The 72,089-nt window shown below is 26.6% G+C and overlaps 2 protein-coding genes across 2 annotated transcripts; both read right to left on the bottom strand.

The window, feature by feature from the left end:
- Window positions 1-40,487: 40,487 nt before the first annotated feature.
- LOC145841012 (uncharacterized) lies at window positions 40,488-43,000 on the bottom strand. Its single transcript, XM_082948371.1, has 4 exons — window positions 42,866-43,000; window positions 42,350-42,420; window positions 41,290-41,408; window positions 40,488-40,710 (listed from the first exon to the last, which is right to left on the bottom strand). The coding sequence occupies exons 1-4, from the start codon at window positions 42,954-42,956 to the stop codon at window positions 40,632-40,634; spliced, it is 360 nt and encodes a 119-aa protein (XP_082804497.1). The 5' UTR covers window positions 42,957-43,000; the 3' UTR covers window positions 40,488-40,631.
- Window positions 43,001-45,573: 2,573 nt separating this feature from the next.
- LOC145840447 (trafficking protein particle complex subunit 6b-like) lies at window positions 45,574-61,989 on the bottom strand. The gene is made up of 5 exons (XM_082947710.1): window positions 61,965-61,989; window positions 56,851-56,937; window positions 54,001-54,180; window positions 50,995-51,078; window positions 45,574-46,009 (listed from the first exon to the last, which is right to left on the bottom strand). The coding sequence occupies exons 2-5, from the start codon at window positions 56,935-56,937 to the stop codon at window positions 45,881-45,883; spliced, it is 480 nt and encodes a 159-aa protein (XP_082803836.1). The 5' UTR covers window positions 61,965-61,989; the 3' UTR covers window positions 45,574-45,880.
- Window positions 61,990-72,089: the final 10,100 nt, after the last annotated feature.

The raw sequence follows: 72,089 nt of genomic DNA, 5'->3' as shown, positions 1-72,089 counted from the left end.
TTCAGGAACATGCCTTCGATTGAGAGCCACCTCAAGAAAAAACTTTTCTTCAACAAAGAGTGAGCTCGTAACAAACTACTGTGTGTTGTATATGTATATATTAAAGGTTTTATACAAAGTTTTGATCGATAGTGCTCGACAAATTAAATTGGAGCTAAATATTTATCTAATTATATAAAAACTATAATTTAAACAGCTGTTTCACACATTTAAATGTAAAATTTCATGTGATCGTCAGTAAGTTACAGTTTATTATAAAAGTTAATTAAAATCAAAAATTCTGTTCACAATTATAATAAACTGTAACTTACAAAACTGTGAAACAGCTATTTAAATTATAGTATTTATATAATTAGATAAATGTATTGTATTTAATTATAATATAACTTTTTTATTACAAAATAATATTTTAATAGTATTTATAAGCGTGTCTTCGTATTTTGATGTAACTATTTTTTGAACTTGAGTAAATTTGAGATGGTCTTGTGGCCTGCAAGCAATTTTCAAAGTGTGGCAACCTGCTAAAAGGTCAGTCATCCCTGCTTTGAAAATATAATAAATTAGTATGACGTCGAGTTTATTTTTTTTTTTTACTTAAAACTGCTGTTTAAATAACATTGTGCTAAAATCGCCATTATATTAATCACTTAACAATCAAGTATGAGAAATAACTATAATTAAGACAGATTAAGTTGATTCTTTATCTCTTATGACGTCATAATGCATCGTGTCTGAGCTGTAATGTTATTAAATAAGATTGATTGGCCCACTTTTTGATTTAATTTTATCTCTTTTTTTCATGTTTTTCATATTTAATTGATCAGCAGAACAAAAGAGGGTGTTAATATGTAATATTTTTTAAATGACAACTTTTTATCTAACTTTTTTTTTAGCTTTTTTTTTTAATTTCTATTTCTCAACAGGGCGAAAGAGGGTGTCATGCTGTCGGATGAGCAAGTGGCGAGGTTCCACAGGTTCCTCAACCTCGATCTGTCTCACCACCTGGTGCCGCCTCTCAAAAACAGCGGCGACGTTTTAATCGAGCTGGGAAAGAAGTTCTACGCGTCGTCACGTGACAAATCTTTGTACGAGCGCTTGAAAAGTGAGGAGAGTGTGGAGGAAAGGGGTGACCCGCTGAGGAGGAGGATATTTCAGGTTGGCTGCGACTTAACTATAAATCGCAATTTTTTAAAAGAATTTTACAGTGCTTATACAGCACCAGTGAGTTTGCATTCAAACACCAAACCAAACTCTTAAAAATGTTCAATTATAATTTGTTTTAAATTATACTTTAATAATTTTTATAAACTGATGTTAACAAGACGAAAATGTTGAGCTACTTGTGACTAATCTTCAAGTTATTTCGATCATTTGAGTTTTAAATTAGTGGTGACTTTTTAATTAGCTGTTGTTTTAAACTTTTTTGTAAGAATATGATTATTTTAAGTATTTTTAGCCAAGTTTTGTTCTAATTTAATTTTTTTTTATATTTGACAACCTTTTAAGTAGACAAAATTTCCTCTGCAAAAATACAACAGAACAAAGGCTTATAAGCTCAGTAAAAGATTAATTTAAATTTTATTTAACTTCAACAGTTTTAAACTTTAAGCTAAAGCAAAATACAAAGTAATAAATAGTTAAGATTCAAACTTTAAACAACTATTTAGTTAATATTTTTGTAACTCCGCAAGTACATTTAACAATGGCTATATAATTTTCAATGTATTTATTCACACTAAAGCAACAATATGTCACCCCTAAGGGATCTCCAGGCCTGCAAAATAAAATAAACATAAGACGATTGATAACTAAAAAAAAAATAATGCAAAAAAAATATAAATAAATTCAATTAAATTAGAAAATTAAAAAATGTATAGTGTTATTACTAGATAATTGATTAACAAAACTAAAGAACAATAGTAAAGAAAGAGATTTTTAAAAATTTAAACATGATTTATACTTACAATAGCTGATTTGTTTTATACCAGGGTTACCCAAAGTGGGCCATGACAGATACTCAGGGGCCACGAGCAGCAAAGGGGGAATAGGGGGGGTTGAGCAGTAAATGAGCCACAGGGTGGCCATGAGGCCATAACTTGAAACTTACACTAGATATTCTTGAGTTGCAGATGAAGAGCAAAAAAAAGGGTCTTGTGTGTATTTTATGGTAGTCTAGAAACTTACACTAGATATTCTTGAGTTGCAAACTTCGGTACTTCGGAGCTGAGTTATGCGACCTTATTTGTCTACATATTCTTGATAGATTAGGGAAAAAATACATGTCAAACCAGATAGGCCTATGTAGGGATGATGGCTTGGCGGTTATCAAGCACAAAACCAACTAGAACCTCGAGAATATAAAAAAAACAAACAATAAAGACCTTTAAAGACATTGGTTTTAAGATCACATTGGAAATCGGTATGACTAAATGCAACTTCTTGGACATCACACTAGATCTTACAAACAATTGTCATATGCCATACAGAAAAGAAAACTCCTCAATCAGATACATCAGCAGTAGCCCCAACCACCCGACGATAATCAAGAAAAACCTACCAAAAATGATTGAGAAAAGACTAAATAGATTGTCCACAGACCTAAGAACCTTTGATAATGCAAAGCATAGCTACCAAATTGCCCTACTCCAATCCAACTTCAAACACAAACTTGAATATGAAAACAAAACCAACCCTGTTGCCAAAAAGAAACATAAAAGAACAAAAAGAATTATATACTTTAATCCCCCATACTGCCAGTCAGTAAAATCTAACATCGGGAGGAAATTTTTAGATCTAATTTACAAACACTTTACAACAAAGAGCATGAAAAAGATCTTCAACAGAAGCAATTGCGAAATATCATACTGTTGTATGGATAATGTCAAATCATTAATAAGTAGCCACAATAAGAAGATACTAAGTAAACTGAATCATAAGAGTTATAAACCAAGAGGATAAAACGTGCAACTGCCGCGACAAAGACTCCTGCCCCTTATGTGGCAAATGTTTACAGGGGGATGTTGTATATAAGGCGACGATAACCAGTCAGATCGAAACAAAAAAATACATAGGATCCACGGAAGGCCAATTCAAAAGAGATGGTATGCACACATTAGTGACATTAAGAATGAAAATAGCAAGGGAACAGAGCTTTCCAAGTACATTTGGAAATTAAAAAACAATAACACTTGCTACGATTTAAGGTGGAGAATAATGCATAAGATTAGAGAAATAAAGAATATAGGTAAAATTTGTAAGACTTCCAACTAGGAAAAAATAGAAGTAGCACTTGCTAACAAGAAACGAATTTTAAAAAAAGACAAAAGCTCTTCTACACCTACCCGGACTTTAGAAAATTTTATTTTAAAACTTGGCGTATTTAATTCTTTTATCACTTATTTTTATTTTTGTTTTTTCTTATACCCTTATTTGTTAAACGCCATTTTGTTTTGTTATAAACTAAATATAAATCTGTACAGAACAGGGTTTCCCAGACTTTTTTGCAAATGGCCCCCTTTTAAGAATTTGAAAAAGCAATGGCCGCCTTCAACAAGATTACTCATAAACTACGATAAATAACACCCAAGACCTTTTTTCTTTTGCTCTTCGTCTGCAACTCAAGAATATCTAGTGTAAGTTTCTAGACTACCAAAAAAATACACACAAGTCCTTTTTTTTTGCTCTTCATCTGCAACTCAAGAATATCTAGTGTAAGTTTCAAGTTATGGCCTCATGCCCCCCTTTTCCCCCTTTGCTGCTCGTGGCCCACTTTGGGTAACCCTGGTATAGAACAAATCAGCTATTGTACGTATAATTCATGTTTAAAATTTTAAAAATCTTATTCAATATTATTGCTCTTTAATTTTGTTAATTATCTAGTAATAACACTATACATTTTTTAATTTTCTAATTTAATTTGATTATTGTATTTTTTTTAGTTATCTATCGCCTTATGTTTATTTTATTTTGCAGGCCTGAAGATCCCTTAGGGGTGAAACATTGTTGCCTTAGTGTGAATAAATCAATTAAAAATTAACTTTTTGTCCGAAACTAAAATTGTCGAGACCTGTTGTTCCCAAGGAATAATCATTGCATATATACTATATAATTTTTTAATTATTTTTACCAAAAAATTACAGCCTAGTTCACTAAAAGCACATATAAGTTGTTTATAAAGCGAAATCATATATAACAAATACAATTTTATGGGCATACACTTTTATTTCACATGCATAATTATATAAAAAACATTATGATATGTGAATACTAGTTGACACCTTCGGAACTTGCATTTCTGGCCATCATAAATCCCCCACCGGTGCAAAAGAACAAAAACAATGTTGCGATCCAGCCTAGAATGATAAAGGTTTTGTAAATGTAGTTAAGTACCTGATACAAAAATCAAAAAATAATGATTGTTAATCAACATTAATAGATAAATAACAATTTTGATTTGTATTTCACAACACAATAAAGCTTAAATAAATATAAATGTAAAGCACAACCTTAGCAGCATAAAAAAATAACTTTAAGCACTATTTGTATTAGTCACAAAAGAAGTTTTGTACAAAATGATCCTTAATTAAGTGTAAAAGCTTTGTAATACCAAATGATAATAATATTTTTTTATTACCAGTGAAGTAACTAAATTTCCACGAGTTACTTGAACAACCTCCATCGCAAACTTGCCCAGTCCAAATTGACAGTCCGATTATATTCAACGTTGCTGTGGAATTCAATTTGTTTATGATATATCAATTAAAGTTTATAAGTTATTTCAACGTCTAGATCAGCGGTTATTAACCTTCTTTTTACTTTGTTTTAAACCCCTTTTTAAAAGACTATCACTAAATTTACCCCTTTATAGAAGGTAGTTACCAAATTTACCCAAAATATACAAAATAGTCTTTAATATGATGAAAAATACTAGCTCTTTTGAATTTTAAGCTTATTAGATATAAATTCTGTAAAGTTTAAAGATTTTGTGTAACTTATAAATACTACAGTTAAATATCACCTGTAAATTAAAAAATTCAACTAAAAACATTGATATACATAACTTATAATTAAAAACAATTATCCCCTAAATCAATATAATTTTTCCAAGGTTAACAATCGCTAATCTAAAATTACTGTAAACTTTGTTCAATTTTCTAAATACTTTTATATGTTATTGTAGTAAGCTTATTTTACACATTTATATTGAAGACAGATACGAGTTTGTACTTTACATATTCAAACTAAAACTATTAGTTTAAAAGTTTAACACTGACTTGAAATATGCTAAGTATGTTTAAGTAAGTAAACAAATGAAAAAGTAACTGAGTTGTTAATCTAACAAAAAAAAGACAGTTTTTTGGTTTAAGCATTTTCAAGTACTAACTTTTCACGTAACGAGTAGTAAAATAACAATTAGTTTCTAATTTTTTATTTATTAAGATTATACCCGTCAGATTTCTACAAATTATGTAAAATAGTTTATTACAAAAAGTAAGTTTAAAATTTTGAACACAACTCATCATGCCAAATTTAACCAACATGAAATAAAGTATAACTTAAGTTTGACAAACTAAAATTTTTCTGTAAATTATTTATCTTTTGAGAAAACAACTACATATATTTTTTAATGTGTTTTAAAAATTTTCTAATATTTAACGCAAGCTATAAATAAATTGTTAGTAGTTTTTTCCCTTCCACTTTTGAATAAATCGGAAATGTAAACGTTTATGTTTACGTGTATGGTATAATCGAAGTAAGCAACTTGTTTTGTAGTAATGCTTACTGTTTAATAATACATTTTAACAAAATTTTAAATTTTCTAAAACTATACGCAAAAAGTTTTGAAATCTGTACAGCCAGTGCCAAAGAAGGCTATAAAGTCAAACAATAAAAATTTAAACTTAAAATGTAACATTAAGAGCGCAATAAAACTAAACTAAGGTCGAACATAATTTAAAAGAATTATATTTCAAACCTGCAATTAAAAAGAATCCAACCATGCCCATCGCGATTTTCTTCGTTTTACCGTTAACATTCTTTTTGATAACCGCTTGTGATGTTGCCAGAAAAGCCCCGAAACCGAAAAATGCGAAAATAACAGAAGACACCATGAACGCTTTCGCCCATTTGAATTCTGTTTTTTATGTTTTTTTTCTAGATATATTTATTTTAAAGATGCATGAACGCTTTCGCCCATTTTTATTCGGTTAATTATTTAAAAAACTAACTTTGATCTGAAATAAATTAAATAGATTTAACACTTTTTTTTTGTTTATTTTTTGTTAGCTAAGTTAAGGTTGGCTTAACCTAAGATTATTATTTTTAGATACAGTAACCTATCGCTTATTTACGCACATTGTTTCCACAGAAAAAATGCGTAAAAATATGGGAGATCGTAAAAATACGAGAAGTACCAAATATACTTACTATAATGGCTGTTTTTTGGTATTGCTTCTAGTTAAAAGCAAACTGGGGACTTTCCCACTTTTAACAGTTTTTTTACTTTGTTTATAAATATGAAAAGAAAAGATAAAACTATAAATATATTTTAAAATAATAATACTTGTAGAGTAATTTTATTAACTTTAATTATAAGTAGCTTTTATCTTATATATATGTGACTTAACTGATACTTAATATTTATATTCTATTCTACTTAGCAAATTCAATTTGAAATCAAGCATTTGTTTAGAATTAAAAATGGTATGGTGTCTATATTAAAATTTGTTTCTATATTTTTTACAAAAATATGCATTTGGTTTTCTTCTTTTGAAAAAAAATATATAAGATATAAGAAAAACGTTTAATAAAAATTGTTTATGTTACTACAACTTTTTTAATTTGACCTTTGCCCACATTAGGAATATATGTATTATTAAGAATATACAACAAACTAATTTGTGCAATATTAAAAAGAATTAAAAAAGAAGTTTTTGAATTTTTTATAATTCTAAAATGCGTAACTAAACGAGAGTGCGTAACGTCACGAGTGCGTAAAAATGCAAGAGGTTACTGTATATGAATTTCCAAAAAGTTTACAAAGTGTAGGATAAAAAAATGATCAAATAAGCTAACAATCAAAATGTCTTTTTACAAATGTTACAAGCATTCAATGCAAGTAAAGAAAGTTTGTAGTAGAAAACAAGAAGTTTGACTATCAGGTTTAAACAAAAAAAAATCAAGTTAAAAAATTACTCAAAAAACTAACAAGTAAAAGTTTTGATAAAGTTTTTACCAAATAATGTAATATGTAACTATCTTACTATCGTTTTTCCCGCACTTGTCGTTTATGCATCTTTTGAACAACCCCGTTTTGAACAACCCCGTCTGCTGATTCAATACCGTCTGCTGATTCGATACCATCTGCGGATTCAATACCGTCTGCTGATTCGATACCATCTGCGGATTCAATACCGTCTGCGTGAGATCCAGAGTATTTTCCCATGTCACCCAATCTCCCTGAGATAAGTTGTACACTGCGAAACCGAAGTAAATGCAGAAGAACATGAACATCACCCCCGCTGTAGCTTTAGTGCCCATTTTGATGTTTATGTTACATAACTGAAAGTGTTTAACAGTTTTATGTTTACTTTAAGTTGAATTAGCTTTTTGAATTATTACATTATAACAAATAAGCTGTTTTTACTTGCCTATACACATATTGTATATATGTATATTACATATTGTATATAAACTTAATTTATTTTTCAGAGATTTAAAATATAATGATATTTTATATTAGTTTGAAAAACAGCTAACTTTACTTGAAAAAATCGCAACAAAACACTTTTTAAGGGTTAACTCTGTGGGCTTCGGATGTTGGTGGCCCAACATCTAAAGCCTCAGTTGGGTCAGGTTGACTTACTGTGGGCAGATATAACAAATTAATCTTTAATTAAAGGATTAAATTAAAGGATTAAATTAAAGGATTAAGATTTAAGGATTAAAATATAAACCTGGCTTAAGTATTCAAACAATTAAACACCAGTTGAAATATTAACTTTAAAACAATACTAACATAAGAACATAAGTTTTATCAGAATAATTAACTCAGTGAAAAATCTTAAACAATAAACTAAAAATTAAATTATTTAATTAACTGAATTAAAACAATAAACTAAAAATTAAGTAAAACTTTTAGTAAACAATAAACTTTATAAGGTATAACAAATTAATCTTAAATTAAAGGATTAAGATTTAAGGATTAAAGTATAAACCTGGCTTAAGTATTCAAACAATTAAACACCAGTTGAAATATTAACTTTAAAACAATACTAACATAAGAACATAAGTTTTATCAGAATAATTAACTCAGTGAAAAATCTTAAACAATAAACTAAAAATTAAATTATTTAATTAACTGAATTAAAACAATAAACTAAAAATTAAGTAAAACTTTTAGTAAACAATAAACTTTATAAGGTATAACAAATTAATCTTAAATTAAAGGATTAAATTAAAGGATTAAGATTTAAGGATTAAAATATAAACCTAGCTCAAGTTTTTAAACAATTAAACACCAGTTGAAATATTAACTTTTAAACAATACTAACATAAGAACATAAGTTTTATCAGAATAATTAACTCAGTGAAAAATCTTAAACAACATGGTAAAAAAAATAGTGTTAACATTATAGTATTTGCATAATAAATAAAATGAAATACTAATAGAATTCTTGGTCACATTTCCAAATACTATTGTTACTTTTTATAGATAAACAAATTCAAATCAAAGTTTTAAACTCAGAAATAAAATTTTGGCAGTATAGTATGAATTGGTTTTAAGATCAAAATATTTTCACAAAAAAAAAAGAATAAAGCATTTGTTTAGTCATACAGAAACATCACTCAACTGTCATGCCTAACTAAACCCTAGAATACTATTATTTTACCTTGGTCTTTCTAAAACTTTTTTTCTTAATTTCTCAATTTTAGGTTTAACACTCTCAACATTTTCTTCAATTTTTAGACCTTCTTTAATCAACTCACCTTTTTCTGAAATTAGTTTCAGAGTTTCTGACTGAGGTTTAACCTGTTCTTTTTCATTGCTAATAGGTTGATAGCCTGTTGAGCTAATTTTTAGTGAATCATTTAGAGAATTAGTATGGGTGCTTTCTTTTGCAAATTGTCTATCATCAGTTACTTCAACCTGATGGGTTAAACGGTGGTTATGTTTTGTTTTATAACTGTTTTGCTTTTCTCTTTGCTGTTTGTCTCTTACTTTACAATAGTCACTGACAAAATAACATTTTTGTTGAGGCCTCTGTTGCCTGTTAAACCTCTGCCTATAGCTTGGCCACCTGTCTTGGGCATATTTGGAACCTTCAACTGGTTTGTTATTAGGACCTGTTACGTTCACAGCCTGTTTTAAATTTCTTTCACTCATTACAACATTAAATTTAGCAGCCTCACCTCGTGCAAGTGACCTTATAAACTTGTTAGGGTTATTTTTGGTAACTTCAGTGTGATGAACAAATACATCACTGTCCTTATTATCACAATAAATAAATCCATATCCCTTTTCAACATTAAACCACACAACTCGGCCTGTTACTCCATGTTAACTTTTTTAGGAGCCTTAGATTTGAATTTTTGTGCCTTTCTGGTTGAATGAACTGAATTAATTTTAGTCATCGAAACTTACAGTGTTTTATTGTTCTATTATTACCTTCATGTGGGGAAGTATTTTAATTTGGATCAAAATGTCCTTTGTTCTTATAAAAGTAGTTTGGTTTAGACCAAGGTTTTCCAAACTTTTTTGCAAATGGCCACCTTTAAAGAAATTGAAAAAGCAATGGCCCCCTTCAACAATATTACTCATAAACTACGATAAAAAACACCGAACACCTTTTTTTTTTGCTCTTCATCTGCAACTCGAGAATATCTAATGTAAGTTTCAAGTTATGGCCTCATGCCCCCCCCCCCTCTTCCCCCTTTGCTGCTCTTGGCCCCCTGAGTATCTGTCATGGCTCACTTTGGGAAACCCTGGTTTAGACCTTTGTTTATCATATCCGAAACCACTACAGCTTATATTTCTAGCTACTTCCTTTGTGTAGTGCTGATCTGCATCACTAATATTTCTGCAATGGTGTTCAAAACTATTAATATCTAAACTTAAAATTTATCTTAATTTACCCTTTAAGTGGTCAGGGGCAAGATGCATGTACAAAAAAAAGTTCATGAACATATTTGAGTTGTTTGCATGCCCATGGAGACAATACTAACGTTTAAAGTAAAGTATATAATATATTATGATTTGTTTAATAATTTTAAAACTTCTGTTTTTAATTACCTAACAGAGCAAATATCGAAATAGCTATGTATCTTTTTGAACATAATTGTTCGCAACTACTTTAAACAAGGTTTACATTTAGTATAGTGGAAACATATATTATTAATTTTAATAAAAAACGAGCACCGGTAATAAACTACAATAGGTTTATAAGTTTTTAACTGTAACCATTTCGTTTCAATTTTCAATAATAATATACAGTTTACTTGGAGAGCAGTTTAATATATTTTACAAGACTAAATGTCTTTTATTGATTAAAATGATGCTAGTTCTAAAATTTTAAGTTTAAAATGTTTAAAAATGCACCACTTTAATTAGAAGAAAACAACCATTGTAATATTTTAATACTCACGTTCAGTGTTTTACGTTATACTAGTTAACCTTTTTTTCTTTACTATTTTTACTTGGTTCTTTTGAAACTTTTTCTGAAAAAAAAATTATGCTTATAATAATTTAAAAAATTTTTACTGTAATTTCCTGTTTTTTATTCCAAAAATTTGCACAATTTTTTTTTTACTTTCATAACTTTACACTTCAAAAGTTGCAGATTTTATTATGACTAACTTGTTTCGATATAATTCTTATTTTCTAACTATAATGCATAACACTTTTACGAGCATAAAGTTATTGTTATAGGAAAATTTATTAATTTTTCAAAAAACATAAAACTTTAATGTCAATTATTTTCCTTATCTTAAAAGCTATCTAAAAAATTTTTTTTTTATTATAGAGAACGCATCTTTGCCTTTAATTTAAAAAAAAATTATTTAATTTGGGGTTGGAATTATTTCATGGGGTCACTCCAAAAATAAAGGTTTTTTTTTCGTGTTTTTTCATCAAATGGTATTAAAACCAAAAATAAATATTTTTTTTATTTTTTTTTTTTGATTTCCCTTAGTTTACATGTTATTAAAACTCGTAAATAGTTATTTTATAAATAATGTTTATATCTTTTACGATTTGGCCCAAAATCAAAATGTAGTATATTACACTATCATTTGCCTTGGCCATTTCCTAGATAAAAAATTGATAAAAGGAAAAAAAAAGTTAATAAGAATGTGAATTACATCAAACTAAATTAAAATAAAATAATTTAATTAAATTTGTTGTATACTCACATTCTTATTAACTTTTTTTTCCTTTTATCAATTTTTTATCTAGGAAATGGCCAAGGCAAATGATAGTGTAATATACTACATTTTGATTTTGGGCCAAATCGTAAAAGATATTAACATTATTTATAAAATAACTATTTACGAGTTTTAATAACATGCAAACTAAAAGAAATCAATGAAAAAAAATTAAAAAAAAAAATTATTTTTGGTTCTAATACCATTTGATAAAAAAAAACGAAAAAAAACCTTTATTTTTGGAGGGACCCCATGAAATAATTCCAACCCCAAATTAAATAATTTTTTTTTTAAATTAAAGGCAAAGGTGCGTTCTCTATAATAAAAAAAAAATTTTTTAGATAGCTTTTAAGATAAGGAAAATAATTGACATTAAAGTTTTATGTTTTTTGAAAAATTAATAAATTTTCCTATAACAATAACTTTATGCTCGTACTTTTTTTTCCTTTTATCAATTTTTTATCTAGGAAATGGCCAAGGCAAATGATAGTGTAATATACTACATTTTGATTTTGGGCCAAATCGTAAAAGATATTAACATTATTTATAAAATAACTATTTACGAGTTTTAATTACATGCAAACTAAAAGAAATCAATGAAAAAAAATTAAAAAAAAAAATTATTTTTGGTTCTAATACCATTTGATAAAAAAAAACGAAAAAAAACCTTTATTTTTGGAGGGACCCCATGAAATAATTCCAACCCCAAATTAAATAATTTTTTTTTTAAATTAAAGGCAAAGGTGCGTTCTCTATAATAAAAAAAAAAATTTTTAGATAGCTTTTAAGATAAGGAAAATAATTGACATTAAAGTTTTATGTTTTTTGAAAAATTAATAAATTTTCCTATAACAATAACTTTATGCTCGTAACACTTTTGTTGCTTTATTTGTAATAATGACTTTTGTCTTTTTTAGCTTTTATAGTTCTATTTTTGAATAGTTTCATGTAGCATAACACTACTCTTTCATGTAAATAAAAATTACTTATAAGAGTAAAATTGTTATTAGACTTAAAGTTGTAAGATATAAATATATAAAGATAAAATATAAAGATATAAATTGTTATTAGACTTAAAGTTGTAACTCTCTAAAATAAAAATTGACTTTTCTCTAATTTTAAAGTAGGTTAACTTGAATTTTTTTTTAACAAGTAAACAAGTTAAAGTAAACAAATATTTTACTTGTTTTCGTGTTACTTGTTTTTAGCAGATGCAAAATAGAAATACTATATATTTAGTAATAAAACGTTACACTAAGCCTATAAAATAGTTAAACTTTTTTTTTTATATTGGGTGTTTTCAAACTTAAACTGTACGTTATTTAAAATATGTTGTAATAAACACAAAAAATATTTTATTAAGAACAAGTAACTTTTTTTGAACATTTAAAAAAATTTTAATGAGTTGCATTAAGTTTTTGTAATTAAAATTTTAGTTTTCTGGTTTTTAACTAAATTAAAAACTAAGATTAAAAACTAGAAACTTTTAACAATATAAATAAGTATTCATATTTCTTGATTAACTTTTTCTATCGCATTTAATTTATAATTAGAAACTAGTTTAAATAATTAAATTTTGAAGAAAATATTGTTAAGTTGCACAGCGTGTAAAATTACTATATTAAATTATACTTTTCAAAGTACTTAAAGTATCAGAAACAACTTATTTAGTAATTTATTTTCAATGACAGTTTGTTAGATTTAAAAGATGTTTTATCTACAACAACGTTTTTTTAGTGAAACATTACTTTAACTTATAGACTAGGGTTTTCCAAACTTATTTTCATATTAGCCCACTTGAAAAATATTTAAAAACGTTTATCTGTATTTTTAAAATACCGCCCTTTTACTAGTTAATTACCTATTTAAATTTTCGCCCCTTAATTATTTATTCACCCCAAGTAGCCAAAAAGCCTCAAAATAAGATATCGTACAGTTTCTTAGACCCGCTTAATAATTCGATTATTTAAAGTTTGTTTCAAGCTTTGTTTTTAAGTATACAATAAAGTATGAGTTTAAACTATAACAAAAGATTAAGATTTTGTAAGTACTGTCTATGTTTATTCTACTACTGTTATAGATTTAATAGTGAACAAATTATTCGTTTAATGTACAAAACAATTGTCTGTCTTTTTGAATAAACTTTAGTCGGATTACTTTAAACGTTGCAGTTATTTGATCAGTACATTGTTTATTTACTTTTTATAAATCGTTTTAATTTTTTGAAGTACTTTGCAGCTTAATAAAAACTAACTGTTTCAGTTTATAATTAGTAAATAAGTCAAAATAGTTTTTGAATTAATTTGTAAATCTTCAATTGCTTTCTATAATAAAAATAGCAGTTTTCTCTAATTTCAACTAGTTAGTAATTTAGGATTTCTAATGCTCCCTTAACTATGTTATTAACAGCTGATTGTTGTTTTTAGCTGTATACAATTTGTATTTACAGTAACTAGATTATGTTCTGATTTTAAGAGATTACCAGATTAATTAATTTTGATATATAAAGAACCTCAAAATAGCTTATGTGTCTTAAGTTTAGCTTCTATGACCTTTACTTTCAGTTGTGAAGTATTTGCAAAAAAAAAAGGTCATTAGAAGTCAAAATAAGCTAATGCTCTACAGTTTTTTGTTGTAAAATTAGTTAAGTAATTATATTAAGAATAAAACAAATTCTTAAAATATCTTTTTGTAAAAAAAAACCCTTTTTTTTATGTTAAAACTATCAATTTTTTAAAATCAATAAGGTATTAGTAGTTAAAGTGTTTACTAGTTTTTAGTTAATTTAGTTATTAAATAAAGGATAATGTTTTGTTAGATTTTTTTTATTTAAACAATATTTTTAATTTCAATCTTCAAAAATCTCAGTCATATTTTAATTTCTCTCATACTTGTTTTTTTATTTGAACATACAAGTTTGTCCTTACTGATTGGCAACCTATAAGAGGAACAACTTATGCCTAATTATAATTTTTTGGAATATATTATTATCATTCTTTTTTTTTGATAACTTAAAATAAATTGCGTTTAACTTAAGTTAGTTTTTGTAGACTTAAATGTTCCAGCCCACAAAAAAAGAATAGGTAAAAATAAATCAAAATTTCTATGAAACAATAATTTTTGTTTAGTTTATTTTTTCTTTTATCTCATTTTAGTTCAACTTTGATTAACTTTTATTTTTATCAAAATTAATATTTTGAAATACCAACTTAGAACTTCAACTAAAATTAAAACATTTTTTTTTTCATACTAAAATTTAAAAATTACAAAAAAAAAATACTGTAAAATAATATGTGTTTTGCAATCAAATAAGACTCAATTCTGAACAATACAAAAGAATAATTTTTGAATACATTGTTAACCAGTAGTATTACGGTCATCATCAATAGAGTTGAGAAGTTTCGCACCATCAATAATAATTAATGTTTCCATTGGATTAGTTATTGAATTCATCGTAAAATGCTCAAGTTTGAATTTTAAAAGTTTAAGCTTAAATACTAGTAACGTAGCTAAAAGGGAAAATATAAAATGTTTCGATTTAAACACTATTTTAAGGAAAATACTTATAAGTTAGGAAAAAACAGAAACGATCAAAAAAAAACTAAAACTTTTGATCTTTTAAGTGCAAAACGTAAAATTTAAAATTTAAAGTTTTGTAATAAGAAATGATAAAGATAGTAGTTTAATTTAATTTCTTGTAAATAGCAAATCGAGAGAATTATAGTTGAAAAACAAAAAATTACGTATGTAAAAAAAATACGCTATGGATTAAAAAAACATTTAAATTTAAATTTAAATTAAATATGGACAGCCAATGTTATAAAATGAACCATAAAAAACGAGGATTGTTCGTTATATTTTGCTACACAGTAAGTCATTAAAAGTTTTGTTCCAAAAAATATCCTCTAACAGTTAAACTCATTGCCAGTATTTAGATCAGGGGTCGGCAAACTACGGCCCGCGGGCCAAACGCGGCCCTCAAATTCAAAATCTGCGGCCTACGAGCTACTTTTCAGCCAGAAATATACATTTTAAATCAACAAAAATAAAAGATTTTGTATTAAATACTTACAGGTAGGCTCTTAATTCAATCTTTATTGGTGCTCTGAAATTGCTTAATTTATCATATTTTTAATGTTAAATAATGTTTTTCTACTGATTACTACAACTTGTTTTTTTAATTAATTGCGGCCCTTAAAGGTTTTTTTCCAAATAGTGCGGCCCGCGAACAATTTTTCCTCGGAAAATTGGCCCGCGAGTTACATAAGGCTGCCGACCCCTGATTTAGATAAAACTCAATACTGTACTGTAATTTAGGATGAACAAAAAAAATTGTTTTTGTAGTATTTGGAAAATCTTACCTCATCTCTGTGACCTAGAAATAACTAATTTTACTATTAAGTTTGTCATTACAGCACTTAAATAAAGGAAAAACTGTTTTTTGTTTCAAATTCCTTCAAAAAGTTTTTCTTACAGTAAACGCAAAAAGACTACTACCGAACCTACTATTCCCGCCAAAAAGAAAGCATATACATGATCGACCGGCGGTTCCATGAAAGTGTCAGACACTTGGAGGAGCTGGCACTGAGCATGGGATTCTGCAATGAGGACATCATACTGTTCGACAGTCTCACTCAGAAAGAGACCGAACAAGCTCTCGCGTACGGTAAGTGGGTATAAAAAATATCGCAAACTCCAGCTAGTAGTATTGAAAAAAAAACTTTTTAAAAGCTGTAAAATCTTGGAATTTTACAAACCAAGTTCTAAACTAAATTTTAGTTAAGGGAAAATTAATTTACCAATTTTTATATGGTAAATTTGTTATAAGTTAATTATTTGAAGTTAAGAAGCATAAACTCTTTTGTTGTATATCTACGGTTTAATTTTATTTTTAACGGTTTGTATAAAACTATATGTGGTTTTTTTCTTTTTTGTTGATCATCTCTATTGAAGACTTGTTGCAGTATGTTGAATGATCTAACACTTAAGAGTTTTTTTAACAAACTTGTAAACAGTTTAAAATATGTATGCTGTTTATATCAGCAGTTCAAAATCTGACTGGTATTAAAGGACTCATTTAGAAAAACAGTTTATATTGTATGGTAATAGACAAATTAGAAATTAATAACAACAAACAAGCTTCAATTACAACAGTCACCTGCGAGCTGCGCAACTTTGGGAAGGACCAGGACGTGCTCGTGTGCGCCATACTTTCGCACGGAGACGAGAATGGGATCATTTCCACGAAACCTCCGAATTCCACCAACGCCGAAGGTACTCCATCCAACGAGGACCAAGGTGAAAAGTCCGCCAAAGTCGAAATTCCTTCGAAGTCCACCGAATTCCAAGGCAAAACAGTCGAAGAATTCTACCAATCAACCATTCAGCTCGACTACATCGTTCACTACTTTTCAATGCAGCCCTACCTGAAAGGCAAACCGAAAATCATCATTAAGCTGGTTGGTTTTTTTTTTCCTAGGATTTTTTAAGGGTCAATTTTTTTACGGATTATAGTAGAGTATGTATGTCCTACTATTAATAAATGATTAGCTTTTAGAAATTTAAGCCTAAAATACTTACAACGAAAACCGAAAATCCTCATAAGGCTTGTTTTTATTTAGTAGAGTTTTCATAACTCTTTTGGCAAGAGTTTTTTAAATAACCAGTCTTTTTGTAGACTAGAGCAGGTATGTCTAAAAACTTGTGAACTATAAAGTCGCAGGGGACTTTTTTTTTTAATTATCTAATATTTTTAGACTAATTTGTTACATTACATTATCGGTTCAGATTTTTTAAACTTGGTCTAATAATTACACGGCAAACAAGATTACCATGTAGCTAATTGGTTTAAAATTAACTTTTTACAACTATATTGACAGCAACTTTTCTATAGGTTGTTTAAGCTAAAACTAAAAATAAATAGTTATTAATACATATCTTAATGTTTGAAACATTATTTGCATAAATTTACTGTTAAACTGCTTCTTTAAAAATCACTGTTTGTATTTAAAGAATAAAATTACAACGAATCTAACTGCCAATGACAAGTAGTCGTTCACTAGTTTAAAAATTTATATTCAAAAATACTTCTAAATTATTTATCTGTGATTTATAAAAAGTAAAAGTAAAGAAAACATAAGACTTTGTTTTCAAAGGCGTAATTAGACAGAATTAAAAAGTAAATTTTTATGTGGTAATAATTAACTACTTAATAACACATTTTTGTTAGGAAAATTTCAATAACTTTAACACAGACTTGTATGGGTTCTGACGAAATACATGAAAGCAAAGACAAAACCAAAAGTTTGAAAAAGAGAAACAAAGCGATGAAAAATGACCGCAAGCCGGCTCTGAACCTCTACGAAACTGTAGAAGACTTTGCAGATGACGTTTACGCTGACGATAAAACCGCCTGCAACAGAATAGCTCACTACGAGGACTTCCTTATATTCAGTTCGACTGTTGAAGGTTAAGTATTTAATTAAATTATATATATATTTTTTTTCAATTTTAGCATACAGGTGTATTTTCAGTTCTTCAATGCGCAAAAAAAAGTGCTTTTATACGTTGTTGCTGTATCTTTTTATCAATATTTACTGTTACAGGCTCACCAAGTTGTCACTGGATCACGCATGATCAAGGTAAGGAACTTTTCAGTTATTACGTCATAATACTTTCAAATATGCTCTACCAGCTCTAACTAAACTATTCCTTTCTTTTTAAGATTTTCAAACCTGTTTTAATTTATTTAGGTGAAGGAACTTTCCATTACGCTCTCTTGGCTCTCACTAAACTGTTTGGTATCCACGGGCTGAAAAAAGATTTTTTGCAGGTGAAAAAATCAAAAAAATCTTTTTTTTTTTCTTCTAATCTTGGCGCTTTTGAGTCGCAAGTGTTGCGTTCAAAATAAAGTTTTTATTTCAACTAGCACTTCTCAGGTTATGTTGAAAGTGCTTACTCACTAGAAAGGTAACTGTACGTAAATCGCTTTCTATCCAAATTGCAGAAAAGTTTTAAATGGTTACCTACCAATACTAATTAGCATATAAAAGTCAAAAATGTTATAACTCTATTTTCCGTTATTGAAAATTTATTTAAAGGTTACGATTTTTGTATAATAAATGCAAATAAAATCATTTAATGAAAAAAGTATTAAAGTTATTGATAAACAGCATATATTAAACTTTGCACTCTGTATAGAATTTATTATATAGTTATATACCCTTCAAGTTGCTTAGATTTTAAGGAAGGTTTTTTTATCTTAGTAAGTTACATACGTCATACGAAGTAGAATTCTCTGGCCTGCAACGTATTTTGTTAACCCCTAGTTTAATGATTAATGTTAAAGACTCCTACTTTGTAACTAAAACTTGAAAATGTTTTTTAGTGTTAACTAATTTCATTTTTTAACTTATGTAACTATTTTTTAATTAGTTTAAATAATTAAAAAATTTAAGCTTGATGTTTTACTTTTGAACATGAACAGGTTTTAGCTGACGCAAGCTATTTTTAATAAATTAACATAAACGTTTTTAAGTGACTTAGATAACTTAAAAAAATATTTTGACACAGATTTTGACGGAAACATGCTACTTTTTCAGATTTTACAATAAAAACTCTGAATTATTTTTACAAAATAATAAAATAAAACTTGAAACAGATTTTGACCGACACGTGCTATTTGGTGGCTCACTACTCAAAATTTAACATAACAGAATTCAGGAACATGCCTTCAATTGTAAGCCACCTCAAAAAAAAACTTTTCTTCAACAAAGAGTGAGCTCGTAACATACTATTGTGTGTTGTATGTGTATATATATATATAATTATAATATAACTTTTTTATTACAGAATAATATTTTAAATATTTTAATAGTATTTATAAGCGTGTTTTCCTATTTTGATGTAACTATTTTTTTGAACTTGAGTAAGTTTGAGATGGTCTTGTGGCCTGCAAGCAGTTTTCAAAATGTGACCACCTGCTAAAAGGTCAGTCATCCCTGCTTTGAAAATATAATAAATTAGTATAACGTCGAGTTTATTTTTTTTTTTACCTAAAACTGCTGTTTAAATAACATTTTGCTAATATCGCCATTATATCGAACACTTAACAATCAAGTATGAGAAATAACTATAATTAAGACAGTTTATGTTGATTCTTGATCTCTTATGACGTCATAATGCATCGTGCCTGAGCTGTAATGTTATTAAATAAGATTTGTAGGCCCATTTTTTATATAAATTTATCTCTTTTTTTTTCATGTTTTTCATATTTAATTGATCAGCAGAACAAAAGAGGGTGTTAATATGTAATATTTTTTAAATGACAACTTTTTATCTAACTTTTATTTTATTTTTTTTTAGTTTATTTTTATTTCTAAACAGGACAAAAGAGGGTGTCATGCTGTCGGATGAGCAAGTGGCGAGGTTCCACAGGTTCCTGAACCTCGATCTGTCTCACCACCTGGTGCCGCCCCTCAAAAACAGCGGCGACATTTTAACCGAGCTGGGAAAGAAGTTCTACGCGTCGTCACGTGACAAATCTTTGTACGAGCGCTTGAAAGGTGGGGATAGTGTGGAGGAAAGGGGAGTCCCGCTGAGGAGGAGGATATTTCCAGTTGGCTGCGACTTAACTATAAATCGCAATTTTTTGAAAGAATTTTACAGTGCTTATGCAGCACCAGTGAGTTTACATTCAAACACCAAACCAAACTCTTAAAAATGTTCAATTATAATTTGTTTTAAATTATACTTTAATAATTTCCATAAACTGATGTTAACAAGATAAAATTTTGAGCTACTTGTGACTAATCTTCAAGTTATTTCGATCATTTGAGTTTTAAATTAATGGTGACTTTTTTATTAGCTGTTGTGTCAAACTTTTTTGTAAGAATATGATTATTTTAAGTATTTTTAGCCAAGTTTTGTACTAATTTAATTTTTTTTTTTTTTGACAACCTTTTAAGTAGACAAAATTTCCTCTGTAAAAATACAACGGAACAAAGGCTTTTAAGCTCAGTAAAAGATTAATTTAAATTTTATTTCACTTCAATAGTTTTAAACTTTAAACTAAAGCAAAATACAAAGTAATAAATAGTTTAGATTCAAACTTTAAACAACTATTTAGTTAATATTTTTGTAACTCCGCAAGTACATTTAACAATAGTAATGAAAGGGATTTTTAAAATTTTAAACATGATTTATACTTACAATAGCTGATTTGTTCTATACCAGGGTTACCCAAAGTGGGCCACGACAGATACTCGGGGGCCACGAGCAGCAAAGGGGGAAGAGGGGGAATGAGCAGTAAATGAGCCACAGGGTGGCCATGAGGCCATAACTTGAAACTTACACTAGATATTCTTGAGTTGCAGATGAAGAGCAAAAAAAAGGTCTTGTGTGTATTTTATGGTAGTCTAGAAACTTACACTAGATATTCTTGAGTTGCAAACTTCGGTACTTCGGAGCTGAGTTATGCGACCTTATTGGTCTACATATTCTTGATAGACTAGGGAAAAAATACATGTCAAACCAGATAGGCCTATGTAGGGATGATGGCTTGGCGATTATCAAGCACAAAAGCAACCAGGACCTCGAGAATATAAAAAAAACAAACAATAAAGACCTTTAAAGACATTGGTTTTAAGATCACATTGAAAATTGGTATGACTAAATGCAACTTCTTGGACATCACACTAGACCTTACAAACAATTGTCATGTGCCACACAGAAAAGAAAACTCCTCAATCAGATACATCAGCAGTAGCCCCAAGCACCCGACGATAATCAAGAAAAACCTACCCAAAATGATTGAGAAAAGACTAAATAGACTGTCCACAGACCTAAGAACCTTTGATAATGCAAAGCATAGCTACCAAATTGCCCTACTCCAATCCAACTTCAAACACAAACTTGAATATGAAAACAAAACCAACCCTGTTGCCAAAAAGAAACATAAAAGAACAAGAAGAATTATATACTTTAATCCCCCATACTGCCAGTCAGAAAAATCTAACATCGGGAAGAAATTTTTAGATCTAATTTACAAACACTTTACAACAAAGAGCATGAAAAACATTTTCAACAGAAGCAACTGCAAAATATCATACTGTTGTATGGATAATGTCAAATCATTAATATGTAGCCACAATAAGAAGATACTAAGTAAACTGAATCATAAGAGTTATAAAGCAAGAGGATAAAACGTGCAACTGCCGCGACAAAGATTCCTGCCCCTTATGTGGCAAATGTCTGCAGGAGGATGTTGTATATAAGGGGACGATAACCAGTCAGATCGAAACAAAGGAATACATAGGATCCACGGGAGGCCAATTCAAAAAGAGATGGTATGCACAAAATAGTGACATTAAGGATGAAAATAGCAAGGGAACAGAGCTATCCAAGTACATTTGGAGATTAAAAAACAATAACACTTGCTACGATTTAAGGTGGAGCATAATGCATAAGATTAGAGAAATAAAGAATATAGGTAAAATTTGTAAGACTTCCAACTTGGAAAAAATAGAAATAGCACTTGCTAAAAAGAAACGAATTTTAAACAAAAGACAAAAGCTCTTCTACACCTACTAGGAAATTTTATTTTAAAACTTAGCGTATTTAATTCTTTTATCTCTTATTTTTATTTTTTTTATTACTTGTACCCTTATTTGTTAAACGCCATTTTGTTTTGTGTTGTTATAAACTAAATCTAAATCTGTACAGAACAGGGTTCTCAAGACTTTTTTGCAAATGGCCCCCTTTAAAGAATTTGAAAAAGCAATGGCCCCCTTCAACAAGATTACTCATAAACTACGATAAATAACACCTAAGACCTTTTTTTTTGCTCTTCGTCTGCAACTCAAGAATATCTAGTGTAAGTTTCTAGACTACCATAAAATATACATAAGACCTTTTATTTTGTGCTCTTCATCTGCAACTCAAGAATATCTAGTGTAAGTTTCAAGTTATGGCCCCCCTTTTCCCCCTTTGCTGCTCGTGGCCCACTTTGGGTAATCCTGGTATAGCACAAATCAGCTATTGTAAGTATAAATCATGTTTAAAATTTTAAAAACCTCTTTCATTATTATTGTTCTTTAATTTTGTTAATTAATTATCTAGTAATAACACTATACATTTTTTTATTTTCTAATTTAATTTGTTTGTTTATTTTTTTTAGTTATCCATCGCCTTATGTTTATTCTATTTTGCAAGCCTGAAGATCCCTTAGGGGTGAAACATTGTTGCCTTAGTGAAAATAAATCAATTAAAAATTAACTTTGTGTCCGAAACTAAAATTGTCGAGACCTGTTGTGCCCAAGGAACAATCATTGCATATATACTATATAATTTTTTAATAATTTTTACCAAAAAATTACAGGCTAGTTCACTAAAAGCACATTTAAGTTGTTTATAAAGCGAAATCATATATAACAAAAACAATTTTACGTGCATTCACTTTTATTTCACATGCATAACTATATAAAAAACATTATGATATGTGAATACTAGTTGACACCTTCGGAACTTGCATTTCTGGCCATCATAAATCCCCCACCGGTGCAAAAGAACAAAAACAATGTTGCGATCCAGCCTAGAATGATAAAGGTTTTGTAAATGTAGTTAAGTACCTGATACAAAAATCAAAAAATATTGATTGTTAATCAACATTAATAGATAAATAACAATTTTGATTTGTATTTCACAACACAATAAAGCTTAAATAAATATAAATGTAAAGCGCAACCTTAGCAGCATTAAAAAATAACTTTAAGCACTATTTGTATTAGTCACAAAAGAAGTTTTGTACAAAATGATCCTTAATTAAGTGTAAAAGCTTTGTAATACCAAATGATAATAATATTTTTTTATTACCAGTGAAGTAACTAAATTTCCACGAGTTACTTGAACAACCTCCATCGCAAACTTGCCCAGTCCAAATTGACTGTCCGATTATATTCAACGTTGCTGTGGAATTCAATTTGTTTATGATATATCAATTAAAGTTTATAAGTTATTTCAACGTCTAGATCAGCGGTTATTAACCTTTTTTTTTTACTTTGTTTTAAACCCCTTTTTAAAAGACTATCACTAAATTTACCCCTTTATAGAAGGTAGTTACCAAATTTACCCAAAATATACAAAATAGTCTTTAATCTGATGAAAAATACTAGCTCTTTTGAATTTTAAGCTTATTAGATATAAATTCTGTAAAGTTTAAAAATTTTGTGTAACTTATAAAGACTACAGTTAAATATCACCTGTAAATTAAAGAATACAACTAAAAACATTGATATACATAACTTATAATTAAAAACAAGTATCCCCTAAATCAATATAATTTTTCCCAGGTTAACAATCGCTAATCTAAAATTACTCTCCACTTTGTTCAATCTTCTAAATACTTTTACATGTTATTGTAGTAAGCTTATTTTACACATTTATATTGAAGACAGATACGAGTTTGTACTATTTATATTGAAACTTTAAAAATTTAACACTGACTTGAAATATGCTATGTATGTTTAAGTAAGTAAACAATTGGAAAAGTAACTGAGTTGTTAATCTAACAAAAAAAAGACAGTTTTTTGGTTTAAGCATTTTCAAGTACTAACTTTTCACGTAACGAGTAGTAAAATAACAATTAGTTTCTAATTTTTTATTTATTAAAAATTATACCCGTCAGATTTCTACAAATTATGTAAAATAGTTTATTACAAAAAGTAAGTTTAAAATTTTGAACACAACTCATCATGCCAAATTTAACCAACATGAAATATAGTATAACTTAAGTTTGACAAACTAAAATTTTTCTGTAAATTATTTATCTTTTAAGAAAACAACTACATATCTTTTTTAATGTGTTTTAAAAATTTTCTAATATTTAACGCAAGCTATGAATAAATTGTTAGTAGTTTTTTCCCTTCCACTTTTGAATAAATCGGAAAAGTAAACGTTTATGTTTACGTGTATGGTATAATCAAAGTAAGCAACTTGTTTTGTAGTAATGCTTACTGTTTAATAATACATTTTAACAAAATTTTAAATTTTCTAAAACTTTACGCAAAAAGTTTTGAAATCTGTACAGCCAGTGCCAAAGCCACTTTAAGAAGGCTATAAAGTCAAACAATAAAAATTTAAACTTAAAATGTAACATTAAGAGCGCAATAAAACTAAACTAAGGTCGAACATTATTTAAAAAAATTATATTTCAAACCTGCAATTAAAAAGAATCCAACCATACCCATTGCGATTTTCTTCGTTTTACCGTCAACATTCTTTTTGATAACCGCATTTGATGTTGCCAGAAAAGCCCCGAAACCGAAAAATGCGAAAATAACAGAAGACACCATGAACGCTTTCGCCCATTTGAATTCTGTTTTTTATGTTTTTTTTTTTTTCTAGATATATTTATTTTAAAGATGCATGAACGCTTTCGCCCATTTTTATTCGATTAATTATTTAAAAAACTAACTTTGATCTGAAATAAATTAAATAGATTTAAAATTTTTTGTTAGCTAAGTTAAGGTTGGCTTAACCTAAGAATATTATTTTTAAATACAGTAACCTTTCGCTTATTTACGCACATTGTGTCCACAGAAGAAATGCGTAAAGATACGAGATCGTAATGATACGAGAGGTACCAAATATACTTACTATAGTGGCTGTTTTTTGATAGTGCTTCTAATTAAAAGCAGACTGGGGACTTTCCCACTTTTAACAGTTTGTTTACTTTATATATAAATATGAAAAGAAAAGATAAAACTAAAAATATATTTTAAAATAATAATACTTGTAGAGTAATTTTATTAACTTTAATAATAAGTAGATTTTATCTTTATATATATGTGACTTAACTGATACTTAATATTTATATTCTATTCTACTTAGCAAATTCAATTTGAAATCAAGCATTTGTTTAAAATTAAAAATGGTATGGTGTCTATATTAAAATTTGTTTCCATATTTTTTACAAAAATATGCATTTGGTTTTCTTCTTTTGAAAAAAAATATATAAGATATAAGAAAAACGTTTAATAAAAATTGTTTATGTTACTAAAACTTTTTTAATTTGACCTTTGCCCACATTAGGAATATATGTATTATTAAAAATATACAACAAACTAATTTGTGCAATATTAAAAAGAATTAAAAAATAAGTTTTTGAATTTTTTATAATTCTAAAATGCGTAACTAAACGAGAGTGCGTAACGTCACGAGTGCGTAAAAATGCGAGAGGTTACTGTATATGAATTTCCAAAAAGTTTACAAAGTGTAGGATAAAAAAATGAACAAATAAGCTAACAATCAAAATGTGTTTTTACAAATGTTGCAAGCATTCAATGCAAGTAAAGAAAGTCTGTAGTAGAAAACAAGAAGTTTGACTATCAGGTTTAAACAAAAAAAAAATCAAATTCAAAAATTACTCAAAAAACTAACAAGTAAAAGTTTTGATAAAATTTTTACCAAATAGTGTAACATGTAACTATCTTACTGTCGTTTTTCATGCACTCGTCGTTGATGCATCTTTTGAACAACCCCGTTTTGAACAACCCCGTCTGCTGATTCGATAACATCTGCGGATTCAATAACGTCTGCGTGAGATCCAGAGTATTTTCCCATGTCACCCAATCTCCCTGAGATAAGTTGTACACTGCGAAACCGAAGTAAATGCAGAAGAACATGAACATCACCCCCGCTGTAGCTTTAGTGCCCATTTTGATATTTATGTTACAAAACTGAAAGTGTTTAATGGTTTTATGTTTACTTTAAGTTAAGTTTACTTTTTGAATTTAAAACAGTTTATCTAAGCTACTGTTGTTGTTGAATGAGGGTTTACGTTACAGTATGAAGTTTAATATGTCAAGCTTTCACAACCGTTGAAAAGTAATGTAGTTTACACACTCTGAAATAATTTGTACGAATTTCAAAATTTTTACATACAAGTTTACAAAATTTCTCACCATTGTGATACAAAAAAACTTCAGTTTATTACTCATTTTGGTTTTAAAATTTTACCGTGTATCTCATTATTTTTAAAACATACTTAGAACGCAGTAGAATAGAAAATTTAACCCAAAACAATTTGATAAGTTGATTTCTAAAACATTTGAATTACTTTTTATTTTTTATTTTAACATATTTAGTTTTAGCTTTAACTTTTTGTAAATATTGTCTTGAAGTTTTACATTATAACAAATAAGCTATTTTACTTGCCTATACACATATTGTATATATGTATATTACATATTGTATATAAACTTAATTTATTTTTCAGAGATTTAAAATATAATGATATTTTATATTTGTTTGAAAAACAGCTAACTTTACTTGAAAAAATCGCAACAAGACACTTTTTAAGGGTTAACTCTGTGGGCTTCTGATGTTGGTGGCCCAACATCTAAAGCCTCAGTTGGGTCAGGTTGACTTACTGTGGGCAGATATAACAAATTAATCTTTAATTAAAGGATTAAATTAAAGGATTAAGATTTAAGGATTAAAATATAAACCTGGCTTAAGTATTCAAACAATTAAACACCAGTTGAATTATTAACTTTAAACAATACTAACATAAGAACATAAGTTTTATCAGAATAATTAACTCAGTGAAAAATCTTAAACAATAAACTAAAAATTAAATTAATTAATTAATTAACTGAATTAAAACAATAAACTTAAAATTAAGTAAAACTTTTAGTAAACAATAAACTTTATAAGGTTTAACAAATTCATCTTAAATTAAAGGATTAAATTAAAGGATTAAGATTTAAGGATTAAAGTATAAACCTGGCCTAAGTATTCAAACAATTAAACACCAGTTGAAATATTAACTTTTAAACAATACTAACATAAGAACATAAGTTTTATCAGAATAATTAACTTAGTGAAAAATCTTAAACAACATGGTAAAAAAATGGTGTTAACATTATAGTATTTGCATAATAAATAAAATGAAATACCAATAGAATTCTTGGTTACATTTCCAAATACTATTGTTACTTTTTATAGATAAACAAATTTAAATCAAAGTTTTAAACTCAGAAAAAAAATTTGGCAATATAGTATTAATTGGTTTTAAGATCAAAATATTTTCACAAAAAAAAAAGAATAAAGCATTTGTTTAGTCATACAGAAACATCACTCAACTGTCATGCCTAACTAAACCCTAGAATACTATTATTTCACCTTGGTCTTTCTAAAACTTTTTTTTCTTAATTTCTCAATTTTAAGTTTAACACTCTCAACATTTTCTTCAATTTTCAGACATTCTTTAATCAACTAATCTTTTTCTGAAATTAGTTTCAGAGTTTCTGACTGAGGTTTAACCTGTTCTTTTTCATTGCTAATAGGTTGATAGCCTGTTGAGCTAATTTTTAGTGAATCATTTAGAGAATTAGTATGGGTGCTTTCTTTTGCAAATTGTCTATCATCAGTTACTTCAACCTGATGGGTTAAATGGTGGTTGTGTTTTGTTTTATAACTGTTTTGCTTTTCTCTTTGCTGTTTGTCTCTTACTTTACAATAGTCACTGACAAAATAACATTTTTGTTGAGGCCTCTGTTGCCTGTTAAACCTCTGCTTATAGCTTGGCCACCTGTCTTGGGCATATTTGGAACCTTCAACTGGTTTGTTATTTTGCCTGTTACGTTCACAGCCTGTTTTAAATTTCTTTCACTCATTACAACATTAAATTTAGCAGCCTCACCTCGTGCAAGTGACCTTATAAACTTGTTATGGTTGTTTTTAGTAACTTCAGTGTGATGAACAAATACATCACTGTCCTTGTTATCACAATAAATAAATCCATATCCCTTTTCAAACATTAAACCACACAACTCGGCCTGTAACTCCATGTGCTATTAACTTTTTTGGGAGCCTTAGATTTGAATTTTTGTGCCTTTCTGGTTGAATGAACTGAATTAATTTTAGTCATTGCAAACTTACAGTGTTTTACTGTTCTATTATTACCTTCATGTGGGGAAGTATTTTAATTTGGATCAAAATGTCCTTTGTTCTTATAAAAGTAGTTTGGTTTAGACCAAGGTTTCCCAAACTTTTTACAAATGGCCACCTTTAAAGAAATTGAAAAAGCAATGGCCCCCTTCAACAATATTACTTATAAACTACGATAAAAAACACCAAACACCTTTTTTTTTTGCTCTTCATCTGCAACTCGAGAATATCTAATGTAAGTTTCAAGTTATGGCCTCATGGCCCCCCCCCCCTCTTCCCCCTTTGCTGCTCTTGACCCCCTGAGTATCTGTCACGGCCCACTTTGGGAAACCCTGGTTTAGACCTTTGTTTATCATATCTGAAACCACTACAGCTCATATTTCTAGCTACTTCCTTTGTGTAGTGCTGTTCTGCATCACTACTATTTCTGCAATGGTGTTTAAAACTATTAATATCTAAACTTAAAATTTATCTTAATTTACCCTTTAAGTGGTCAGGGGCAAGATGCATGAACAAAAAAAATTTTAGGGTATCACTGTCTCTCATTTCAGCTTCATAATTTTTAACTTCAAGATCTTTCATTTAAAGAATTAAAATTAGTTTTAGGCAAAAAAAAAAACTCTTCCTAGGTGGCCATCCCTGTTTGAAAGATAATCTATTACACTTCAGTAGTCTCTCTTTTCAAAATCAACTGATGTATAATAATCTCTGATGTCCTTATGTAGCCAAACTGAAATTAGAACCTGGTACCTTACTTGTTGGTAAAATATTTCAAGACTATGACACATGTCCTCAAAATAACTTATCTCATCTCTTTGATTACCATCGATATCTATTTAATAATGATTTAAGTTCCAGAATTCTATTATTGACTATGAAGCCTTTATCACCATCTCTTGGTATGTGGAAATTGTTTAAAATACCTGATGCACACCTTAATATTTTATTTATTTTTTACTCTATATTATTATTAGATGTTTCCCCAACATTTTCTGAAAAATTTTGCTGAATAGGAATTTCATAACTTGAGTTATCTAACATTTCTAACTCTGTCTGCTGTACTTTTTGTTGAGGGCTGCTAGTATTTTTTTACGCAACAAGTTGTTTAGCTCTTGTTCAGTTTTGTACTCTGAATTGTCATTAATAATTGTTTCAATCTCTGTATTATCTAACTGTTTGTTGAAAGATTGATTACTCTCACTGAAAAAAGACGCCATTATAGCATTGGATTGTGGTACTCTTAACTTATTAGTACTACCCATCATAATTAAATCCTTCCTTATTTAATTAATATATAATAAACACTAAGTTATATGGAGACTATATTACGTAATTAAACAAGACAGTTTGGAAGATGAATCTATTATATAGAGAATTACAAAACAATATAAACAAAATATTGAAAATATAAATTAATGTGATAAACACTTTAAAAGCGTGAAGCTATTTAAATCTATATCAAAAGACTTAAAACAATAAACTAAAAATTAAATAAAACTTTTAGTACACAAGAAACTGTAAAAGGTTTAATAAACTATTAAATTATAAACTTGGCTTAAATATTCAAACAATCAAACACCAGTTGAAATATTTACTTTAAAACAATACCAAACTTACAGTAAGCATTCACAAAATAATTCAAGATCAGTTGTTACTTCCAGCTGCACTCAAAACAAACTAACTGTCTCACTGCTTACATGAAACTGCCTGTCACACCTTGACGCCCCGGGGCATCAGTATTTAGTTTGAAACATTACATCAGATGATTTGCATTGGCTCGTGCATTCAAGAGTATCTCTTTTTTTTTTCTTGTTTTATTTTTTTTTTTTTTTTTTTTTTTTTTTAATGGGAAAAAAACATCAGCTAACTCTAAATACTCTCCAAAACAATGACAATTCAAGGAAGTTCATTACAACTCAATACTTCAATTACTTAGCTTGTACATGAAAATTACATAAACTCGTCTGAATCAAGTACTTCATTAAAATATAAAGTATTTTGTTATAGTTTTATCAATTTCGACAAACATAAAACTACTTTTGCATTTCAAATAAAACTTAATCACTACAATTACTTTTACTTTTCATTAAATAGACTTGATAAAAAAATAACTTGTTTTAAAATCGTTTACAATAAACTATATATATGTCCTTTTTATGCTTTACGACTTTTCTCTGACTTTAAATACTTGATTCAAACAATTTTGATATTAACTGCTTACTTGAAGACGACAAGTAACAAAAAAAAACTATCATACGCTTGTGATTTGTGCCTTTTCTTTTGTTTCGGAAAAATATCTTCGGCAAACATTTAAAAGGTTAATAAATAGATAAACCGATTCTTCTTTGTCTTATCTGTTTGTTTACAATGTCGTCGGAGAAAATTTAATTCATTTAAAAAAGTATGTTTGTAACGCTGGAGAATATAAACTTGGTAAACATTACGTGCTTCGATTTTTAGAAGCATTAATTCAGTTTACGTTTTTTGAACTTTATCAAACTGTTGCGCTAAAAGATTTTTAAACATATGAAAGTGTAAAACTTTGTTAGGAATTATTAATACTTTTCTAAATTTATTTTCTAGCTTTACTTTGTGTAGGAATATTTTAAGACAAACGAAATGTTCAAAAAAGATTTTTACAAACTTTTTGTTTGTTATTTAATAAAAACGATCAGTTTAAAAGAATGGTCTTAATTTTTCACTTTTTTTTTGCAAATTAAAACAAAATTGTTGTTTGCAGATAAACATTATAGTAACCAGTGACTTATGAACTTCACTTAATTGGTACTTTTGACCGCTACTTCAATACTTCAACTTCGTTTGTCACTAATTTACAGCAAATAAAATATGTTAAAAGATTTTCTTTAAACCTTTGGTTTGTTATTTATAAAACATTAATAATCATAAAAATTTTACGAGTATTTGTTTTATACTTTGTGCAAACTAAAGAAAGTTTGCTTTTTCTTTTGATAAACATTGTAGAATTTAACAACTTAGGATTTTTGATACGAGTTACACTTAAACCGGTTTTCAACTGAGCTATCGAAGGTTGTAAAAAATTAAGTATTAAACTGCAGCTACTACGCGTCATTCAAAATGAAATTGATTATAAGCTTTTTTCAACGCTTTAATGCTCCCGGTGTTACCGGCATCCCTAGATTCCTCTGAAGCCAACCCTGTAACAGGTTCAGCAGCCTCAACAGGAGCTAGATTCGCGGTGGTTCCGGGGCATTCTTCTTAAGTATTCTCGGTTTGTGATAGTATTTCGGTGCGGGACCGAGTTCTAGGGCAGGGGTCGGCAAACTGCGGCCCGCGGGCCAATTGCGGCCCGAGAAGGGTATATCTGCGGCCCGCGAGCATGTTATTTTTTTAAATGGAATGCGGCCCGCGACAGAAAATTTTGTGGCCCGCGAGCATGTAAACGTGGCCCGCTGAGCAAAACTATGTTTCTAGTTAAACTTTTTCGGTAATTCGACTTAATTTGATTAGTTTGATTTTAAGTCTCTCTATAACATTTTAAAATAATTTCAAGTAATTACTGTTTAGTTTAAAAATGTGAAAAATACAGATTAGCATTCTAACAGGATATTTTTCTCAGTTTCATAATAACTTCTTTTTACAACAGCAAGTAAATATCTGAAAAAAAGAGTGTAAAAAGTGCTTGGATTTGAGAAGTTAGTTATATAATACCTATTTATTAAATAACTAAATGCAAATGTTTTCCATTTTATGCAAAAGTATTGCACAGTAATTAACTAGAGTATCGTTTTTTATAGCTTAGATATTATCATTCAATATTTTTTATACCTCAGTTTCTTTTATAGATTTTTTATTTGTAAATGTTGTATTTTAGTGTAACAATATTTAAAATAACATAGTAATAAGAAATAATGTTTATTTGATTTTTGTTTTGACACATATTAATTTTTTGAAAGTTTTCTATGCACTTTAAATTATTTTCTATACACACCAACTTAAGAAGTTGCTCATATTTTAAACTACTTTTTATTTAATACTTTAGTTAGTTTAAGTTTAATTTATGCATAATTTTCTAACATTGTTGTTTCTACATGTAATACCTAAATTTGTACAGACACATTTAGAATAATACATATGACATAAATAAATATAGTTTTTGTTAGGTATTCATTTTCATTGTTCAAATATTGGTATTGTCAAACTAAATTAATTTTTATGCCTTGCATATTAATATACACAATTGCTGTTATTTTGGAGCTACCTATTTAATATAAACTAGATTTAGGGATGGTAAATTTATTAAGTTTGTACATTACTAATCAAAATAGTTCAAATTCAAGCAAATAAACAACTAAATATTACCACACACTCAGACTATCACTATTTGAAGACTTCAAATCTCAGGCCAACTAAATCATTTTTTATTTTTTTGGATAGAATTGCTTTTTGTATACAAAAATATCAGGCATGTTTTGGTTGACTCAAATTGGCTTTTTTGCTTGAAAGAGTGGCAATTTTAACTTATGATGTATGTTTTTCTCACTACACAGTGTTAGTTTGAGTTATAATATGTGTTAAAGTTTAAGTCTTGCAGCTGATATAGTACAAAATATTATTTATATTATTGTGTACATTTAAGTGTAAACACTTAGTGTTGCCAAAAAACTTGAATCCCGGAAAAGCATTGAATTCGAAAATTTATGCTTAAAAATTCTAGAAAAAAACTTGAAATTGAGAATTTTTGAAAATACCTGGAATTTCAAACAATTTCTACATTTAAAGTAATTTCGATTTGACACAAAATAAATTACCAAATAAATGTTTTTTTATTAAAAAATATATTATAGTAGCTTCACAGTACTTTTTAATATTGATAAATGTTTTAAGAAGTTTTTTTAAACTTTAACTAAACTTTATACTAAAAATAAAAGAAGGAATTGTACTTCCAAAAACTCCGTATTGGTACATTGCACCTTTACTCGTAAAATTTCACCGATTGTTGTGCTTCGCGTTAAAATTAAACCAAGAAATTCTACAACAATGTCAAAGTTAGCAAAAACATCTCTAAAAAAATTTCTCAGATGAGCAATAGTTTTTCTATCAGTGCTCTCATGTTAACAGGTTGATTAAAGTCCTAATTTGGTTTATGCGACTTTATAACCTTAATGCATTTCCTAAACACGACTTCATGTTGTTATTGAAGAAATAAACAAAAGTTTTTCATTACCGCCAACATCAATTCTTTATAAAAGTTTTCAATTATAAACGATAACTAATTTTAGGTAATAAATTTTGCTACTTTATTACTTGCCTTAACAATTTTTTCTGATTATTCTGTAGTTACTGAAGATAATAATGTGCTATGTTGGAGAACTGACTTTGGTGATTTTTTTATTTTTTCTCGCAATAACTCCTAACTAACGCTTTTTTTATTCTTGTAGCTCGTCTTATATTTTACAATTAGTATTTTTAAATGCAATATTCTTATTGCAAATAAAGAATTGCTATCATGCTTAATAAAAAAAAATTCTACTTCGCTAATGACTCTATAAAATTTTATACTTCTGTTAAACTTATTTTAGAAACTCAATTGTCCATTCCAGCTGACTTATATATTTTTGGCATGTAATTTATTTACTGTTAATAACCTTTGTTATTTCTTTATGTAGCGAACTTTATATTAACTGGATTGCTACACAAACAGGCTATTTTAAAAGCTTGAAAACTCAGGTGTGTGTGAAGCTTTTATTTCAAACACTTTAAAGAAATCTTCCCATTCTCATAATAGTTTTTATGACTGTTGTGTAGTTTACTAATTGCATTTTTTTTCTTGTTTAGCTTACACTTTGTGTACTTTTGGATAATGATGATATTTTAACTAGGTATTTAAGCTTGATTAACAACTATTTATTAACTTTTTAAAATTTTAATAAATTTAAGCTGGTTTGATACATATCAGACATTTTTGCTTTTTAGTGGCAACCATGTAAAAGTCTAATTACTAATAAAATACTTTATTAAAGTATTTGAGAATTAATTAAGTTAAATCATTTGTTTTAGCTTTCTGGAATACAAACATGTATTAATTTTATTATGTTAACTAATTACTAAATTTCTTAATGAGTGTAAATTATTTAACTTGCAAAAACTTTTTTCGAAGTAAATATTCTTAGAAGTATGAAAAAGTGTTGATGATATAACAAATGTATAAAATTAAGCCATAAGTTGTCTTTCAAGTTAGGTTTTTATAGAGAGTTAGGTTGTAAATAAAATTAAAAAAGTATTATGTTTAACTTATTAAGTGCTTATGTGCTTATTAACAATATTAGTACATATTTATTAAAGTATATTAGTCAATGTAAATCATATTCTAATGAATATTAATTTGAATAGGCATTCTATGTATAGCTAAAAGTCATTTTAAATAATAAGGTGAATAAAAGTAAAACTTTTCTCTAGTGTGACTAAAACTAAAACCATAAGATTATTCAAATGTCACTAAAACTAAAACTGCGGCCCGCAAAGACTTTTGAAACTTGAAATTTGGCCCGCGACCACCAACTGTCTGCCGACCCCTGTTCTAGGGGGTTTAAGAACCTTTTTCAAGGTTTTTGCAATAGAGGACATTTAATTAGATTAAATACAATAGATTTTTTTATAGTTTTTTAGTTTATCATTTACAAAAAAAAAGAAAAAAACAAGTAACACACAAATAACTGCAAAGTTCAGCTAAATTAGCAAAAAGAGCAGGAATATGCTTCCTGCTCTGTTTCACTGCGGTGTGACGAGTGGTTGTTTGCTCAGACTCCGTTGATGGTTTACCTCGAAGGGTTGGGCTGGACACGTTCTCTTGGTCGTGGTCGATAAAATGTGATCGTGCGATAAGCGAAATAAAATTTTAACTTACACAAAGAAAAATTTACAAAATAAATGTACACTATTTTGAGTATTGGGTTGCTAAACAAAGACTTAATCAGAATATTACCACTAGTAATGGTTTCGTTAGAAATTATATATCAAATGATTTAGCTATATGCTATAATTCTAAAGCACGTTACAAACTCAAGTCGAGTTCGACGCCCCGATATTTATAAGTTATGAAATTAAAGACACGCAAACCTCAATTTGAGCTATGCGCCTCGTCGACGTAATTAAATTAGAATCACTCAAAAAAGCGCTTTGAGTGATTAAATTGAAGTGCTTGTGCGGCCACAACCACTGATTGTGACGTAATGAGATAAGATTTGAGAACTTCGATTGAAGTTGTAATTTCAAAATGGCAGCTTACGCTTCGGCCTGGAAACTGGCGTAGTGGTGCTTTTTGCTAACGTCGAAATCCAAATGATCTTTCTTTTCGTTCGCTCGGCTGTTTTTATACGTTTTTCTTACATAACATCACCTGGTCAAGACATGATTGTATGATGTAACATGCTGATTAAAGCATGAAAACCCGGCGTGATCGGTGGTTGATTCTATATTGCTTTCAAAACGAAATGCGTCAACTAGCAGTTGTTAAATATTTTAAATTTAAAGTGATATTTGTAGGAATGAATTTTGTGATTTAACAAAACAACGAAACTTTTTTTAAATATCCTTAAATGAGTTCAATTTTAAGGCAATCGACGTGAAAGTAATAAGACCTTCACGTCGATGTCCAACAGCTTAACTGTTTTCAAAAGTAATGATGTTTTCGATGTTTTAATATGCTTTATATACATATTTTTATGTAGTGATTTTACGAAAAAACTTTAATTATGACATTAAAAAGTTTTTAAAATACTTTAGTAATACAAAATTTGGAAGTATATAATATATAAAGTATTGTTATAGCAGCTAATTAACATATGTATTAATAAAATTCCAAGAAAATATAAAAATATTCAAGGTTTCAATTAAAAGGAACATATGGTAAAGTGAAGTAAAAAATATCACTTATCTTAATTAAGCCTAATAAAACTTAATATACATTTGTGTATCTTTTTTACTTACATACACAGCTTGTAGTTTGTTAAGCTTTTCAATGAACTAAAAGCTGTGCTAGAAACTTATTATGCAAACGCTTTTTATCTTTCACGTTAACCGTTCTTTTTGTTCGAGTACAAACTGAATAAACTAGACTTTGATGTGTTTAAAACATAATTAATTTTAAGTTTTCATTGAGCGCAAGTTTTAAGTTATTTCTGTGTAAAAAAACGTGTCTTTGACAAAAGCAACTTTGTTTAAAACTTTTGTTAAAACATTTGAAGCATAATACTTTTTTAACGTTGTTGTAAACTTTACTTTGAAACTTTATTTTGATGAAAATTATCATTTGTAGTGCAACACTAAAAATATGACAAAAAAGAATTGCATAACTAAACAAAATGTGTATGCTTTTTCTATTCAAAGGTAAAGCTGTAAAGAACAACATAAATTATTTCTATTTACATGAGGACTAATAAAAAAAAGGTTAGTTTTAGTAAGATACAATTTTAGCTATCGTTTGATTTCAATTTTAAAACTAAAGTTTTTTGTTTAAAGTGTGTACTTGAGATTTAGCTGTGAGAATTTTAACATAGGAGATGAACTTAAATAAGTAGTTAAGTTTTATGTAAAATGTATGTAAAAATTTGAACTAATAAAAAGCTAAACTTTTTTGTTCAAAGAATATTACTATTAAGCTATTTGATTTTAGACAAATAGCAAAGCTTAGTAAATGCATTCCCTAAATAATTAAAAATTATACAACACCTTTTTGCAAAAAAAGCAAAGTTAAATACCAAAAGTTTAAGATTTTAAATTATGCTCAAAGCATAAAGTTATTTAAGTTAAATTTGTAGAAGTTTAGCTTTTTTAGTGCTTAATAAAAAGTCTTTATTATTTAAAAAGTCGTCTATAACTTACAGTAGCTTTTTTTTTGTTTTTGCTACTTGTAGCTTAACCATTAAAATAAACACAAATGCAAAATATAGAAATACAAATTTTGTTTAGAAAGTTTTAAAAGCTTTAGGCTGTTTAGACTACAATAAAATCATGAAATTATTTCAACAAAGTTAAATTGGCTTTTACAAGCTTCCAACACAGTAAAAGTTATCCGGGCCGAAGATTTATACTTGACGAGCCTTTGTTTACTTTTAAATAGCAAGAAAGCATTTAAAATATCTCTAAATCAATGTTTAATTATGTTTAACATTATATTATTTAAGAGCATAAAGTTTCAGGGGTTAATAAATTGTTTGAAACAAAGTTTATAATTTTGTACAAATCTATTGTTACGTCATTATATCAGTTTAAGTATTTTTAGAAGTTGTTTAGTTACATACTACTTTTACTATTTTATAAGTAAGTATTGTCAGTGTAAAAAGAAGTTCTATCATGACAAGAAATAAAGCAAGTTTGTTTTTCCTAGTAGTCAGCGCCTTACTGCTCCAAGCGCTGTACACAACAGCACAAAATAACCGTGATGAATGTGTGGAAAAAAATCTGAAGCTGGGAACCCAAAATCCAACTACTGATAAAAGTCCTTTCCAACTAAAGTTGACAGTGAAAACATACACAGCAAAAAATGCTGTTAAAGGTTTGTATTTGCAGTAAATATTAATAAATGAGATTCAAAATTTTTAGCACTTGTACATGTCATTCAAGACTCTACTTGCGTTGTAGATAAACTACTGTATATTAATAGTTAAAGCCAAAGTTCTCAAAAATTTTTAGATAACTAATGAAAAAAGTATGTGCACATTAGATAAGCAAGTAATCTTTTGTTTGTATAAAAACATAATCAACCATTGTTTAATCTGACTGTTGATTTGAAACTAACAAAAACTTGTAAGGATCTATTTAATAAACAGCTAATGAATAAAAGATTAGGAACAACTAGTTTTTAGAAAAAGTTCTACTAGTTGTCAATATTTATTTGTTCACATCAAACCAGCTTCTGTACACACTTTTGCGCACACCTTATAAAAACTTTGCAAATCCTTAAAACAATATTTTATTTCTACATTTACACTACAAGAGCACACTTTGATTTAAGAAATTAGGTAGTTGTTTAGACATAAAGTCTTTTATATTTTTAAACGCTTGTTTGTTATCATATGACAGGGTGTTATTTGTAAACGTTTTGATAAACAATTCCTACAAAGTTTTGAAAGAACAACTTTAATATTTACACCACACTCACACAAACTGATTTCCACAGTCATAGTCGAAGCCACCGAAGGTAAAACCTTCACGAAGATCCTGTTGTACGCGGTAGCGGGAACAACGGCACAGGTGGGCGAGTGGGGAAATGCACCGGACGGTTTGAAGGGTGCAACCTGTCAGAAGGCGAACGACGCAGCGGTGCACAGTGACGAAACGACGAAAAAGGAGTCGATGGCTTTGGAGTGGACCGCAGATAAAGACCTTGGAGAAATCGAATTTAGGTTTGAAGTTTTTTATTGTTAATTTCTTGTTTTTTAGTTGTTACAATTAAAAGAAACAGTTTTTTTAACTGTAACCTTGTTTTGTGTTATGTGTAAAACCTTTATAAAACAAAAAAGTAAAGCTGTTAAGTTTAGCAGTGGTATTGAATTCAGGTTTGATGTTTTGATGTTAATATTTTTTTAATTTGCTTGTAAATAAGTTTCTTTTTTTTTATTTTTTAGTTTAACGGTTTAGTTTTAGCGTTTAAGATATTGAAGTTTATTGCTTTTGATTTTTAGTTTTTAATTGCTTAAATATTAAATGATAACAAAGCTAGCTATTTATAATGTGGGTTATAGTCTTCAAAGTTTCAGCAACAAACATGTTTTCGCAATTATTTAACTGTATCAAATCAAAGTAACGTATAAATATTAAGCTTTTGTTACTACTTTTAAAAACTACAAATAAATAACATTATTTTCTTTTAGTTCATTAAACTAGAGTACTTAACAAATAGTTATTCAAAAGTGTAAGTAAACGATTTGTTACAAACAAACAACTATTAATAAAGCTCATTAAATTTTTATTCATCACAGAGCAACAGTGGTTGAAGACTCAAAAGTATTCTACGAGTTGAAGTCGGAAAAAATTACCTATTCAGAAAAAAAAGAAGATCCAACAAAACCAGGAAAAGCAGCAGAAACAGCAGAAAGCAATGCCAGCACTCATAATTTGAAAATAGTCATGCTGCTCGCTAACTTCTTTGTCTTTCTTGCTTACTTTTAAGTGTAAGCTAACTGACATTTTCTTTAAAACATGGTAAATAACTAAAAACAAATGTAAATATTTTAACATTTAAACGTGAAATAAACTATAGTAAGATATGCTTTTAAAGTTGTTGTCAATTAATTTAAATAACTGGTATATTGATACGATAAGGTTATACTTAGTTAAAACATAAAATAAGTCTTAATGTTAAGAAACCGTACTGTCTTTTCAATTTTTATTTTACTTAAATATGTAAAATTACTATTTTTCAACTAAACCTATGTCACTAACTTAACTTTTATATTGTACGTGACTAAATTACTTTTAGTCTTAGTTTTTTTTTATCGGTATCATTAACAATTTTTGAGTTATCAGAATTATGTTTGTTTTAATTTCTAAAACTAAGTTTAAATTCTTTCAACTAACTTAAATTTATAGATCAACTGTTGTAATTAGCATATATTTAGGTTAATTTTACTTTGTCATAAGCTACTTGAAAATCTAAAAGTTTTTATATTAGTTACTGATGTTTTAATGACAAACAACTCTTACATTTTAACATAAGATAAGTAAAACAATTAAGGAATAATAAAACAATAACTACAAAAATAATATCATTAACTTAAGGTTAAAACCATATTGAAAATTTTCAATAAACGAAAAAGAAAAAACTTTAATTTTTGGCTAAATAAGCTGTTGTTTTTATTTATTATATTAAAACGGAAGTGGTGACCTTTATAAAGATAAACTTATAAAACGGTGACTCCCAAGTAGCTGTTTTGTTATTTATATCTAATACAATTTAAAAGCTATTATAAAATATTAACGTTTAGATCAATTTATAAGCTATATTTTATACAAAAACTAACAGCAGTATTTTCTTTGCTAATATCTCAATAGTTAATGAAATATAAGTTGATTTATAATACATAACTAAACACAAAAAAGTTTTAACTTTTAAACCGACAAACAACACTGCAAAATTAGAACTCAAATATAATACATTTCGAATAACTTCAGATACATTTGCTTATTAAAAAATAGTTTTGTAAAAAGTTTTATTTGGTATCATAAGTTAAGATTTTTTATAGTCAAAATGCAAATATATACTTAAATTTTTCTGACAGTTAAGCTTTTGTACAAACGGGTAGAGTTCCAGTCTTTTTGTCAACTTTGGCTTCGCTGGCGTATTTCAAATTTTTCAACCTGTTATTGTATACACATAAATGATGTTTTGCAACAAAACTATAGCTTGATATTAGATTATATAAACGTCTGGATTTACTTGAAAAAAATTTAATCATAATAACTGTATTGTAATAAAACTTTTTGTTTGTCAAAAAATACAAGTTATTTATCAAAAAGATTTTTTGAGCTAGAGCCAACACAAATTTTTCAAGTTTTTTATACCTAAAAGTATAAAAAAACTAAGCATTATTTTTCAGCTATTTTGTACTAAAAGTAAAAACAAATCCTATAAGTCTAGATATTTAAACTACTTAATTAACGTTCTAACTAACTTTTAAAAAAATTTTAGGGACTGGTGATAAAAAAAAAATTAAGTACCGAAATCTATTAAATCAAAACTATTTGAAAACGAAAACTAATTTTAATAAGTAAAAAATATTCAAAAAAATCATATAACTTAATTAACATTATATTTAATTTTTAACATTCTTATCAATAAAGTTTTTACTCGAGAATTTACTCTGCAACTATCTACAGATTTTGTATAAAATGTTGTACTTATTGTTAAAATTAAAGTTTTATAAACTAGGCATTTACCCTCTTATGTTTTTTAAATAGCAGAGGGTGCAAAAGTTGGGGTAAACTTTTCCGTCATTTCCACAAACAGGTTTCAGGTCTCTGTAACAGTAACCCTGAAGCGACTCACAGTCGCATTTCTGTTTAAAAATTAATTAAATGTTAATTTTATAGCAATTTTTAGCAGTAACCCTGAAGTGATTTAAAATCGAATTTCTGTTTCTTGAAACATTAAAAGTTTATATGGTGGTATTATACCAAATCTTTATTTGATTTTTGGGTCTGCGAGTTGTTGTTTTAGTATTTTTTTAACAAAACAAAAGGCTGAAAAAATGGATAAAAAAAACTTTTATTTAACAACAATTTGTATATGACAAAATTAAAAACTTTAGTTTCTTAACAAAGTAAAGAAGAGTTTAAATCACCTAATATGTATTTATTTTATCCCAAAAAAAATTGTCGTTTTTCTAATGTATTTACGAGGAAAAATTAAACTTAATATCTATACAAAACGCAAGCTAGGTTTTTATACTTACAACTTTAATCCCATAAAAAAAAATCCATCGGTATTTTTAGCTTAAAACTTCACTGTCTCATTTTTTTTTTGCTTTTATTATCACATTTACCTAAAGTACTTAGTATTGTTTATTAACCGACAAAAAAAAAGTTTGGTCCAAGGACGTAGTGTACTAGAAAACTTTTTAGATATTGAGTCGTACACCAGAACAGTTTAATGTCGTGTCCAGGATTTATCAATTTTTCATTGATAGAATTTGTTAGTTAAAGTTTTTTTTAAAAGATTTACTTTAAATTTTAAAGTAATAAAAAATACTAGCAATGAAATTTTAAATTAAACAACATAATATACATTTTAACAACATTAAAGTGTAAGTTCTTTTTCTTACAAGACTAGTTCAATAAAAAATGTTTATTTAAGCTTTCATAAAATATTTGTAATATTTAAAAGTTTGTTGTTTGTTCTTAAAAAATGTTTATGGTGTTTATGGTAAGATATACGGTGTTTTATACGAATACAAACAACTGTAAAGTAATAGTTTTAAATTTGTAAAAACTTGCTTACAATTTTAGGATGTCCGACGTCTAACGGCAGTTTTCCAAATTTCTTTGTGATGGCATCACATGTATCTATACCTGTAAAACAAGCATATAAAACGTTTTAAAATTAGTAATTTCAAATAGAACACTTTAAGAGTGCTATTCTAACTACTTTAAATAAAACTAATTTTGACTAGTAAACAGTGCAAAACTTCTTTTTTTTATCTAATATTTACAGTCAAATTTTAACAGCTCTAAGATGTTTTAAATCTAACATTAATTAAACTTCTATAGCTTGATTAATCATATGTGATTTTGGTTAAAGTTTTCAGGAACTGTTTTCCTTAACTTTAACAAAAGTTTCAGCACTCTAAGTAAATGGCTAAAAGTTAACAATATAATTTTCTTTGGTAAAAAAAAAAACTAAAATATTTTTACCAAATAGTGTTTGAAAAAAAATAATTTTATAACAAACAACATTTTAACTTTTAACTGATTGCATTTCAAACTTGTAAAAAACAAGAACATATAAATAAATTACCTGATATACTTGGAGAAGCTGTTGTTGTTTTGTCAGCAATTGAATAGTTGAATATGACAGTTAAAGTTAAGAAAAATACCAACTTAATCATATTGCTCCTTAAAAGACTTTATTAGTTATAAACGATTACTAAATATTCTGTCTGTGTTAGAGTTATATATTAAAGTTATTAATGTAGATAAAGATTAAATTTTAAAGTTTACATGCCATAATACTAATTTATAATCTTTTTTGAAATAGATCTATAAATTTTTTTCTTATATAAGCTGTGTTGTCTTACTTTCAAATGTATGTAGTAAAACAACATAGAAGAAAATATGAAGAATAAAAATTAAAACACATTTTATATAATAATTAAAAAAATTTATTATATCTTATGCTTTTAGTTCATACTTTTTATCGGCTAAATATTGATGTATACTTGCTTGAAAATTGATTTAAACTATAAGTTTTACGAACTTGCAAAAACAAATTATTAAAAATACTAGCTTCTACAAAATAAGAATCTGCATAAAGCAACAAGTTTAGTCATAAATATTATATTCAATATATTTGCAAGGCAGTAGTTATTGAAAACGAAGCTCTAGTAAATTTAATTTTACCTGTCTCTTTTTTTTATTGTATGTATATATTTTTTAGATAAATGTTTTTCTAAGACTTAAACAAAATACACTTAACTTATTAATTTTTCTACAAACAGATTTTTCAGCTGTACTGTCGAAATGTTTGAAAACGCGAGTTGTTGACAAAACTTTTGTATAATGAGTAAAACAATATATAGACTGTTTTTTTTCACAAGTTAAGCTTTATAAAAGTTTTTATTGAGGCACAAATAAGTCTCAAAAAAAGGACAACAACTAATTTAAGTGTTTAAATTTCATAGCTAGTATTAACCTTTAGTTTTGACTTAGTGCAGCCCTTTATAGCTTCAGGGTTACCAAATGTTTTTGGCAAGTTTTTTCCAGGTTTTTAAAAGTACGAATTTTTGAGTGTATATTTAGTTTAAAGTTAAGTTTAAGGTAACAAACTGTGTTAAATAGTATGAAGACATTGAAATGATACACTAAGCCATTTAAAATGTGCTTTTAAAGAAAAAAAATTGATAAGAACAAAAATATTTTATTTATATGAATCAAATCAAAAAACCAATAAACATGTCAAAAATTCCAGGTTTTATTTTTTCAATATTTCTCAAATTCCAGGTTTTTTAGCCTTAATTGTCACATTCCATGTTTCTTGGCAACCCTCTAGCTTGTTCCTGAATAAATGATAAAAAGGTTAAGAATTTTTATAACAATTAATAACTTCAAAATAAAACTTGAATAACTCAGCTTGTTAATAATAATAAAATAATTAAAAGAAAATATTTAGTCATATAATTAATAGCCTTTTGACAACTACTTAAAAACTTGTTATTCGAAAATAAAAATATATTACGTTGCAACAAACATAACACTGTATAAAAAAATATATAAATAATTTTTCAAAATAAACTTAATAAGAAGCTTCTAAAACTAAGTCAAACCAAAATAAAAAAAACTTTTCAATAAACTTTTACCAACCCACGCAAAGAGAGCAGCAACTTAATGAATGACTCAACGGTCAAAGTTAATTGGTGTTTACGGTACATGATATTTTGCGATGGGATTTTTTTTACAATCTATTTAAAGATTATAATGCAGACTTAATCGGCAATTATCTACTGTGTACGTGATCTCGTATGTGTATAAATGTCTCAAACTTTTTTTGATGTACATGTAAAAATATTCGTGTTGTTACAAGTACTAAAATACGGCAAAAATTCAGTAAAAAAAATTAACATTACTGGAAAATATGATATTTTTTCTTTAAAATTTTTTCAACAAGTGTTTAGTTCAATAAAATGAGTTTTTTAACGAGCTTATGCTTAAGTGAATATTTCTAAACGCTTTATTTTAAATAGAGTTTATTTTTTAATCTGTATAAAAGAAATACTTCTTAGATTAAACTGTGAGTCGCTTTTAACATCTCGTTAAGAAACATAAAAGTTAAATTATACATAAAAATAAGGAATAATTAATAATAAAACGATTTATCATTCAAATGAAGATTTACAACAAGTTTAGAGAAAAAACTAAGTCATGAATTATAAGGTTTTATACCAAAAAAATCATAAATAATAACTTAATCCTAAGTTGAAAAATGAAAACTTTTTTACATTATACAAAAGTCAAAACTTTAAAAGGTCTATTAACGGATAAGCTTAGAATAAAAGTGTTATTAATAAAATTAGGAATAAAATACATTTATCAATAAAACATATAAAGTTGTACAAAATTTTAATAAACTCTACAACAAAAAAATCCAAAGCTCTAAACTAAACATTAGTGCTTAAAAATTAAAATTGTACACTTTTAAGATAAATTGAAAGTATCACTATTTATTAACTAAAAATTTTAAAGCCAAACAGTCAGTTTAAACTTTTAGAACTTTTATTAAAAATATAAGTAAAACTTGTTATTCTAAAAAAATGTTGTTTAAAAAACTCTCTATTGACCACTAGTGATGAAATAATATATTTTTCTTTAAAGTTTGGTGTAAAAAATTAAAAAGCTATTAAACAAGTTTTCATAAAAATGTAACCTTATTATAAATTTGTTTATAAGCAAATATTTTCCATTAAAAAACTTAAAATTACATGCTCTCAAAATTAGTAAAACATGGTATGTAACTGACAAGTTACTTTATAAAATACGTTATCATAGTATAATTAACTCAAATATAGTAGAATACTGGTTTAATGAAAGTATTCATAACAATCTTAAATTTATTTTAGTTTTTAAAACTATTTTAGACTATAAAATTCAATGTGAAACATACTTATTTTTTAAACTGAAAAAAAAACATTAGAAACTTTTTCTAAATTGCCATTCTCTTAACCTTATAGTAACGACGATAAAATTGTATTTTATAATTAACTTTAAATGTTTAAGTTTAAAGAAATTGCACTTAATATATCATATTTATTATATAGAATCAGTTTTGTGGTTGTATCATTATTTGAAAGGTAACTTTAGGAAATTGAGTTGTTTCTGCATGTACCAAACTGTTAACTCCTAAATTTGCCAAGACGCCTCTCACTAATCCCGATGGTATTGCTAGAAACTGTTGGAAAAATTGGTAAATTAAAATTCAAGAACTAAAATTCTCAAAAAGATATTTAAAATTTTGTGTTACATTAGAAAATGTTTTAACAACTAACTTTTTAGAACGTGTTAAAAAATTCACTATGTTAAACTACAAGTTAACCGATTAATTAATACCGTATAGTTTTGCTTACAAACAGAATAAAGATGTGTTTATTTAAATTTTATAAATATGCTTATTTTACATGCGTGTCAACTTAATTTAGAGCTAGCATAACAGTTTTAGGTAGAACTGTAAACAATTTTCGATTATAGAAAAAATTGAGTAAATTTTTAACGCTGTAAAAAAACATAATGTAAACTCTAAAAGTGTAATTGTATATTAATTCAATAAATTTTGATAAAAAGGTTGTAGGTATATTACAATTATATAAAAATAAACTGTTAGTGTCTTTAAAAAATCTATGAGATTCCATTAAAATATTAATATTTAACTACAAACAAAATACATCATAAGGTATTATAAACACGAAAACAATGTTGAAGGTACAAGTTATATTATAACCATTACTGCATTAGTGGACAATAAAATATAGATAAGAACATGATCTCCAAAAATTATATATATATATTATAAAATATATATATATATTACTTATATATATTAATAAACTAAGTTGTAGAATAATTAATCCGGCAAAAACTTTTATTGACAAACCTGCAAAAACAAATTTAGATAAAATCAACAATCTTATAAGATCAAAAAGTAATTTAATACAATGGAAAAACACTTATGAGGTATTGAAGTGGTTCAATAGCTTAAGCAATAAATCAACTTCAAGGTTTATCAAATTTGATATAGTGAGCTTTTATCCAGCCATCTCAGCAACAATTTTAGAAAACTCCTTCAAATTTGCTGCAGGCCTAACTAAAATCACGGAGAATGAAAAAGAGCTAATCAGACATTGCTGCAAATCAGTACTGTTCCACGAGGGTGAACCATGGTCGAAAAAGCATAACAAGAACAGCTTTGATGTACCAATGGGAAGCTCTCATGGCGCAGAAATTTGCGAACTGGTTGGCCTATATATTTTAGATATATTAAAGAAGGAAAAAATCGTTAGAGATGGTAACTTTGGTATATACCGTGACGATGGTTTAGCAGTGGTGGACATTCTACCGGGACCAGATATGGAGAGAAAAGTCAAACATCTAAGAAAAGTCTTTAAGAACATTGGTTTTGATGTCACTATCGAAGCCAATCTGTTTGTAACAGACTTCTTAGATGTAACTTTAGATCTTCAAAATGAAAGCCATAAGCCGTATAGAAAACCAAATGCGCATACGGTTTATGTGAATAGCAAGTCAAACCACCCAGAGCATGTTTTAAAACATATACCGGTCGCAGTGAATAACCGCCTCCAGAAGATTTCTAGCAGTCAAAGCATTTTTAAGGAAACAACCCAGCAATACCAGGAAGCTATAAGAGAAAGTGGGTACGATCACAAGTTAGCCTATAGCCACAAAAGCGAGAAGGGTAAGAACAAGAAAAGAAGGAGAAGAAATATTTTATATTTCAATGCTCCATTCTGCAAAAGTTTGGCAACACGGGTTGGGAAGCGCTTCCTAGAGATTGTGGACAAAAACTTTACTGAAGACCATCCATATTGTAAAGTTTTTTAACAGGAAAACACTAAAAGTGTCCTAACCCTGCATGCCAAACATGAAACAACTTATAATGGCACACAATCGAAAGATGTTAGACACGCAGGACAAAGAGAGGCGAATGTGTGACTGCAAAAAACAAGAATGCCCGGTAAATGGAAGTTGCCTAATGGAAAATGTTATATATAAAGCGACAGTCATAACTGAAAATCAGACTAAGATTTATGTCGGCTCGACTGGACTATCGTTCAAGAATCGCTACACAAAGCACAAGTACAGCTTCAAACACGAAAAACATAAAAATACGACAACATTATCGCAGTACATTTGGAAACTAAAAAATTACAAGGTCAATTTTAAAATTCAGTGGGAAATATTAACAAGAACGAAAAATAAGTATAATTTAAAAAACGAGTGTAAATTGTGCAATGCGGAAAAAATCGAAATTTTAAAAGTTAAAAAATCTGACTCTCTAAACAAAAGAAACGAATTACAAACTGGCTGCATACATTATCGAAAACAATTTATCTAAAAACTCTGTTAATAATTTTGTCAAAAATTAACTATCTATTCTATTATTACGTAATACCTAATTTTGTATAAATTTATTGCTGTACTTACAAGTTTGTTTTTCATTGAATAAAACTTGGCTGAAGACGCGTATTAAACGCAGAAACAGCTGTCCCAAGCAAAAGTTTATTTTGTGTGTTTTAGTTCTATATATATATATAAATATAATCTAAAACTATTTAAATTTCAAATTAACTTTTAAAAAATATATATGACCTCGCGGACAAGTATAAATGTTGTAAATTTATAAAACATAAATAACCAGTAAATTTTGTTAATATAAATTGACAGCATTCTAGGTTGTTTTCAGATTTTAATCTAAAAAAATACATACAGTTGTTCAGATATTGTAATAAAGAAATAATAACATTTATTTTTTTGTGTAAAAATATAAATTTGACATACGAAAATAAAACAATATGTTTATCAGACAAACTAACTTATTATCTTAACTTTAGTTCAATGTGAGTGTACTACACCAAATACAAAAATTTGCTTATTGAAATCTTAGTGAGAGTTTACTGTCTTTTAAGTATATTGTTCATTAAAAAAAATTCCAATTATTCAAGTTTTTTTAGGTGTTACTTAGTTTTGTATACAAAAAATTAATTACTTACCTAATCTAAACAACAAAATTAATAAACTTAAAAAAAAACTCTTTATGTTCTATTTAAGTTAGGTATTCATAGATGAAAATTGAGCTAAAAAAAGGTTTAAAATCAAATATAAATTTATCTCATAAACTACCACATCTTTACTTAAATTTTAACACTCAAAACAATATTCAAATATATAATTCTCTTTTAAATAACATTTTCAAACCTCCAAAAACTTCGAATGGTAACATAAAAAATGATAACATAAAATAAATATAAAAAATACTGAAAGTCAGAACTTAACCTGTAATTCTATAATTTAACTTTAATAAAATAAACTACTGTTCAAAAGAGTTTAAAAAGTTTTTAACGCACATTCATAAACTTTTTGGTGTTAGTAAAAGATGTATTAACTTGATTCTATATTACATGGACTTTTCATAACATATACTAGAACTTATTTGTTAACTTATTTATTTTTAAAACTTAAACAATAATTGAATTGCACTTTATATATATGTTTAATAAAATTTCAAAAAGTTAAACTATATCCAATTAAAACCATCAAATTTTCATAAAAAATTGTTTATAACATTGATTTTATAAAATTTGTAAGTTTTATATAAAAACTCTAATTTCGTTTAACTATAATCAGGGTTCGTGCGCGAAATTTTTTTTCATTTAGCCTGACTGAGACCAATTTAGCCTGACATTTTTTCTAAATAAGGAAAATTCCCTTTAAAAGTCATTTTAGGTATTGGGGGGTCTTGATTAGTAATATTTTAGTCTTTGACTTCAACCAGCTTTATCTCAAAAACATTTTGAGCTTTAAAAATCTGCAAAAAGCAACTCATAGTTTAATTACAACTCATTAAAATAAGACTAAATTGTGAAAAAGGTGATTGACCCCCCCTCCTATATCCTTAACATAACAAATTCAGTGATAAGTTTTAAAATAAGTGTCATATCTAATAAAGTTCTAGTTTTTAAATTTTAAATATATCACTAAACACAATTGTTCATTTTAAATACACTAAGTAAAAACATTATAACCAGAAGATTTAAAAAAAAAGATGAGCATTAAGTGTTTTATTAAAATTTAAAATGAAACGCTAAAATAACACGAGTATTATAATAAGTAAAAATTGTTTACTATTGTATTTTGACTAGTACTTAAAATTGATACATAATTATAAATCTTAAACTCTAAATAAATACAGTGATTGTTGATGTTGTATCAGATTTAAAAAGCTGACCTTTAAATTTAAAAAAAAACCTTAATATTTTGTTCTTGTAAAGAAAAATGAATTGTACCTAAAATTTATACTCCCACAAAACTTAGTACTTATATCTTAAAACTAAGTTTTAGTTTTGAGAATATCTCTAACAACTTTAAACAATTAGTAAAATATATGAATAAACTGCTAACAGTTTTAATCTAAAAATTATTCGGTATAAAGCCTTTAATTTAGAAATTAAAACAGTTCAACCAACTAAGCTCTAAAAAACATCGCTGATGTAAACAAATTCAAACAAACAGCTAAGTTGTTGAACTAAACTGTAATGTTTAAACTGTATTTTTTTCATCATTTGTCATAACCATGACGTATATAATCTACTCAAAACATATTAATGAAGATTCTTAAAAGATTTTTTAGAAATTCAACAAAAGATTTTAAGCATTTATTTTTACAAATACTGACTGATTTTTTCTTTAATAAGTAAATCTTTATTTAAAAATAAATTGACATCTCAATTTGATCTTAAAAAGATTTCTAATTTTTTTTAATCAAAAATATTGAAGCATTTGAACTGATAAAAACTGAGATTCTCAAATTTTTAAATAAAAAACTGATTTATCCTGACGTTTTTCAACTTTTTTCATTAAAAACTGATTTAGCCTGACTTAGCCTGACGCGCACGAACCCTGTATAATTACAGATGAACTATCTATAGATAACTTTTACAAAACAACACACTAAAATTTTTTTACAAAAATCAAAATTAATTTTAATGACTGTCTAAGTATATATATTTTTATGACTTCCTAACTCAAATATAGGTTAAAAATACAATAATGAAATATAAAACATGATAACACAATTAAAGTAACTAACCTTAGGTTCATAAAAAACACCAAAAATTATATTGATAAAAATTACCAGTAACTAACCTTAGGTGCATGTTCTAAATACTGGCCATTATCTGATATGTGCGTGAAAAATTTGAATTCATTGTCGTGCAGTACATATACTCCCTGTTGTAAAAAAATTGTTAAAATAAAGTTAAATAAATTATAATTTAAGTATATATTATAGAAAATAACAAATTTTAATTTAATCAAATATAAACACATAAATTAATAATATTATAACTACTTAAAATGAAACTTTGAAACTTTTCTAATTTAAAAACTTGCAATTTTATAATATACACAGTTCTTATACAAATTGAAGCTTTTGTCTCACCAAATTGAAACAATATACTACAAAGAAAAACTCTAAAAAAGTTATAAGTTTTTCAAATTTTTCTCTAAACCAGACATTCCTAAACTTGTTCTTAAAATCACCTACTTGGCATTAGTATGTAAAATAATTCCACGCATTCTATCAGATAATGTCCCCTTACTAGTTGTGGCCATAAAGGGGTCTATTATTTACAGTAATTAACACTGGCCCTTGTATGACACTAATTATATACTATAAAATACCTTTAAAAAACAAAAATAAAACATAACTAACTTTTTAGATATAGTCAGTTAGGTTACATGACAATTTAAATTCCGACAATTCAAATTCTAAAAAATATTCAAAAGACTATATCTCAATAAGTAATACAAAATGGAAAAATAAAAAATACATATGTATACCTTATTAATATCTATAAGCTATTTTTTCTTTTTTGTAAAATCTTAAATACTTTTTAATATATTACAAAAATACTAAAAACAACTATATTTTTTTACTTTATTTAAGCAATGTCCCAAAAATATTTAATGTTTAAAAAAAATGTGTTGGAGATAATAATAGGACCTATATATGTATTTTCTTATGTTTGACACAAATACATTACTTTTTTAGTTGCGGCTCAATCAATTTTTTTAAGAATTTGAATTGCAGGAATTTGAACTGTCTGAATTTGAATAGACAGGCACCCAGTAAGTTAGACCAAAAATTTTCTAACACAAATGTAAGAAGAAGACACTTTTCATTTATACTTATCTAAAAAATTTGATATACTTACAAAAAATATACTTTAACCTTCATTTTTTAAGGAAATGATCCTTTATAAAGAAAAAATTATATCGAACCATTTTAAGATAGATTAAGGGAATGGGGGGGGGTCGTTAACCCTTTTTTGGTTTTCGATCTTTTTTATATAGTTTTTACTAAGCTACAAGATGCTTTTTACAGATTTTAAAAATTCAAAATATTTTTTGAGATATAGCCGGTCAAAGTCGGAGACAACAATAGGATCCTTATGGGAGGGGCAAACTAAAACGGCAAATAACTAGAAATCACTAAAAATCTATCTCCTCCTATGTTTTTTGAGATAACAACCTAAAATTTTCAGGAAATGTTTCTTGCAGTATTTAAAAAATTTCGTCAGTACAAAATTTTTAAAAATTAAAAAATAAAAATTTTATAACAAAAAAACTAAAAAAAAAACTTTTTTTTTTGTTAATTTTTTATATAAAATTTTTATTATTTGTTTTTTTTTTAATTCCTTTTGACAGAATTCTCTAAATATATCAAGGAAAATTTCCTCAAAATTTGAGGTAGTTATCTCAAAAAACGTAAGAGCAGATAGACTTTTAGTGAAATAATCTATTTTTGCCATTTAAGTTTGCGCCTCCCATAAGGAACCTATTGTTGCCTCCAACTTTGACCGGAAACTTTGACTATCCCTATGACCTTAAATGGTTTTTATTAAAAGTAAAAGGGAAATTTTATGTTAGGATTGTTTGTTGTTAAATAGAGATAAACTGAGACAATTTCAGAATGATTGCTTTAAAACTGTATTAAAAAAGATAATGAAATAGTCTTTTTTTGCCTTTTTGCATTGGTCGTTCCATGAGGAACCTATAACGTTCTCTGACTTTGTACCCTTATATGTCAAAAACTAATTTTGTTTTACAAAATGATAAATTTAAATGCTAGCTTAATTAAAATGTACAAAATAAAATCAATGTGTAAATGAATGTTTAACCCCCTCTATGGCATTAACTACCAATCTACTTTTTCACACCCTCAATATTTATTGTCCCTAAAATACGGCTTAATTTTAGGAAATCCTGCTCTAATTCAAATTATTTTTTTTAATGAAGCCTGATAATATGTTTAAAGGTTGTCAACATACTTTTGTTAGAAACCAATTACATTAAAACTACTATCATAAATAACTTATAAAACAGACAGTAAACTATAGACATTTATTTCAAGCTAATTTATTTCAATAACTTTAAACAAATTAATATATTTTAAGCTTAGCTTGCTTCAAGTTGTAAATTATAATTATCACAGCAAACTCGTTTGTTTTGAGGTTTTCACAAATTTATACGCTTTATAAAAAGCACTTAAGTTTCATAAATATAAAGTATGTACTTAAGGGCATAGGGAGGGGGGTTAAATCATTTTTTTCACAATCTTATTTTATAGAGTTTTAAGCAAGCTACAGGGTGCTTTTAACAAATTTGAAAAGTTCAAAATAATTTTTGAGATATAGCACGTCAAAATCGGAGGCAACAGTAGGTTCCTTATGGGGGGTGGGGGCGGAAACTAAAACAAGAAAAAAAGACTATTTCACTAAAAATTTATCTTCTCCTACGTTTTTTGAGATAACTATCTCAATCTTGTAGGAAATGTTCCTTGCAACATTTAGAAAACTCTGTCCTAAAAAATTTTTTGAAAAAATTAAAAAAAAAAAAAAAAAACTACATCATTACAAAAAATAAATAATATGTTTTAAGGAACCTATTTTGGTCTCCATCTTTGACCTGCTATATCTCAAAAATTATCTTGAACTCTAAAAATTCGTAAAAAGCAACTTGTAACTTAGTTAAAACTAAATAAAATTAAACTAAATTGTGAAAAGGGTGATTTACCCCCCCCCCTCCTTATGCCCTTAATTGATGCCTGAAGCATTTATTTAATAAAGTTTTTCAATGATAAAAACAAACCTGATGATTGGTTTTCAAATTGTCCACTTGCTTCTGATACAGGGACGTCCACAGGTCCTTGCAAACAAACTTCATTATCTCAAGATCGGTGTTGAACCTGGCAATGTCTTTTGTCAGTTGCTCGGCCAAGCTGTACCCTATCCGGTAGCCCATCTTCTCCAACAACGTCATTTGTTTCATCTGTGAAAAATATGATGAAAGTAGTAAACGCAATAAATGTAATTTGATCAGTAACTGTGAAGATTTTGAAAGCTTCAAAAATACACAAAACAATATTATTTAAAGATATTATTTTTTAAATGACACGTTTAGCAAAAAGCTTTGGACTTTGTTTGAATATTTTACTTGTCGGGTCTGTTAAGAAACTTGTGAGCTTTAAAATTAATCTAGAAATGTATCTGTAACAGGATATCAAGTTGCACTTGATTACTGTTTAGATTTGGTTAGAAGTTTTGAGCTAAAAGTTCATTCAAGCGTTAAGAGAAAGCTCGCAAGGTCAAGTTTCATACTGATGCAAGTTTAATACAGTTGACAAAAGGAGAAAATAAAGTGCTTACCAGAAACCCTGATGTAACATTGAGTTATAGAATGTTTTATATAAGCTGATACAACAGACAGACAGACAGGGAGATTCTAGCCACAGCCTGCTGCAGTAAACATGATAATGAAGAATAGACATTTATATTGTTTTCTTGTGTTTTATAAAGTATTTTTTGATTAGTATTATTTTTATAAGTATTTCTTATTTACATTCTAAGTAGTTAAATCGTATTTTGTTTTATACATTCTTAAAGTATATTCTTGCTAGATTAAATCTTGTGTAAAGGTTTTAACCACATTTAAAGTGTTTTCTAAATTTGATGTTCTTTATATATTTGTTAACGTTTACAATTGTTCTTTATATAAAATATGTTAACTCATGTCATGCCTAGTTTTATATAGAGTAGCCTAAGTATTATTAGTTTCATTATTTAGTATAAGTTAAGTTTAGTATTAAAGGTACCTACATCTGTAGGTTACATATCAAAACGCTTTAGGTATTGTAAAGTTATTTGTTTTGCCTAAAAACACAAGAGCAAATTACTAAGAAAAAAACAAGATGTAATAAGCACAAACTTCAGGAAACATTTGTTTTAAATTTAAGGTTATCAAATGTGATAAAGATACAACTTAAATAAACTTAATATTTGAAAAATATATATGATCTAAAAAACATTCTTATAATCTTTACTAATTTACATAAATAAGTTATCTCAAAAGTTATTAATGGTATATGTAATCTTCTTTTGTTTAAAAAATAACTCCATGTTTTTATTTTCAAAACCTAAATACAACAACAGTTTAACAAATTATACTTATTAATTTTATCTTAAATACAAGTAAGATTTAAATTTATCTATTAGGGCAACAATTTTTTCATGAATTCAGTAAATTTCTGAGTTTCCACTAGATTTAACAGTACCAAAATAAGTTTCTAAATTACAAAAGTATGTACTTTTCGTGTTTTAAAAACATTAATTAACTTGAAAACAAAACATATCTAATGCCATAAGGTGGTTTAGGCAATATATTTTACAAATTGACCTTATCTTAGCCATTATTAACTGTAAATTAAATAGCAGTTGTTATTCAATACTTCTTAAAACTCAAACTTTAAAACATGAGGGTACAAAATTAAAGAATTTGGTAGGTTTTACATGGAAAGACCAAATTAATGATGAAAAAATACAATTTCATAACATTTTCTCCTGTAGTTTGTAAGCAATTTTTTCTAAACTTTTTCATTCTAATTTTCATTCAATAATTAATAATTCTATTGCAGAAATTATTCTAATTGAAAAAAAAACTTTTCAAAAAGAAATACAAGTTTTAAATAAATTTAGAATTATCTTAATTCTAAATTTACTTATTAATTTATTTGAAATTAATTAACTTATCAATTAACAGTAGAAAGTAGCTGGTATCTTATTTATTTCTTAATATAACTTAAATTCTCTCCCTCTCTTCCCCTATTCCTTTAGTACAGTAAATTTACATTTAATTCTAATTCAACACAAAAAAAAACACTTTTTTAGGTTTAATATTTTTTATTTTATTTGTTATTTGCTAAGTAAATCAAAACAAAATTAAGGCCATGGGGGGGTAAACCATGTTTTTAACAAGTTGATCTTATTTTATAGAGTTTTTTCTAAGCTTCAAGATGCTTTTTATCGTTTTTATCGTTCTAACTACTTGTTGAGATATGACCAGTCAAAGTCGGGCTGCATAATAGGTTCCCTATAGGAAGGAAAAACTAAAACAGCGGAAAAAGACTATTTCATTTAAAATCTATCTTCTCCTACATTTTTCAAGCAATCTTCTTCAAACTTTCACAGTCTAATCTTTATACAATAACAAAAAAACGTTATTTTAGAATTGAAAAAAAAAAAAAAATTAATATATTTTTTTTTAGAAAAAAAAATTTTTTTTTTTATTTTTTGTGATAAAATTTTATTATTTTAAATTACTAAAATTCTAAAGTAAGGTTTTTTTTTCCTTTTATTATAAGGAACGTTTCCTGAAAATTTGAAGAAGATTGCTTAAAAAATGAAGGAGGAGATAAATTTTTAGTGAATTTTAAAATTTCTGAGAAAGTTGACTCCAAAAAATTTGCAGTCCATATGTTTATTTTGGAAATTTTCTACAAGAAATAAAATATCTCAAAAGTCAAATGACATTTTTGAATTCTATAAAAACTGGTTCGTAGTTCGTACTTGAAGCTTTCATATAAAAGCCAATGTTATTTTTTGTAAAAAAATGTTGGACCCCTCCCCCTATGGCCTTAATTAAATAGTTAAAAAAAACAAAAACCTTGTTAGAGTTGTCGTTTGAATCAGCATAATTGATGATTTCACTGTGCAAAAGTTCAAAAAGCAAGTCTGTGTGCGTATCAGCCATCTGTTTAAAACATTATCTAATTAAAATAATACTATTTTACTCTAAGTAAAAACAACTTTTCTGAACTGTACTCAAAAATTGATTCATGTCAATTATTTTAAGTTTTAGTACAACTGTATCTACAAGTTATTATATTGATTGCACTTAATAGGATCTTTTGTAATATAAGAAACCATTATACAATTTGTTTTAATATTGGTGAGTGTTTTTTGATAAATTAATTTTATAAACACATGTCTAGCACTAAACTGTAAACTTTATAAATTCTAAAATAGTTTTTATAGGTTTCAAAACATAAGAGTATAAAACATTTAGTTCTCAAAGATATCTAAATATTTTTTGATTCCAACATAACTTCAATGTATATATTTGAATTTTTAAGCAACACACAGTGGGTGGGAAACTAGGCTCAAGCAGCTACTGACTATAAAAAATTATTTTTGCCGAATAGAAAACATAACTATATGTTATACATAGTTAGATAGACTAGATTTCTTTGTTTAAAAAAAGTTTTGTTTCGTTTCTGCTTCAAGTATTTAAGAAGTTATGTAAGTTTAAATCTGTCCAGTTTTTGCCTTTTACAGTGTAAAAACTACTCAAAAATATTCAGTTTTTGTAAAAAAATTGCATGCAGATAATTACAAAAAAACATCTTCAATGCTTTTATAGAAACATCTTTTTACCATCTTTTTTATATACTCAAAATTGAAAAATAAGGTAAGTTAGTGAAAAAAAAATTTTTAATTACATTTGTTTTTTATTTTCAAAAATTTATACAGCAAATAGGTATCAAAATATTGCTTGTATAAACCTTGAAAATTAGCTATACTCAAAATGATTTTTTTTTTGGAAATTTGTATATACAATTCTTGCAATATTTGCTAAAACATAAAACAATAAATATATTTATACATTAGAAATATCAGGTATTTAACTCTAAAAAACACTCTATTTTTCCCTAAATGCACCAATTAAATTTTCAAAATAATAGCAGCTTTTTTAATTTTATTCATTTTAATTAACACTAAACCAAAGATAACAAAAAACCTAAAAAAATATTTGTATAAAAGTTTTTAAGGTATTTTTTAGCAGTTGCTGTAAGCCTTTATTTTGATAGAAATTTAAGGTTTTTACAACTTATTTTTATGCTTCAAAATAGCAAAAATTTGCTACAATTTTATGTTTATTTGAAGCAAACTAGAACCAAACCGAGTTTTTAAAAGAGTAAGCACAGCTATAGACAACTAAATAAATCTCTTGGCTTAATATTCAAATCACTAAGTGATAAATGCCATTTGCCAGCCAACTGTGCAGAAACATTTTTTTTAAGTAAAAATTATTTTTGTTACTAAATAAAATATGTCTGCTTAGTTAAGTTTTAAAATATCAAATTATAAAAAACCAATACTGAAAACATTAACTTTGTTAGAAGTAAATTTTTAGCTCCTAAAATAAACTTTATAAGCTGTAGAAAATTTTAATTTTAAACAAAAGTTATTGTAATTTAAGTTTTCTTTAGTTATTAGTAATCATATTTATTTAAATACTTTGTATTTAATACAGAAGTATAGTAAAATTTAACACAAAACAAATCATCTTAAATTGTTACTATAAAATCAACTTTTTGTGTGTACTTAATGCTTTAAAGCATTAATTAATGTAATTTTTTGTAAAAAAAAGTCAAACTTTCAATCATATGGCCTTTTGATAGATTGTTTAGTGCTCAACAAACTGAACTGTTTACACTATAACTACATGTACTACTTTTGTTATTACTCAAGAGTTTTCCAAACACTGATTTTCTACTTTTTTAAACTGGTTGCCAGCAAAAATGGCAAGTCTGGCAGTATAAAACTAGCCAGAGTTATATCAAGCTAGCATAAAATTATGAGGAAATAATACTTTCTAACCAAAACTGAATAAATACTGTTAATGAAGCTAAATATCTAAAAAAACAAAACATCAACAATAGGACTTATTAATAATAAATACACAAATTTTAAGAAAAAATATATTCAATAAAACTAGCCTGGTATTTGAAAAAATATCAAAAGGGCTAATGTTTTGCAAAAATATAAACAATTAAGGCAATAGGAAGGGGGGGTTAAGCCATATTTTTTACAGGTTGATTTTATTTTATAGAGTTTTCACTAAGCTTCAAGTTGCTTTTTACCGTACTAAAAAATTAAATTATTTTTTGAGATATGAAAAGAGTCAAAGTTGGGCCTCATCATAGGTTCCATATGAGAAGGGAAAAGTAAAACAGCAAAAAAAGACTATTTCATTTGAAATCTATATCCTCCTACATTTTTTAAGCAATTTTCTTCAAACTTTCACAGTCTAATATTTATACAATATCAAAAAACATAACTTTGTAATTAAAAAAATGTTAAGCAAAAATGATATTTTTTGAAAAAAAAAAGATTTTTTAATTTTTGCATTTTTTTTTTCTAATTAAAATTCATATGCATTTTTTTTTCTTATAACAAAAAGAACATTTCCTGAAAATTTGAAGAAGATTGCTTGAAATATGAAGGAGGAGAAATTTTTTAATGTATTTTTAAATTTCTGAGAAAACTGACCCCAAAAAATGTGTGGTTCATACTTTTGTATTAGAAACTTTTTTATAAAAAATAAATTATCTCACAAGTTAAATAAATTTTTTGAACTCAATAAAAATTTGCTTGTAGTTTGTACTTAAAGCAATTATATATATAATATATTTTCTATAGAAGCTAAAGTTAACTTTTGTAAAAAAAAAAGTGTTGGAACCCCCTTATGGCCTTAAGTTTGAGTCTGCAAGAGTTTTTCAAAAATGTCAAACTAGTTTGAGTTATCCTGAGTAACCTGAGTGAAAGTCAACACTGATTAAAGTGAGGTTAAAAGATGAAATGACATTTTTTATTTATAATAACATGCTAAAAATAAATTTCAAATGTCAATAAGGTGATGTCTTATAAAAGGTTGAAAATTGGAAAGAAAAAAAAATATGATAATTTTTCAACAAACATATAAGAACGAGGTGGTTATTACTCAAGTATGGTTTTAGATAAGAAGATAAACTGATTTGTATATTAAAGGGAAACTTAAATCAAGTTTTACTAAAAATTTTTGTGGTACACTATGATACTACTTAGATCAGGGTTTGTGCGCAAAAGTTTGCGATTGAGACTGGTATTTTACTAATCCTTGTCCGTTGGTGTCTTGTTCGGTCTACAACTAGATCAAACAGCCTATTAGTTTGGATGTGGTGACTTAGCCTAAAAATATTAGGACTTTTTAGTAAATTATTCTTTACTTCAGTTTCAAACTATTTCACGAAAAATATTTTATGATTTTATTTTCAAAATACTTTTCACCAACTGTTTTTAACAAATGTATGAAGTAATATTATTCTCTTCATCAATAAGTAGAGATTTTTAATTGTTGTCTTTAAAGATTTGTTTTTCTTTTCAATTTATTCTAGTGATATGGCTTTTGGATAACATCTAAGAATTTGAGAATTTGAACTTGAGCTGTCATGTAACCACAATGAGTGCTAGCTCACAGAGAGCTACAAAATTCATAAACTTATTTAGAAATAAATTCACAATTCAAAAAGTAAACTGATTCTCAAATTTCTTCTAGAAATGTAAAAATTTTCAATCACTTATACTGATAAATAGTGACAATTTAAAAATTTTAACAAGTATGAATAAGGCTACAAAATCAACTTTTTTTTTAGTACTAAGTTAAAAATTTACTAATCTACATATAGAAAAACTGATTTTTTCACAAATTTTAAAGCACTTGAGAAAAAAAAAACTGACACTTTGTTATTATTGTAAAAAAACAGATTTAGCCAGTTAACCCTGATGGTTACAAGTGATTGTAAAAAGAAAAAAAATAGTGTAACATTTCTTTTATGTAATTTATTTACAATAGAAATTGAATACTTAGTTGCTTTCATTTTACAATATAAATCTTTTATATCAATGTAATATTTTATATCAAGAATAAATCTGTAAAATAAAAGCAATAAAATATTAAAGTTTTAGTGGTTTATAGTAAACAAAATCTATTTATTTATAAAGCTTGTTTAAAACCAAGTGTATTTTTAGACTAAACATAGTAAGCATTAATCATACATTTTTAGCCTAAAATTATGGTTAAAATAGACATCAAACATAATGTAATTTCAGTTTGATATTGGTGCTACATCATGCTAGGTAATTACTAGTTGTTATTTATAAAACATTTTTTTGGCAATAAATGAGGCTTTTGTTTTAAAAATTGATGCTGAAACTTTGAGAGGATATGAGGTTAATCTACACTTAAAGCAAGGTGTGAACAACATACAACCTACAGATCAGATATGCTCATTGAATCAAACTGACTGGCTTTCAAGTTTACGAATTTTCAGTACAATCTGTTCTTACCCTCAAAGGTAAAGTTGTGGTCCTTAAACATAGGGGGTAAATGGGCATTTGGGGGGGGTTAATAATTTTTCACATTCTAATCTTATTTAATAGAGTTTTAACTAATTTCCAAGATGCTTTTTACAGATTTAAAAAACTAAAAATATTTTTTTATATAGTACATCAAAGTTGGAAGCAACAATAGGTTACTTATGGAAAGCGGAAACTATGACAGCAAAAAAAAACTATTCTTCTAAGAATCTAATTTTTACAAAGTTTTTTAAGATATGTATCTTAAACTTTTAAAAAATATTCATTGCAATAATTAGAAAATTCAGTTGCAAAAAATTAAAGAAAATTAAAAAACTAATATTTAAAAAACAAAAAATAATAGAGTTTTTATTTGATCCTCTTACTAACAACGTTGCCCACCCCTACTTTATATTAATTACTTAATTCACACAATATTAGATTTTAGATTAAATTTAAGTTTTTACTTTGTACACAGAGTTTGTCTTAATCTCCTTTAAGTAAATTGGTCCTAGTTATGGTTCATTTTTTATAAAACTTATTCAAGAGGCATTGTTTTATATTCTTAAATATTAGAGTAATACATAAATTAACACAAACTTGCTTGAACAATGAACACAGTTGTAAAAATATTTACTATTTCCAAAATACTAAAAGTTTTCAATTAATGATAAAAATAACTACAGTCTTAAACTGATATTAAAATATCGAACTGATACTTATTGGGCCAATTAAAGAGACTAAATACATGAAACAAAAATCATTCTAAAACTAGGAATAACTTGAGATCTATCTTTCTTACAATTTTTAGAGATAGCTATCTCTTAATTTGATGTTTTTTAAGCGATTTAATACATAATAATCAGCTTAATTATTTATCATAAGTAGTTATTTTTTGATCAAGGGTCCATTTGGTCGGTGCTAAACCCTGTAGAAAAAATTGGACACTTTTGCTGTTTTTATTTATAATTCTTAATTACTTAAAGTATTTCATAAACTTTATTAAATGTCAGAAAATAAATAATACCGTAAAGCTAATGAATTGCAGATTTGTAGGAACGTAATTAACTACAACGATTTTTTTGTAGACTTAACTACAATTGCTGATATGAGATAAATAGTTGAATTTTTATATAAAATAGACTTTTTTTAATTAAGAATATACTACATGTCTATGTGTAACAAACTTAAAATTATTTGCGTAGCTTGACAACAAAACAGCTGCGAAAACCTCTAAAAACAGATTTGAAAAAAATTCCTGAAGTGCTTCTTTAAATTAGTTAAAATTAATTATTCAATATAAAATACAAACATAATATTTAGGTTTATCAATCATTAAATAGTTTTATTCGTATTATATTTGAACAAACGTGCTACAATAAAAAAAAACTTCATCATTGTACCAAAATACATCATACTTTATCAGAGTATTTAAACTAAATAAAATTTATACGAAAATAAAAAGTTGCTGAGGTGCAATTGAAATCGTCTTGTATTGTTAATAATGCTTGTTTGCATTACTCTAATAAAGTATTAAGTAGAGCTTAAAACAATAAACAATACACTTTTATATCAAAAAATAATAAAGAGTTTGAAAACTGTAGTGTAAGATAGTATAATGAAAATAAGTAAAGCTTTAAAAAATAAAAACTTTAAGTTGAATACTTAGATGCTGCAACTTAGACATAGACAAAAACTTATTTGCAATATTGTCTATTTTTTTATGTCAAGTTGATGATATCGAATAAAGCTTAACACCGATTATTACGTATACTAATTTTACCTACTTTTAGGTTTGAACAATGTACGTATAACTTAAAAGAAATCTCGTCTTAGTATGTTAATCTAATAATTATACGTCGTTATATAATTTAGTTGTCTATGTTCAAAAATAAAACAAACATATAGTATTTCTACTAACTCTAAACAATATTTCTAGTTTAACAACGTTTTATGAAATTTCCTTTTTATTATTTTGTAATTTTTATGACGCTCTAATAAAGCTGTTGAAACACACCTTATATACTTTAATATGTATTCTATAACGATGACAAAGTAAACTACATCGATTTATATTTTATTATGAAAATTTTAGTAAATCATGACAAACAACAAACATGCCTAAAAAAAAATTAAAAGTTTTCAACTTTTTTTGAAATTTTAAACTAAAAAAATTTATGTTTAACATATTTAAACAAATAATAAACGCGTAAAACGTGTTAAGTTTATCACAATATTTCAACTGGTCGTAATTTCTATTACTTCAAACTGAGTTCTAAACAGGGGTCTGCAGCTGCACTGCACTGACATTTAGCCGCAGACAAATTTTAGACATTAGAATGTTCGTAAGCCGCAGACATACTTTTAGATTTTTCTCTTCATAACAAAATTTAAATACTTTTTTAAAGATTCGATTCGAGTTTAAACCTTTCAAAATGGTGGCTAAGACCTCCTTTTTTGCTCCTAGTTTCAAATCTCAGAATGTTAGTTTCAAAAACTTATTTCGAAGTCAAAACTTTCATATTCTGGCCGCACTTTACCGACCCCAGGATTAGACAATTTAAAGATTGGTTGTTACTTAAGTTACACTAAATAACGACAAGAGTTATATCAGTTTATCAGCAACGAATAATTTATTGATTATAACGTAAACTTTACAATAACACTAATTTTTTTTAAGTGGGTACATTTATAGCACAAAAAAGTTTTTTTACCTTTCTGCTTTTGCCAAGTAAACTTTTATCGTTGCAAAATATAATGTGTGTGGCTAATAGTCTGTTTTTAATTTTATAATTTTTCACTCATACAAACATTTGTGTGAAAAAACACTATCATTTTTTATAAAGACAAAAACTAAACTATAAATTTTAAAGTTTATAATTATTTACCACATTGAAATTTTTTATTCACTATGCTTAATAAACTTTACCATTTTTATAGATTTATCTAAAGAAAAAAATATGTTATGAAAAAAAAAATATTAGAAAAGTAGCACTATCTTGCTAAGTTACACAGCTTCTACAATATAAAGTATTAAAAACTTGACTACAAATGAGCAATGGTTTTTATCCTAATAAGTTAGCTTTGGGGATTTACCTAATGCATTAAAATACATGATCAATGATTTTTTTTGAAAAACTCAGACTGACTCTAGATAGATTTGATATTATTTTAAACATCAGGTATTTATTTGACTTGAAATTTTTTATGTCGTAGAAAAATAGATAACATTTAGATCTTTTGTTGTTGTTGGAATTGTAGTAGTTTTTTCAAACTTTAGCTCACATTATATTATTTCAATTTTATTATCAGCTCAGGCTGGCTTGAATGTAATTCAGACTAGTTTTTCTCACTTATGCTAGCTTTTGTTTTACCTCTATATGTACTTTATAACTATATTAACCATTCCATTTACCATACATTTTTGTTTAGTGTTTATACATTACTTATCAACACTTTAATAAAATACCATAGTTGTAAAAATTTTTCAACAATCAGTTTAAAGCTCCGATAAGAAAAACTGCTTTTACTATTCAGTTCTTCAAACAACTATTTACAGAAGCTCAGGATAACTCAGACTAGTTTAAGATTAAAAAAAAACTTAATTTAGACTAGTTTAAGCTCTTTGATAAAGTTAAGCTGGGTCAGGCTTGTTTCGACACTTTTTCCAAGTCTCAAGCTTATTTATTTTTACTTTTAAACGTTATTTCTTAAAAAATATGTTTAAATCAAGTCCTTATAAAATTATTTGGATGTTTTTATATGTTTAAGCTTTTCAGTTTTTTTTTTAATTCTTGGCTCTCATAATTTTTGTTTTACTGGCTAGTTTTTGGACACTTTAGCTGTTGTATCTACCTCAAAGAGAGACTAAGTTTTAGCTATTAGATTAAGAGAGAAATAAAATTAATAAATACAATGTTCAACTTATTACAAGAAACGCATACAACTTTAATAAATATAAGTCTTTATAATTGCTAACTATAACTAAATAGTTTTTTTCTAAATCTAACTTATGATAATATACTTATTTGTCCTATTAAAATCCCAAAAGTATTATACCATTAATTTGTTTTTTTTTGTATAACTTGCTTAAGTGCTTAAAGATTTGAGACAATGTGATCAATACATAAAAAAAAATGTATTATAGACTTGTAGAGAGAAGAAACTAAAAACTACACAATTTCAGAAAATTTTGATTAAGATTTATGAATTAAGTCTTATTTTATATTGAAAATCAAGTTTTATGTCAGTAAATTTTATATAAGCATTATAGTGTAGTCATTGTAATGTTTTTGTTTTTGATTACTGTAACATTGTGAACTTCTTTCAATATACATTAGAAAAATAAATTTTTATATAATGCCACTGATCTATAAAAACAGTAAAAATTAGTTGATATGATAAAAGTTGTATATAACTTTAAAATAAGGGATCCAAAATTTTATTTTACTAAAACTAACACTGGCCCTTATATGAAAGCTGAAATTATAAAACTACAAGTCAGTTTTTATAAAGTTTAATATTTTATTTAGTTTTTCAAAACATAATTTTTTTAAAGTGTAGACCACAAGTTTTTTATTGAATTTTTTTGTAAGTCTAAAAATTCACAAAAAGGCTATGTTATCCTTCATTTTTGTGCTAGAGAACTAAAATTTTTAGGAAACATTAATTATAGTTTAAACAACTTTCAAGGCTGAAATTTGTAAAAAAAACAATAAAAATAAAAGGAGGTTTCAAATGTTTTATGTTTTCAAAATAAAGTTTATTTGAGTTTAAGTATTTGCTTATTTTTAAGATTTAAATCACAAATGATGTAATAAAAGTATTTTTAACTATACACATTTAGTAAATAAACTGTCCATGAAAATGTTTTTCAACCTCTAATTTTTCTTAAAGCTTGGCATGTTTGTATTTTTATAACTAACAATTAAAATAGCATATAAAATTTATTTTTAAGCTTTTATTTTCTGGTATCTACACTTTGATTTACAATACTTTTACTTGATAGTACAATAAATAGTTTGTTTCTCAACTTTAATCCAACAATTTCAATAAAACTATGCTAAGTTTCATGTTTAATATGTAGTTGAACTACTTCACTAAATATCAATTCAAAAGTACATTGTTAAAACACTGATAATTAATATTATTGAAAATATTTTGATTTTTTTTTTCAAATTTAAATATATAAAACAAATTTAAATGTTTAGAATTGTTACAAAAACTGCTTCAAATATGGTACATTTTGAATAATGACAACAAGAAAACAGAAGTAAGTTTTGGAAAACATTAAAGTATATAAAAAATTAATGCTTTAAATTTTCTTAATTTTTAGTTGTTTTGCATTTTTAAAACTGCCAGTTTTATTAAAAAATAGTAAATTTTATACCTTTTTTGTATATTGAATTCCTAATATGTTGTTCTTAATTTTTACTTTTTAAGTATCAGATATTTTTTGTTTTTAAAAATCAAAAGTCTTTTATTTCTTCTTACATTAATCTTCAGTCATACATTAATTAACAGTCATAACAAAGATGTGTACATGTTTAACATAAAAAAAAGAAATGTTATCTCTCATTTTTGTATATCACTTTCCTCATACTTTTGACAGTCATAAAACAAGAAGCGTACTTGTTGCACGAGCTTAAAGAGTTTATGGCAAAGCAGGACGTTGAAAAAATTGAGCTCCACAACAAAGTGGGCGAGTTGCAAAAGTTAAAGAAAGTGCTGCATGAAACAAATGTCAAGCTCATGATCAAAGCCAGGTTGATGGAAAATGTGATCAAGTCAAGAAATATAAAACGGGTAGCTTGTTTCATTAGTGTTTTTTTTAATTCTCTTAAATACAAACCATTATTGTTTCAATATATTACATAGTTCATATTAAATAGTTTAAAAACATTAAAAGTGAGTTAAATTCTATGCTTAGTAAAATAGTTTTTTTTTCGTTTAAATTTTTTTGAAGTTCAGTATTTGTCTACCATAATATATCAAGCGTTTGATCTATATATTCCATAACATTTATTCCTCTCATTTGTTTAGTTTAAAGCATACTTAAAATATTATAAACTAGCTTTATATTTAGCAGTTTAAGCTGCTATTTACTTTTGCCAATAATATATTTAGATGACTTTAAGAACAATTATAAATAAAATTTTCATTTTACTTTTCACGGTTAGATGTAAAAAAGTTTAAATAATAAGCCTTTTTATAATTTAAAATTTAAACAATTTTTTTTAATAAATTTTTGTAACTAATCAACCTTTTTTATGCAAATAGTTTGAAAGAAGTACTAAAACAGATACATAATTAGTATAATGCTTTGGCCCTGTGCTGAAATATAAAATTATTTAACTATTCTAAATTTTCAGTTTATATATATACAAAAGATTGTTATAAGTCATGGCTAAATACTTTCTTTAAACTGAATTTACATTGTAAAACATATTACCTGTTGTTTACAAAGATCTTACTTGTAGATTTTGAAAAGGAAAACAGCAAACTAAATGTTATTTGAAATTTAAAAGTTTTCTCTGCACAATGTATTATACAAACTGACTTTTTAATACATCTCATCCCTGTTAAGAAAGCCCAACTTTAATTATTTTTAACCAAAAAAGGAAATTAAACATTTTTTTCACGACCGGTTTCAGTGGCAAATAATTGCGACCTCTTCAAGCCAAATAAAATATTAAACTGCTGGCAGTTTACATTTCAGTAAATTGAGCTATAGTTTTTAATTAAGGCACTAACTATATAACCAAATTAAGAAAAAATAGCACGAGTAGTGTGAAAAAAGTTTAATCTGTTCAGATAAGTTTGATTAAACTAAAGCACCCTTAAAGTATGTTTAATATACACATTAAACAAGTCTTAAGGTAGCTGGTAGAAAATAAATTATTTAATTTGTTTTTAATGTTTAACTATATCAGTGGTTTTTACAATTTTGTAATACAAAGTAAATATTTCAATTAATTGTTTTTAAAAAAATGTTTCATTTTAATGGACTCCTCAAGTTTAATTTAATTTTGTGAAATAAAAATATTGTGTCTTATCTATAAAAATTAAGTTTTTCCTTAATTTGTTGTAACTATGGCATATGTATAAGAAAAAAATACTTCACTACTATGATTGTCTTATGATTTGTTACAATCAAAAAACTTTATAGAAAATATTTAAAGTTTTCTAGAAGATATAAATACTTTTTAGAAGTTTACATCACTCTTTTATCCATTTTAGTTTCAAATTAAAAAAATGAACTACACAATGTGACTATTTAAGTTTATAACTTAGTTTTTCAACACCTTGAAAAAGTTTTAACAATTTTATTTAATATTAAACGATCGGTTTTAATTGTGTATGTTTAAAGTTTTAATTTGAAAGGTTATCACTATACTAAAAAACTGTTTTATTTGTTGAATGTTTACCATACATTGACGATACTTTAAGTTTATTTGACGCTAGAATTTATAAAGTAACGAAAACACAATCAGAGTTAAAGGTTTAGTCTCAAAATTTATTTTTAACTTGAAAATGTTTGTAAAACGAAATTACTTTTATAGAAAAGGAAGCAGAAGACTTGACTGAACCAAACTGAATCTAATGGAATGATTTATTATTGATAGTTCAGAACCAGCTAGCTTGTTATTGAATGATGAGTTGAAATGTCTATCACCAATGGTAATTTTGTTCTACTTTAACTAACTTACATTTAAAATGTTTTATTCTCAGCTTTGTTTATACTTTTTCAAGCTGCAAAAGTTTAAAGACCCATTAGAACAAACTAGTTAAACGTTTTAAAATGAAATTTACTAAATTAAGGCACTGGTATAAAAGCTAATCTAAAGAACAGAGATACCAATATGTACTTTCGAAATCAATAAAGTATGAGTTACTTTGATTGATTATAATAAAAACATTATTTAAAACACTGCTTAGACTAGTATCTCCCAAAAAGTGCATTTGTGTACAGACTGAAAACTTAATTGGTTTCTAAAACTTTTTGTAGTTGACTGTAAGTCGTAATCTTTTTGTTTTGTAGAGGTGGTCTATATAAAATGTATGCTTGTATTCGCACTTAATTTCACAGGGAGAGGTCTAGCATTAAAAAATACTCTGTCCTGGTTGTAAGCTAAATTTTTATATAATATTTTTTACAGTGCATAATTTTTTTTTCTAATATTGCGATTAAAAAGTTTCTGATATAACTCACAAGAAAAAATATCCATGCAACTATCTCTGAATAAAGAAAAAAAATATTTAAAATTAATTCTATAACTCATTTCTTGAGTATATAACCTAAACTTTTATGAAAGTCTTACTTACATCAAAAATGTATTATTGAAAGTTTGAAAATATGAATTTTTCTACCAAAACCAAAAAATTATCATGATTTTTGTTACTTATATTTGCTTTGAAATCTTTCAAAAGGTTTTACTTGTTTGTAAAATAAAATGATAACAAGTGCGTTTGAGAACGTTTAATTAAAACAATTAATTTAATTATGTATTTAAGAATAATTTTAAACTATGATTTTGATTTAGAAAAGTCAGGAAAGTTTTAGTAAAAAGTCAGGAAAAGTTAGGAACTTTTTCCCAGCTTGATCTGTGGCAATCCTGTTTGAGAGAGAGCATTACAAGGTGCTGGGGAGAGACCAAATCAGTGTGATATTTAAAATAATCGAGGTTGAGAATCAAAGTGTTTTTTAAACAATGATGATTTTATTTTAATATTTTTTTTTTAAATTGTATTTATTAGTATAATTAAATGGTTACAAGCACAAAATATGTTAATCCAAGTAAGTTTTCTTTGAGACCACCCAAGAATAATTCTATTGGTTTGAATACTAATATAGTTTAAACTAAAATGCTATGGACAGCGAAAGTTTACTATTAAATAAGTTTACTTAAAGTACCATGAATAATTTTTTAGGATGAAAAAAAAACTAACAAAGTAATATAAATCTTCTTTCTCAGAGTATATATAATTACCAACACAAAAGTACTACTCAAATACATGTTTAAAAGTTACAATTCTGCAAAGCTTTTCATTGGTTAAAATAAGTATTGATAAGGCTCACTTTTCAAAGTAGCAAAAAAATTGCTCATTTTAACTGTAATGTATTTTCTTTATGGCTTTATGCTGCACATCAATATAAGTTAAACTACCTTTTAAAAACCATGGTACTGCTTGATTAAGGTTTGAGTTACAGCAGTCTGATTTTTGTTGCATTAAATGTTTGTTTATTTTTTAAACTAATTGTGAACTAACCCAAATGTTTTATAACAAAACTAATCATTTAGCTTGTTACTATTTCCAACAGTTTCCATTACGAAGTACCACCTGTATACGCATCAGGTGTCAGTACATTCCTGTAAAAAAAAACTTCAAGTGCGACATTTGTGGCAGGAAGTTCACAAAACTTTATTAGAACAGTGCATTCAAGTTTGTTGATGTTCCAAGGTTCGAGCGAGAGCAGTGTCTGTAATGATTGAAAAGAATAAGTGAGAAAAAGTTGAAGTTTACAGGAAAATAATTTGTTAGGGAGCTTGTTTAGAAATTTGGTTATTATTAAAAGTTCTATTAAGCTTGATTGTATTGTAGTTTGTTGAGCTTTTATTATGCAATAATGTTGTTATTGAGTTTTTTGAGAACAACTGTTAACCAGTCAAACACGTTTATATTTAATTTTTGCTGATTTAGTTTTAACTTGTTAGCTTTTGCACATGTTCAAAGTACTAACAGTAACTTCAATAATTGGTACTTCTACCACACGCCTTATAGGAAAGTTGTTTTGTTAGTTAGCTCTGTAAGGCTTGGTTGTGCTCTAGTGTTATAAATTTTATGGTTTAGCAGAAATATTGTTCGAATAAATTTATTTGTGAATATTGCATCTCTTACTATTGGTATCCATGACTAATTGAATGCTTTTTTGCTGAATTAACACTTAGATAAGTTTTCTCTCTACTACTGAGCTACTTTACGTGGCTTAGTTGTATATATTTTTTCTTAATGGTTTATAAATTAACATCTTTTGGCGTATGGTTATAATATTACAAAAGGGTAAAGTTTAAAATAATTTTTTAAATAATTTTACTATTTAGTGGAATACAAAATTAATAATTTGATTTATTTTTCAGCTTATTTCTCAAAGTTAGGCAGTAATGTTGTGAGAAAAATAAAATTTGTAAATGTATGCATGTAGCATCCCAAACTATTGAGAATTATAAGCTATTTAAAAACACTGGCGTAACATATTTTGCTGACTAAACAATTTAATAAAACTTGTTTATCTACAAAGTGTTTATTTTTGTTTTACTAATAAAAGCTTATATTTTTAAAAAGTCTGCGAGAAATAGTGAATCTACTGGCATATGGCTAAGAAATTTCAAAAAGCAAAGCTTAGATAAATTTATCAAGTTTTACTAGCTAATATTCGCTAGTATTTTGAAAAAGGATATTAGTGTTTTCAAAAGTCATTTTTTGATTATATAACTGATGTTATTTGTGTAGTGTATTTTAAATAGGAAATTTGTCCATTTTGAATAGTATTAGATATTGAAAAATTAAACGTTTAAATCTATGTTTTGTCACTTCCCCTACAAAGTTATTAAAGTTTTACCGTATTTAAATAAAAAAATAAAAAAAAATTATTGCATTTAAACAAATAAAAAAAATAATTACAGTTTTTTTTATGTTTTCTTATTACTTAATTTTAAAATACAC

Source organism: Thalia democratica, chromosome 7, assembly GCF_965202585.1.
Source record: "Thalia democratica chromosome 7, ktThaDemo2.hap1.1, whole genome shotgun sequence".
Classification (NCBI taxonomy): Eukaryota; Metazoa; Chordata; class Thaliacea; order Salpida; family Salpidae; genus Thalia; species Thalia democratica.
The sequence above is the reverse complement of the archived record's forward strand: the minus strand, read 5'-3'. Positions and strand labels throughout refer to the sequence as shown.

Excerpts from the sequence above, each read along its gene's own strand:
- LOC145840447 (XM_082947710.1), bottom strand. The coding sequence starts at position 56,937 with ATGGCTGATACGCACACAGACTTGCTTTTTGAACTTTTGCACAGTGAA. Across the intron at positions 54,181-56,850 it reads CAAACGACAACTCTAACAAG|ATGAAACAAATGACGTTGTT; the intron begins GTTTTTGTTTTT and ends TATTTTTCACAG. Across the intron at positions 46,010-50,994 it reads ATTTAGAACATGCACCTAAG|TTTCTAGCAATACCATCGGG; the intron begins GTTAGTTACTGG and ends TTTTTCCAACAG.
- LOC145841012 (XM_082948371.1), bottom strand. The coding sequence starts at position 42,956 with ATGATTAAGTTGGTATTTTTCTTAACTTTAACTGTCATATTCAACTAT. Across the intron at positions 42,421-42,865 it reads AGCTTCTCCAAGTATATCAG|GTATAGATACATGTGATGCC; the intron begins GTAATTTATTTA and ends CTTGTTTTACAG. Across the intron at positions 41,409-42,349 it reads ACGTCGGACATCCTAAAATT|AAATGCGACTGTGAGTCGCT; the intron begins GTAAGCAAGTTT and ends ATTTTTAAACAG.